The sequence below is a fragment of the Xenopus laevis genome, chromosome 4S (genome assembly GCF_017654675.1).
Source record: "Xenopus laevis strain J_2021 chromosome 4S, Xenopus_laevis_v10.1, whole genome shotgun sequence".
NCBI classification, from domain to species: Eukaryota; Metazoa; Chordata; class Amphibia; order Anura; family Pipidae; genus Xenopus; species Xenopus laevis.
The window spans coordinates 3017389-3074238 of NC_054378.1; the positions used below are offsets into that span (position 1 = coordinate 3017389).

At 40.1% G+C, this 56850-nt stretch overlaps 3 protein-coding genes across 4 annotated transcripts; all 3 read right to left on the minus strand.

The window, feature by feature from the left end:
* Window positions 1-642: 642 nt before the first annotated feature.
* Window positions 643-13895, minus strand: LOC108715173 (membrane-anchored junction protein-like). 2 transcript variants are annotated; one of them, XM_041560790.1, is made up of 9 exons: window positions 13532-13895; window positions 13290-13407; window positions 10932-11019; window positions 9749-9824; window positions 8026-8139; window positions 6415-6467; window positions 4823-4871; window positions 3127-3229; window positions 643-911 (listed from the first exon to the last, which is right to left on the minus strand). In XM_041560790.1, the coding sequence occupies exons 2-9, from the start codon at window positions 13388-13390 to the stop codon at window positions 866-868; spliced, it is 630 nt and encodes a 209-aa protein (XP_041416724.1). In that variant the 5' UTR covers window positions 13391-13407; window positions 13532-13895; the 3' UTR covers window positions 643-865. The 2 variants fall into 2 exon arrangements, with proteins under 2 accessions (XP_041416724.1, XP_041416725.1); XM_041560791.1 differs by having other exon boundaries at window positions 645-911; window positions 10974-11019; window positions 13532-13892.
* A 5301-nt stretch (window positions 13896-19196) lies between these two features.
* On the minus strand, window positions 19197-28690 carry snx15 (sorting nexin 15). Its single transcript, NM_001097006.1, is given in 8 exon segments — window positions 19197-20106; window positions 21355-21576; window positions 21667-21810; window positions 23946-24129; window positions 25286-25401; window positions 27198-27318; window positions 27399-27434; window positions 28544-28690. Coding segments are annotated over 8 exon segments (1035 nt in total). The 5' UTR covers window positions 28649-28690; the 3' UTR covers window positions 19197-19999.
* Window positions 28691-32065: 3375 nt separating this feature from the next.
* Window positions 32066-41280, minus strand: LOC121393155. The gene is made up of 7 exons (XM_041560792.1): window positions 39758-41280; window positions 39554-39582; window positions 39250-39372; window positions 37878-37944; window positions 36241-36348; window positions 34151-34546; window positions 32066-33294 (listed from the first exon to the last, which is right to left on the minus strand). The coding sequence occupies exons 1-7, from the start codon at window positions 40886-40888 to the stop codon at window positions 32320-32322; spliced, it is 2829 nt and encodes a 942-aa protein (XP_041416726.1). The 5' UTR covers window positions 40889-41280; the 3' UTR covers window positions 32066-32319.
* Between the last annotated feature and the right edge of the window lie 15570 nt (window positions 41281-56850).

Genomic DNA, 56850 nt, shown 5'->3' on the forward strand with positions numbered 1-56850 from the left:
CTAGAGTGACTGTCAGGAAGGGAGTGAAGTCATCTTCCCTGTTGTGATGTCACCATCATGCTCTGCTCAGCAGTCATCCAGATCTGAATTGCAGAACAAAGCCAACGTAGGTGAATGCAGGAAAAAAGGGGTGTGTGCCCAGCCCCCAACCCTAGTTCCGGCCTTGAAAATATACAAAACAGTATGTTCAGCACAATCCCTATTGACTGAACCCATGTTAAACAGGGGGCCTTTATTTGGCCATCTGCATGAACAATTTTAGGTAGCCAATATCTATGTTGGTGTTGCATATTCTCACTTCTCTGTCCCTACTGAACAGATTAACAGAATAGTGTTCTCCTCTGTATGTGCCATTATGAGCAATACACAGATGGAATCTGCAGCTCATTTATCATTATGACATGAGGAAGGGAATCATGGATGCCCACCCCCCACCTTTCCAAATGCCTTAGAGCCAATATTTAAATAGTTTATATTTACAGGGAATGAAACTGATGCTTATAAGCAATATCTTCTGCTCACTTAGCCCAGAGAAAGTGTCTAATATCACCAGGACTATATGCGCAATTATCTTCACTCAAATGAAATTGGTCAAGCAGATAAAAGGGATAGAGTAGTGGCACCTTTAGGGTTGGCACAGTCTGGCACCCGTAGGGTGAGTATGCAAATTAAACAAAAAGAGGATGTTTTTTGAGCAATTTCATTAACTTTTAATTTAGAACTGACAATGCATAATGTAACAGAATACAGTAGAGCAATAGACTCCGTGGCATCTGATCCGTCACAAATGAAATTAGTGTATAATGAATCCAAGCGTAATAAATGTACTGCTGCTAAGGCTTATGGCAGGCAGAGGCAGCTGATATTAAATGCGTTTCCATCCACCAAACAGAAACTGGAGAGGATTGAGCCTGGCAGGAAACAGAATAAACACAATTATTTCATACACCTTGGGAAAAAAATGTATTAACAATAGATAGATATATAGGTCGATCGATAGATAGATTGATAGATAGATATAGCGATCGATAGATAGATAGATAGATAGATAGATAGATTGATAGATAGATAGAAATAGAGATAGATAGATAGATAAATAAATAGATAGAAATAGAGATAGATAGATTGATAGGTAGATCGATAGATAGATAAATAGATATAGAGATAGATGATAGATAGATCGATAGATTGATAGATAAATAAATAGATAGATAGATAGATAGATAGATAAATAAATAGATAGATAGATCGATGGATAGATTGATAGATAGATCGATAGATAGATAAATAGATATAGAGAGAGATGATAGATAGGTCGATAGATAGATGATATATAAATAAATAGATATAGATGATAGATAGATCGATAGATCGATAGATCGATAGATAAATAAATAGATAGAAATAGAGATGGATAGATTGATAGATAGATATAGAGATAGATGATAGATAGATAGATAGATAGATTGATAGATAGATCGATAGATAGATCGATAGATAGATTGATAGATCGATAGATAGATTGATAGATAGATCGATAGATAGATGGGTGATAGATAGGTCGATAGATAGATGATAGATAAATAAATAGATATTGAGATAGATGATAGATAGATCCATAGATCGATAGATAAATAAATAGATAGAAATAGAGATGGATAGATTGATAGATAGATATAGAGATAGATGATAGATAGATAGATAGATATAAAGATAGATGATAGATAGATATAGAGATAGATAAATAAATAGATAGATAGATAGATAGATAGATATAGAGATAGATGATAGATAGATAGATCGATAGATAGATAGATAAATATATATAGAGATAGATGATAGATCGATCGATAAATAGATTGATAGATAGATAAATAGAAATAGAGATAGATGATAGATCGATCGATAAATAGATTGATAGATAGATAAATAGAAATAGAGATAGATCGATAGATAGATAGATAATAGATAGATAGATAGATAAATAGATATAGATGATAGATAAATAGAAAGATGATAAATAGATAGATAGAGAGATGGATAGATAGATAAATAGATATAGAGATAGATGATAGATAGATAGATAGATATAGAGATAGATAGATAGATATAGAGATAGATAGATAGATGATAGATAGATAGATAATAGATAGATAGATAGATAGATGATAGATAGATAGATAGATAGATAGATAGATAGATGATAGATGATAGAGATAGATAGATAGATAGATAGATAGATAGATAGATAATAGATAGATAGATAGATAGATAATAGATAGATGATAGATAGATAGATAGATAGATAGATAGATAGATAGATGATAGATGATAGAGATAGATAGATAGATAGATGATAGATAGATAATAGATAGATAATAGATAGATAGATAGATAGATGATAGATAGATAGATAGATAGATAGATAGATAGATAGATGATAGAGATAGATAGATGATAGAGATAGATATAGAGATAGATATAACAAAAAAGCCAAACAGGCAGACTGACATGAATAAGTGGAAACATTATACTAAGCAGCACATTCACTGTTGTCTGGTTTTTCCACTACTTAACTTTATCCTAATAACCTAATGGGCAGATGGCTGGTAGGGTCCAGCTGATACCCCCCCCCCCCGCAAACTAAGCTGTTCATGTTTAAAGTCCAAATGCAAGAAAAATTTGAGTTCTTTACTATAAAATCCAAATTTTTTGTGGAAAAAAACTCAAGATTTATTACCCCCAAGATGGATAAAGTCTGAATCCAAAAATCCTCCATCTCAGAGCTGCTGAGGTTGTATATGAGTCAATGGGAGAGGTCACTATCCTATCTGGAAGTTTCTGTGGTCTGTGCTGGGATAAGCCTGAAAATCCAACTATTTCAGGCTGTTCAGGCAAAAATCTGAAAAATTTGGACTTTTCTGGAAAAACTCAGAAAAATTGAGTGAGTCAGAAAAAAAATCAGAAAAAAACATATGGTTCGGATTTTCACTCGATTTTATCGGGTTTGTTCCTGATCCGATTAAATCGTGCTTTTTTAATAATAAATAAGGTAAAATCGTGGATTCTAGTTTGCTCTGACTTTTTTTATTTAAATGCTCATTTTGATAATGTCGGGTTCCGCACCTTGTAAGGAATCTTGTAATTCCACCTGTCTGAATGTTGGAGCCACATGATGGGCCTGGATCCTGATCTGCTTGGACTTGACACTTTGGTATCTGTGTGACAGCTTCATATGAAATGAAAACAATATTATTTATGTAGAAATGAGCAACTGTAAAATTAAAAACACATAGGGGCAGATTTATCAAAGGTCTAGGTGAATTTTCGAATGAAATTTTTTTTAATTTCGAGCTATTTTCTGTGTACTTCGACTAGTGAATAGTCCAAATTCGATTTGAATTTGAAAAAAATTGAAATATCAAAATTTATCATGTACTGTCGCTTTAAAAATTCAGAATTGCTGTTTTAGCCTATGGGGGACCGCCTAGAACTCATGTGTTAGGTCCAATATATCTTATAGGGGGGCTTCCGTTCCTAGCAGATGAATTAGAGCTCACTCAAATAACTGATTCCAGTACAAACAAAATGTAACAAAATAACTGCCTTTTGCACAAATTCTGCATGTAGAGAGACATGATGTCTGGTGAGTTTAATAGAGTGAGCTCTAATACATCTTCTAGGCAAAAGGAGCCCCCCTATAAGATATATTGGATCTAACTGTCAATGAATATCTGACACCCAACCTCCTAGCAGATGAATTAGAGCTCACTCAAATAACTGATTCCAGTACAAACAAAATAACTGCCTTTTGCACAAATTCTGCATGTAGAGAGACATGATGTCTGGTGATTTTAATAGAGTGAGCTCTAATGCATCTTCTAGGCAAAAGGAGCTTCCCATACGATAAATGGCAAGCTCCACACACTATCATACCTCCCAACATTTTGGAAATAAAAAGAGGGACAAAAAAGTTGCTGTGCACGGTGTGGCAATTTTTGACCATGCCCATTTTTGTGCCCACACCCCATAATTACCATGTTCATTTTACAAAATGTGGCAGGTTATGAAAGTTTGAACATATTTCTGTGTTTTTTTTCAGTTATTACAGTTTTGCTAATGAACTGCCCTTTAAGCTGTAAGTCTGACTTCTCCCAAGGGACCTGTTATCTTATATTGTTACAATTACTTATTTGCTTATCTCAAAATTGTTACAAAAGTATCTTATCAGCAGCTGTGGCTGATCTGGGCTCTCTGCCAGAAGCCAATTAAGTCAGAAACTTTGTTTCTTTTTCTGCCTGTTCAGTGCAGAGAAAATCTGGACTTTCCAGTACAAACAAGGGACTGTCCCTCTAAAAACTGACAGTTGGGAGGTATGCACATCAAAAGTGAAAACACTTTACAAGTAGGGATGGGCGAATTTTTTCGCCTTGTTTCGCCACGGAAATGACGCCCATAGACTTGTATGATGTGCGACAAAAAAAAAAATTTTTGCCACCAGTCAAAAAATGTTTGATGCCCATAGACTTTAATGTGCGTCTGCGACATTTCGCCGGTGGCGAATTTTTGGCGAAACGAAACGGGTCAAAAGTTTCCCCAGCAGCAGAGAAAGTAAAAGCCTTACAGTCAGATTCTATAGCAAAAACCTGCAAGAATTCACTCAATTAGTCAGTGATCATAAAGGTTTAGCAACTACATATGAATCCTTAATGGGAATTCTAGGAATAGGGTTTGTAGATCAACAACAGCTTGAGACACCTGATTTATGTGATGTGCTTTCCTAACTACAGTGTGTAGCCCCAAACATGTCTGAAACTCTAACCTGAAATAGCGCTGGTCTCCTCATGCTTCATCGCTCCATCATCTTCTTTCTTGGGTGCAATGAAAAGTGACACCAATAATAACATCAAAGCCAAAAATAATGAGACCTTATTAAGAGTTTTGTACTTTGTTTCCTAGACACATGGAGCTTCATGCTTTTCCCAAAAAACCTGTTCAGAGCAGTCATTTTAAAGGGAAAAATGTTTTTTTTCCCAAAACACATCAGTTAATAGTGCTGCTCCGGCAGAATTCTGCACTGAAATCCATTTCTCAAAACAGCAAACAGATTTTGTAATATTTAATTTTTAAATCTGACATATCGGTTCCCATCTGCCCCCATTCATGTGACTTGTGCTCTGATAAACTTCAGTCACTCTTTACTGCTGTACTGCAAGTTGGAGTGAAATCAACCCCTCCAGCAGAACAATGGGAAGGTAACCAGATAGCAGCTCCCTAACACAAGATAACAGCTGCCTGGTAGATCTAAGAACAGCACTCAATAGTAAAATCCAGGTCCCACTGAGACACATTCAGTTACATTGAGTAGGAGAAACAACAGCCTGCCAGAAAGCAGTTCCATCCTAAAGTGCTGGCTCTTTCTGAAATCACATGACCAGGCAAAATGACCTGAGATGCACCTACACACCAATATTACAACTAAATACACTTGCTGCTTCAGGAATAAAAATTTTATATGATACTAATCTCTAATATACAAATTTCCCTCCGGCTAGAATCTAAATACCCGGTGGGATGGCACTCGGAGCGCTTGGTTTTCCGCAGTCGCCCGAAGTTGCCTCACGAGGACCCCTTTAATCTCATTTTAATATGTCAGTGGGAATGATTCACGCATTTTTCGGCTGAAGCAAGTCTGCGATTCTGGAATTATTGCCTTATTGCTTATAAACCCAGTGGAGAAGCAAAGAAGTAAGTCTAAAACTAGTGGCAGACAATGTGGAGCTTGGCCTGCGAAGAAACAAGGGATGCACCGAATCCAGGATTCGGTTAGGGATTTGGGCTTTTTCAGCAGGATTCGGCCAAATCCTTCTTGCCGGCCGAACCAAATTTGAATTTGCATATGCAAATTAGAGGTGGGGACGAAAAACAAGAAAGTAAAAAATATTTTCCCCTTCCCACCCCTAATCTGCATATGCAAATTAGGATTCCGTTTTGGTTCAGCTGGGCAGAAGGATACGGCCGGATCCTGCTGAAAAAGGCCGAATCCCAAACCGAAGCCTGGATTCTGTGCATTCCTAGTTTCATCCCTAGAATCTTTTGCAAAGGATTCGGCCGAATCCAAAAAAGTGGATTCAGTGAATCCCTAGAAGAAATAAAGTTCAAGAATGTGCTCCTCTGCTGCTTCATGTCCCTGCACCAGAATACATTGCCTTGGCTTGAAACATGAGATTTTGCATTTTGCACCGAAATCTGCCATGTCTGCCTGTACCCGGGAGGAGGCAATGTATTGAGGTGCACATAGAGCGACGCACAGAGCAGCAGGAGTAGTGGATACTCGGCCTGTGCATCGTCTGGCACTATCCAAAGATCCCACTATTTGAAAAAAAAAAAAAGGTAGTGTTACTAAAATCAAACCTCAGTGAGATCACTGCTCTGTTCTTCAATATCCCTGGGGTTACTCTGCTTCTCTGTATGGGGAAAAAAGAACAAGACTTAAAATGTCACTTTTATATATTGATCAACCAAAGAGAGGTCTCTGTGTGCTGGCGGGAGACTTGTTTTCTACAGACAATACAGTGCCATCTTCTAATTTATGGTAGCCACTTAATAATTTCATACTCCATGTACCCGGTCTTATGTACATGTCAGCACTTGCCATGCATGTGACAGTCAGGCCTGGACTGGCAATTTGTAGATTCAAATGCCAAATGGGCTACTGTAAAATGCCAAAGACAATCACCACTTTGGGCCTGTGTCCTTGAAATACCAGAGCCTATATTGAATAACAAATGCTACACAATTTCCAATTAAAGGGAAACTATACCCCCACAATGAATACTTAAGCAACAGATAGTTTATATCCTATCAAGTGGCATATTCAAGAATCTTACCAAACTGGTACAGTATATGTGTGCTCTTGGTTGGTTTGTGTGCACGGTGAATCATATGATCCCAGGGGGCGGCCCTTGGTACTTAAAATGGCAATTTTCTAATTACGATTACTCAATGACATACAGTATACTACTATGAAAATGGTTTATTTAGATGAAGCAGTGTTTTATGCAATATATTTTTACAGAGACCTATATTGTTCAGGGGTATAGGTTTTCCTTTGAAACATAACTTAAGCTTTTTGAAAAGTATATTGATTGCAATATGCATCAATTAAAAAATATGCCGACTTTTCATGATTTTGAATGGTTTCTGACAAGTGCTAAAGCCCAGCCCCCTGCTCTCCTGCTGATCTGTCTGACTACTTTGATGAGCTGTCTGACTACTGTTACTTTGTATCAACAGCCATCTGTCCTCAGCCTGCATCCTCCAAACCCCATAATTCCCTGCACATGTGATTTCAATAAGGAAAGGAACATCCCAGTGCAATGCATTGTGGGTTATGTAGTTCCTGCATGTTGTCTGTAAGTACAATGTGTGACATCAGTGTTTAGTCCCTCCTTCCCTGCCAGGATTCAAATGATGCAGAAAGAGAAGGACTGTTACACAGCTGGATTTCAGCATAGAAAATGACATTTATTCAGACTTTTTGAAGAAACAGGTAACTGTGATGGGGATATTAGGGGTTTCTGTTTTATGTGGCCTCTTTATCACATTTTGGTTTGGAAGCCAGAGTTCCCCTTTAAACAAGATTTTCACCATCATTTTAAAGCCTGTCAAACAGCTAGGATGTGAACATGCATGGCCATGGGAAGGGAAATTGGTGGAATACTAGAGATCACCAGACAGTGTCAGACTGGGATGCCAGGGGCCCACCAGTGAACCTCAGACCAAGGGCCCACTATCCAAACTATTTTTTGTCCTCTCTCAACTTTATTCTCCCAGTTTATTTTCTTTACATACATTACTCATATCTGTTTAGCTTTGTTGTTATTAAATGGTCTTGAAATAAGCCAAGTGATTAGAAGCAAAAGGGCCCACTGAATCCGAGGCTTGTAGGGAGTTTTCCTGGTGGTAAGACACTGCCCCTCGGTATATGGTGCTGTACATTTTCATGCTGAAATACTCACTCACCAGGCAAATACGATTTTGGCTCTATGTATAAAGTAAAGACAAATGGAAATGGGTTGAAGGTTTTATCTCCACATGTAAACCTCAGACGAGCAGCACTATCCCATTTAGTCTTATCTGGGCAGTTGCTTTAAGGCTGAAAAACATTTCAATCCCTTTGTAAATATCTGGCACAGATCAAGCCAGCGGTTTTTGTACCAACAGCAGCATCTAGACTCTTGACCGTAGTGAATTATTTATAACCAGTATTGGCCGCAATTACTTTTGTCTGCTCCTGTGACACAATTGGGATTTACATAGTGGGCACCCCTAGGCCCACTGACATTTGCCCCCATCCCCTCTAGGGTTGCCACATTTTTTTGAAAAAAAATACCAGCATTCCTATATTGTTACGCAGTTCCCCTATTAATAACATTGTGATCAAGATTAATATTTACCAACCAGGCCGGTAAAATACCGGGCAGGTGGCAACCCTAGTCCCCTCCCTTGTATTCGCACAAATTTTAATCATCGGGACGGAAGCAATGGGGATTGGTGCATAGGAAATTTTAAAAACGATTTTATCTCCTGCGCATCCCCAGTGTTTCTGAACCAATGTGGGTGTGGTTGGGCAGAACGCCGCCTTAAAAATTCCTGCCGCCTTAGGGCAGTCCTACATGACGCGCTTGGACCCGACACGTCGCAATGCGGCTAAATGCATGCGTCGTGTCGGATGTTTTACATTAAACGGAAGTGAAGGAGAAATTGCATGTTACAACTACATTGATCCAACTGTCGGATGAAAACGCAGATCAGTGTAGTTGTAACATGCGATTTCTCCTTCACTTCCGTTTTATGTAAAACATCTGACACGACGCATGCATTTAATCCCATTGCGACGTGTCGGGTCCAAGCATGTAGTCCTGCCCTTAGGCCTGGGCCTTTCCACAAATTCAGGCCTGCATACGCTCAGATTCGGGGATATTAGTGGCCCGGCGACAAATCTCCTCTTCTTTGGGGCGACTAATCTCCCTGAACTGCCTCGGAAAAGGAAGCTCTCCGAGTGCAACTGCTGGCGATTTACATTCTAGCCGGCGGGAGGCAGTACGGGGAGATTAGTCACCCGGGCGACTACTCTCCCCAGATCTGAGCATGTGCCCTTATCCCTAAACCGGAGCACAGAGGAACAAAAAGCTATAAAATCCCACACCGCAGCTCTGTTTTGAAATGCAGAGACCTTCAGCAGCCCAGGTAGGCATGAAGGTTAATCATTTGCATCCTAACGGTGGCCATACATGCAGAGACCCACTCATTTGGTGAGGTCGCCACAAGAGCAGATCTCTATCCGATATTCCCACCTTGAGGTTGGTGATATCGGGTTGACCGTTGCGGTCCTCAATCCAACGGGGTTTTTAAACCTGCACGATTGACATCTGGACAATTTTCACCCAGATACTGATCAGGGAAGCCCATCTGAGGGCCCCATACACAGCCCAATAAGCTGCTGGCTTAGTCTGTCGACAGTTTATATCAGCCCGTGTATGGCCACCTTAACTTGTACCTCATTCAGATCAGCGATGGACACTGTCTGCACCAATCCAGTACAAGATGCAGATGGCAGTTGGACATGGGCAGAAGTGATCTCATCATCATGGGGTCAAAGCTAATGAACCCCTTTGCCCTTATTTATAGGGCTAGTCCTCGTGCCCTCCCAGTCCCTATTAAATGTTGTTAAATGAAAGGATACATGGAAATATAATAAAATGTTCTGTGCAAAAAGGATGCAAATTCTCATGATTTGCAAGGACAGCTCTGATTGAATCCTAGAAATAAAGAGAGAAAGGGTTGCATTATTATCACATGGTTATTTAAATAATTATATAATCATATCAACGTTTGTTTACTTAAGTTTACAGCAGTCTTTTAAAGGATCAGTAAAAAGTGAACATATTTTACTTTCTTTCGTATCTATTCATGTAGCACCTACCATGGTCCGACTGGGCCAGTGGGATAAAACCTGGTGGGTCCCCAGCCCATATCCGCTCCCACATGGGCCGCTTCTTTCCTGGTCTTCCCCTGCCCGACTACAGCACGCATTGGTGGGCAAGAAAGGTACTTACAGGGGGGTAATGACGCTGGCACCTACAAATAAACTATTGGCAACAAACTTCTGTTTTATAGAAAAGTTTTCAATCTGTAGCCCTGTAGAGAGTCATGAATATCATTTGAACCCTCTTTAGCTTCTTGCATAAGAACAAAACCCATTGTATTCTACAGAGCTCATCAGCTATGTTACCTCTTTTTATACTTGAATGACTGCCTTCATGCCAACACAGCAGCTTGTTTATATAAACTACATAAAAATACCCGTGTAGAGCAACAGGACATTATCATTCAGTTGTTGCTGTCACTGCTTCTTTAAATCATTTTTTTACCAAACTAAAATGAATAAATAGAGCAATTTATTTTGGAGGGGATGTCCTCGTATAGTTTCTAAATGCTGTCTCCCTCTTTGACATCAACAGATGCAAACCCAAAATCAAAAGATTCACTGAATAAAAGAAGTTTAATTCTAAGGACTTTCTAAGATACATTCATTTAAAAAATGCCAATGGTTTTAGAGTTATTTGTAAATATAATTGCTGTTGAATGTAGCTGCCATTTTATTTCACTACTGGTTCTTACCTTAGAAACGACGTCGCCTCGTTTTCTTCTTTACAGGTCAGTTAATTATCTGCCTTTGCTTACGTCGACACTGATATTGCTTTCAGCAATTGCATTTACAAACAAGTAAAAACCCTGAAAGGTGCTTAAAAATTATTTACTTAATATTAATTAGATGTCATTCATTTATATCACCAAACATTTATTTTTTAATTTACAAATCCCTTATGATTTGTTTGTTTTGTTATCTTTTATTGCACACTTACACACACGTACGCAGCCGCGTATACAAATCCTTTTGTACCCACCACTATTTCTTCTGAAATATATTCTTTGTTTTGTGTATCTTCCATGCTAGAATAAAAATAAGACAATACAACAATTAGGATGCGCTCCAACCCTCCCTCCTTTTATGAACAGATTTAAAACGTGCTTATTAACCGCAGCACTCGCCCTATAACTGAGTGGGGCTGGTGTGAACGCCCTGGAGCTGTCGCTTAAAGGACCAGTAGCATCAAAATGTTTTTTAAAAAAATTCCGTTAGTATACATTGAAAAAAAAAACCACCAAGACAAATAACATTTTAAAATCACAAAGTCTTTATTAACAAATAACTTAATGAAACTCCGCTTGTGCTCCTCTTTAGAAAAGTCGATTGCGATCCATCGTGCGGTGCTTGCCGCCTTTTCTGAAGAGGAGCGGAAGCAGAGTTATTTCTTAATAAAGGCTTTGCGATTTCAACGTTTAATTTGTCTTGGTGTTTTTTTTCAATGTATCCTAAAGGAGATGGAAAGGCATCCTGCACTTGGGGGTGCCAAATGTTAGGCACCCCCAATTGTATTGACTTACGTGAAACCCCAGGCTGGTGCTCCTATCAGCAGAAAACTGCACCGGCCCGGGGTTATACCAGTGAGCACCACGGAGCGATCCTTTTTCCGGCTTCTTCTTTCTTTGTGCGGCTGCGCATTAGAACGAAATGTTTAACTAAAAAGTCGCTATTTCATTCAACTGCGCATGCGTTGCCCCAGGAAATTTGAAGAAAGAAGAAGTCGGAAGAGGATGACTCTGTGGTGCTCACTGGTATAACCCCGGGCCGGTGCAGTTTTCTGCTGATAGGAGCACCAGCCTGGGGTTTCAGGTAAGTCAATACAATCACTTGGGGGTGCCTAACATTTGGCACCCCAAGTGCAAGATGCCTTTCCTTCTCCTAAATTTGTACGCTCAGAAGCATTCAATGTTAACAGGTCACTCACCGCTTCAAGTCCCTGGTCTGGATGCACCTTAGGGAGACTTCACGATTAGTACACTTCCAATGTTGCGCGCACTTCACGGATCAGCAGTGAAAAAAACAGCTTTATTTACCTGACAATTCTCCTAACGCGTTTCGTGTGGTACTATACATACTCATCTATGAGTACGTGTGAGACCACATAAAAAATGTTACGAGAATTGTCGGTGACTTTTAAAAAAACAGCTTTATTAACCCGACAATTCTCCTAATGCGTTTCTTGCGGTCTCACACATTCTCATCTGTGAGACCACACGAAACGTGTTAGGAGAATTGCCGGGTAAATAAAGCTGTTTTTATTAAAGTCACCACTGTCTGCTGATCCGTAGAGTGTGTGTGTAAGACGTGCCAGGAGATCCTCTGGTGTTCTTGCCTCCCGGCGCGTCTTTTCCCAGCTGAGGGGGCACAGACACACCCGGCGCTGACGTCACGTGCATCTAAGTGATGTGAGCGTCGCTTTGCTGGCGTTGACGCTGAGCGTTTTGACGCAGAGTATCATCTTTTGCCGCAAAGTTTGAATTTTTGGCACCAAATTCCCTTTAAAAAGCCAATTCTCCATTTTGGCAGTGCTGAAGCTGACTTCTGTTTACAGACCCTGCTGAAGCTTTGTATTCTATTGGAAAATTCTGTTTTTCGATTCCTGCCTGTTTTTTGACTTTGATTCCTGCCGCCTGCCTTGACCCTTTTTGGCTTATCATTGCCGGTACCTCATTACGGACTTGTTACTACCTAAACTAGGGATTTGGTTCGGGATTCGGCCTTTTTCAGCAGGATTCGGATTCGGTCGAATCCTTCTGCCCAGCCGAACCGAATCCTAATTTCCATACACAAATTAGGGGCAGGGGGGGAAATTGCGTGACTTTTTGTCACAAAAAAGGGAAGGAAAAATTGTTTTCCCATTCCCACCCCTAATTAGCATATGCAAATTAGGGTTCGGATTCGGCCGAATCTTTCGAGAAGGATTCGGCCGAATCCAATATAGTGGATATGGTGCATCCCTAACCTAAACGCACCAATTCCTGCTTGGGTCCGCAGCAAAAAGCCCGGGGCCCCAAAAGGGCATTGGTGAACTCTTGAATCATTTGTGCGTTGGAGTTTACCCACTGCTTTCAAAGGTTCCAGTTGGACGAGTGCGTTACAGCGCGCAACATTGGAAGCGTACTAAACGTAGAATAAACATACAATTGATATGAAAATAATATGATGTTCAAACTGTATATACTTGTTTATTTTTTGTATTTCTACAGTCTCTATAGTGTAAATCATTCTGCCACTGTATCTCTCATCTAAACACGTCCTTTTGGCCGTATTTAATAGTTTTATCTGGAAAACTCACGGAAAGTGGGCGCCGTAGTGGAATTTGAACTTAAACACGTCCTTTTTGGTATGAAAAAAGCGAGTTTCGGGGAGAGAGAAAGAAAAGCGTTTTATAGGCATGTCTGTGGAAAACAAATCTGGAAAGGTAAAAAAAAAAGAATCAGTAAGTAAAAGTCCCATATTTCTGAGGAAGAATACATTTGGGTAATGAGGCAAATATTGCTCATTTTATCTTTATTACGTCATTTCTCAAAATATTACCTCACAACCTTCTACTACAGGTTCCCTCCAGAAGTATTGGGCCACAGACCATAGATACACGAGAAATTGCTCTAAATCAGTGGGTTTGTGTACAGTTTATACAGTTGTAAACTCTATGGTTCCTGCTAACAGCACTGCTTGCTTCTGCCACACTTACACAATTATATTTATATGTACAGTAATTTACTCAGCCTATGTACATATCTGTCTACTCATGACTCTTCATTTACTTCAAAATAGGATATACGTGAAATAAGCAAGTCCAGACAAACCCTCCTATCTCCCCCTACAAAATGGCAATGGTTTCTCCCACTGTTTACCACAGAAGAGTCATTGGCAGCTCCGCCCACTGAGCTACAGCCGTCTCCATTAATGTTTCTTTTCTTAAAGTAACCGTTCAGTGTAAAAATAAAAACTGGGTAAATAAATAGGCTGTGCAAAATAAAAAATGTATCTAATATACAGTGGTGTGAAAAACTATTTGCCCCCTTCCTGATTTCTTATTCTTTTGCATGTTTGTCACAAGGTATTTTCCCAAAAGTCTTGGCAATCATTGAGATGTTTTTTAGCAAAATTGAGACGAGCCTTAATGTTCTTTTTGCTTAAAAGTGGTTTGCGCCTTGGAAATCTGCCATGCAGGCCGTTTTTGCCCAGTCTCTTTCTTATGGTGGAGTCGTGAACACTGACCTTAATTGAGGCAAGTGAGGCCTGCAGTTCTTTAGATGTTGTCCTGGGGTCTTTTGTGGCCTCTCGGATGAGTTGTCTCTGCGCTCTTGGGGTCATTTTGGTCGGCCGGCCACTCCTGGGAAGGTTCACCACTGTTCCATGTTTTTGCCATTTGTGGATAATGGCTCTCACTGTGGTTCGCTGGAGTCCCAAAGCTTTAGAAATGGCTTTATAACCTTTGAAATTGAACTCAGGTGTGATAAACCACAGTTAAGTTATTTTTTAACAAGGGGGGCAATCACTTTTTCACACAGGCCCATGTAGATTTGGAGTTTTTTTTTCTCCCTTAATAACGTAAACCTTCATTTAAAAACTGCATTTTGTGTTCAATTATGTTATCTGTGACTAATAGTTAACGGTTTTTGATGAGCAGAAACATTTAAGTGTGACAAACATGCAAAAGAATAAGAAATCAGGAAGGGGGCAAATAGTTTTTCACACCACTGTAGTTAGTTAGGCAAAAATGTAATGTATAAAGGCTGGAGTGACTGGATGTGTAACATAATAGCCAGAACACTACTTCCTGCTTTTCAGCTCTCTTGCTTTCCACTGATTGGTTACCAGGCAGTAACCAATCAGTGACTTGAGGGAGACCACATGGGTCATATCTGTTGCTTTTGAATCTGAGCTGAATGCTGAGGATCAATTACAAACTCACTGAACAGTTATGTCCCATGTGGCCCCCCTTATAGTCACTGACTAACTCAGAGTTAGAGAGCTGAAAAGCAGGAAGTAGTGTTCTGGCTATTATGTTACACATCCACTCACTCCAGCCTTTATACATTACATTTTTACCTAACTAACTATATTAGAAACATTTTATATTTTGCACAGCCTGTCTATTTACCCAGTTTTGATTTTGTCCCTTTAATGAATGAGCCAATATTAGCAATCTGAGTGAATATATTATCTAAAGAAAAAGTAAAGCCTCCCAGGCAATTTTTTAGTTTTAGCAGAAATTAAGACACTTGGCCTAAGATAATAAAACATATTTCTGATACAAATCCCTATATTATGCAAAATAGCATTTCTTGTATTTTTATTTCTAAATGACACTGTTTACACTGCAAATAATTCACTGTACAATATAAAATGTCATTCCTGAAGCAGCAAGTGTATTTAGTTGTAATATTGGTGTGTAGGTGCATCTCAGCTCATTTTGCCTGGTCATGTGATTTCAGAAAGAGCCAGCACTTTAGGATGGAACTGCTTTCTGGCAGCCTGTTGTTTCTCCTACTCAATGTAACTGAATGTGTCTCAGTGGGACCTGGATTTTACTATTGAGTGCTGTTCTTAGATCTACCAGGCAGCTGTTATCTTGTGTTAGGGAACTGCTACATCTGGTTACCTTCCTATCAGTGATGTACTGGTCAGGTAAAACCCGCACCTTACCCTAACCCGATCTCCCTCCACCCGCGCCCGCCTGAGCCCGACTTTTGGTTTACCTTTATAGACACGCGCCATCCCGCCCTGCCGATGACGTCACAAATGGGGCGATCGAGCGCGCGTCTATAAATCAGAAAGCCGGCAGTGCAAGGTGAAGAGCAGGAAGAAGAGCTCAACCCGGACCTGCCCGCCCGCCACCTGCAAAAGGGGATGCAAGGTCAGGCCGAACCCGCCCGACCCGCAGGTATCGGGCCGGCCCGCACATCACTACTTCCCATTGTTCTGTTGTTAGGCTGCTGGGGGGGAAAGGGAGGGGGTGATATCAGTCCAACTTGCAGTACAGCAGTAAAGAGTGACTGACGTTTATCAGAGCACAAGTCACATGACTGCAGTCAGCTGGGAAACTGACAATATATCTAGCCTCATGTCAGATTTCAAAATTAAATATAAAAAAATCTGTTTGCTCTTTTGAGAAATGGATTTCAGTGCAGAATTCTGCTGGAGCAGCACTATTAACTGATGTGTTTTGGAAAAAAAAAAGAAAATTTTCCCATTACAGTATCCCTTTAAAAATGTGTGTGATCCTTTGCAATGTTTCTGCAGGCACTAGAATTGGATAAAATAAAGACACATCACTGGTGTATCCAAGGCTGCAGTGACTGGAGAAAATCTCCTGACTGGTATTGATCGGTTGTTGGACGATATTTCCAGTCGCATCTTTACAGCTGACTGAGGAACTTCCAAGAATAGGAAAGAAAAGGACATTGAGGAGCTTCTTATTTATTTAACAATGGCTTGACTAATGCAGAGTTTCGATTGGCTAGGACTGATCTGGGGAATAATAGAGAGGTGAGCTCTCCCGTGGCCGATACAGAAATGGGAGGTTTGTAAAGATACACAAGTGAAACCTTTCAGTTGTTGAAGAGTCAGGAGATGCTGATCCACCACAGAGACCATCAATGATCCCCATTTATTTATGTAATGGCAGCAAGTGCTCTGCTATAAATACACCAGTAATGCTGCTCTGAGTCCTCTGGTTGTGCTTAGTAAGTGAGCCCTGGTGCGTTAAATGGGTTGTTCACTAGTGATGGGTGAATTTATTCGCCAGGCGTGAATTCGTGGCGAAAATTCGCCGGCGTCAAAAAAATTTCTGTCAAAAATGGACCCCGGCGTCAAAAACGAGACGCCAGCGCCGTTTCGCGAATTTTTCGCCGTTTCGCGGGAAATTCACAAATTTTTCGGCAAATTCGCCCATCACTATTGTTCACCTTTGAATCAATTTTAGTATGACGTAGAGACGGATATTCTGAGACAATTTGCAATCGGGTTTCATTTTTTATTATTTGTGGGTTTTGAGTTATTTTGCTTTTTCTTCAGCAGCTCTTCAGTTTGCAAATTCAGCCATATAGTTGCCAGGGTCCACATCACCCTAGCAACCATGAATTGATTTAAGTAAGAGACTGAAATATGAATAGGAGAGGCCTGAATAGAAAGATGAGAAAGTAGCAATAACAATACATTTGTAGCCTTACAGAGCGTTTATTTTTAGATGGGGTCAGTGACCCCTATTTGAAAACCGGAAAGAGTCAGAAGAAGGCAGATAATTTAAAGTAGGGATGCACCGAATCCAGGATTCGGCCTTTTGCAGCAGGATTCGGATTCGACCGAATCCTAATCTGAATATTTAAATTAGGGGCGGGTAGGGAAATCGCGTAACTTTTCGTCACCAAAGAAGAATTTGTTCCACTTTCTCCTTTTCTGAACCCTTATTTGTATATGCAAATTCGGTTCTGTATTCGGCCGAATCTTTCATCAAGGATTCGGCCGAGGTGGATTCGGCCGAATCCCAAATGGTGGATTCGGCCGAATCCCAAATTTAAAGATTATAGGAAATAAATAATGAAGTTGCTTAGAATTGGCCATTCTATCATTTCTTGGACTCAAGTGCCCTGTTATAAACAGGTTTCTAATTAAACAGGTTTCTAATTATAACACAATACAAAAAATTATTTTTTTTATTTTTACAATTAACAAAGCTAAAAGAGCAGGTGAACAGAGGTTAATTGTTAACACTTAGGTTATTCTTGGTCCTTTGTTAAAGGACATGTCAACCCAAAAAAAAATTTTTTGCCTAATAAACCCCCCATGATCGTATACATTCATTAGACATTTTCTAAGTTATTTGTTTACCGTATGTATTGCTATTGAATGCAGTGTCTGTCTGTCCTTTCTCCTCTATATCAGACTGACAGACACGGATGAGAAAGGCTTTTGCAAAAAATTTTTAAAAGTAACAACCAGGAGTTAAAGGGGTGGTTCACCTTTAAGTAAACTTTTAGTATGTTGTAGGATAGTCTTTTCTAAGCAACTTTTTTTATTGGTCTTCATTATTTATTTTCTATAATTTTTTATGTCTTTTTCTTTTTAGCTTGCAAATGGGGGTCACTGACCCCATCTAATAAACAAATACTCTGTAAGGCTACAAATGTATTATTATTGTTACTTTTTATTACAAATCAGGCCTCTCCTATTCATATTCCAGTCTCTTATTCAAATCAATGCATGGTTGCTAGGGCAATTTCCACCCTGAAATTACAAACTGGAGAGCTGCTGAATAAAAAGCTAAATAACTCAAAAACCATAAAAAATAAAAACCAACTGCAAATTGTCTCAGAATATCCCTCTCTACATCCTACTAAAAGTTTACTCAAAGGTGAACAACCCCTTTAAGCAAATGCTGCTTTCAATAGCAATTACATTTACAAATAACTTTTATAGCACTAACAATTTTTAATAAATACTAGGGATGCACCGAAGCCAGGATTCAGTTCGGGATTCGGCCTTTTTCAGCAGGATTCAGATTCGGCCGAATCCTTCTGCACGGCTGAACCAAATCCTAATTTCAGCAGGATTCAGATTCGGCCGAATCCTTCTGCACGGCCTAACCGAATCTTAATTTGCATATGCAAATTAGGTGGCAGGGAGGGAGATCACGCGACTGTCACAAAACAAGGAAGTCAAAAATGTTTTCCTCTTCCCACCCCTGATTTGCATATGCAGATTCAGCTGAATCTTTCGCAAAGGATTCGGGGTTTCGGCCGAAACCAAAATTGTGGATTCAATACATATTGGAAAGTTGCTTATACGGGTATCTGTTATACAGAATACTGGGGTTTCTGGATAATGGATCTTTCCATAATTTGGATCTTCATACCTTAAATCTACTAGAAAATCATATAAACATTAAATAAACCCAATAGGCTGGTTTTGCCTCCAATAAGGATTAATTATATCTTAGTTGGGATCAAGTACAAGTTACTGTTTTATTATTACAGGGAAACAGGAAATTATTTTTTAAAAATTTGAATAAAATGGAGTCTATGGGAACCAGCCTTTCCGTAATTCGGAGCTTTCTGGATAACAGATCCCATACCTGTAATTGTGTTTTTGCTTATTAGGCAAAAAAACTATTTTTTTGGTCGACGGGTCTTTTAATGAAAGATTTGATAAGACACAGTTCAGCAACTGGTGCTTAAGGAGATACAGAATCAAATTTTTTTCTCTTCGTTATTTTAATTTACGCTGCACAGAGAGAACTATACAAATACAGTGGAATTCGACCTTAGTGTACTCAAATCTCTCAAGTCCTTTATGCACAATTTTTACGGTATTTTATACGGTGGTAATTGAGGCTGACACTCTACATGAGGGGCTATAAAGAAGAAAAGATTATTCAGAGCATAAGTCACATGACTTGGGGCAGCTGGGAAACTGACAATATGTCTAGCCCATGTCAGATTTCAAAATTAAATATAAAAAAAAAAAATCTGTTTGTTCTTTTGAGAAATAGATTTCAGTGCAGAATTCTGCTGGAGCAGCACTATTTACTGATGTGTTTTGAACAAAACATTTTCTCCCATGACAGTATCCCTTTAAATTAAGGCAGCAAGAAAGCAGCAGCACCAATATCACCTAAAATGCCACTGCTATTATTTTAGGAAGATCTCGGTGTTCTGGAGGAAAACGACATGGATTTAGTGAAATGGCTGCTATTGCAGAATGGATTTGCGGTTTCCCCCTGTCCAAGGAGGCAGTCTAATTACCAGTCTAATTACCATTCTAATTAGCATAGGGCAGTGCCTAAGGAAGTTACACAGTGTCATTATAAACTATATAGACTAATTCTCCTACATCCATTTCTCAGATTATTCCAGTTGGGACACTTAGAGAAAGTGCAGAAGTTTTCATGTGCAGGATAAACACAGAAGTTCCAGTTCTCCTGCTTGTTTTACAGCCTTTGTACCACAGAGCTGACCATTAAATATACACATAAAGTCCCTCTGTGTCCAACAAAGATCACTCTGTGCTGCCGCTCATGTGCTCCTTCAAGATGTTCTCTGCGCGAGACAGATATTCTGCTGTTCTGCGGGTTACAGTGTTTCGTCTGTCTGCACACGGATCATCTGCCGGGGAGAAAGAGAGAAAGATGGGGGAGAAAGGGAGAGACAGAGAGAGATGGGGGAGAAAGGGAGAGACAGAGAGAGATGGGGGGGGAAGAGAGAGAGAGAGACAGAGAGAGATGGGGGGGGTAAGAGAGAGAGAGATGGGGGGGAAGAGAGAGAGATGGGGGGGGGGGAAAGAGAGAGAGAGAGAGATGGGGGGGGGGAAAGAGAGAGAGAGATGGGGGGGAGAGAGAGAGAGAGAGAGAGAGAGAGAGAGAGAGAGAGAGAGAGAGAGAGAGAGAGAGAGAGAGAGAGAGAGAGAGAGAGAGAGAGAGAGAGAGAGAGAGAGAGAGAGAGAGAGAGAGAGAGAGAGAGATATGGGGGGGGAAAGAGAGAGAGGGATGGGAGAGAAAGAGAAAGAAAGATAGATGGGGAAGAAAGAGGGGAGAGAGAGACAGAGAGAAAGATGGGGGAGAAAGAGGGAAAGACAGAGAGAGATGGGGGAGAAAGACAGAGAGAGATTGGAAAAAGAGAGATGGGGGAGAAAGAGAGAGGGATGGGGTGAAAGAGAGGGATGGAGGAAAAAGAGAGATGGGGAGAAAGAAAGATGGATAATAAGAGGGATGGGGGAGAAACAAAGAGTGAGAGGGATGGGAGAGAAAGAGGGATTGAGGAAAAAGACAGAGGGATGGGGGAGAAAGAGATGGGGGAGAAAGAAAGAGAGATGGGGGAGAGAGACAGAGAGAAAGATGGGGGAGAAAGAGAGAGGGATGGGGTGAAAGAGAGGGATGGAGGAAAAAGAGGGATGGGAGAGAAAGAGAGATAGAGTTTAGTTCTCCTTTAATATAAAATTTCCACCGGACCACAAACATTATACAATACATACTTTTGCTCAGGGCCACAATCAGGGGGGCACAGGGGTTACTGTTATACCAGGCCTTATATTGTGACATTTCTATTCTATGTGTACTGTATATTGTGAGTGGCTCCCTAAGCTCAGTAAGTGACAGCAGCACAGAGCATGTGAATCAGTGAATCAGCAGAAAAGAAGATGGGGAGCTACTGGGGCATCTTTGGAGACACAGATCTTTACTGCTAAAGGGCTGTGGTTGCCTTGGGCTGGTACAGAAGCACAAAACATCATGTACAACATTTCTAGCTACTTCTTTAGTTAGGCTTTAGTTCTCCTTTAACCTAGACTGCAGAACTACACTATACTATCTGAGTAGTAAAGTTACACATTTGTGCATTCAAATATTACCCACTAACCTTTAACACCCTTTAGTAAAGTGTCCACAGCGCTACGGTACAGCCTAAAGGCTTCTGGGTAGTCTCCAGCGGACTCCTCCTCCATCGCTCTTGTTACATCCTCCGTGGCTTGCGCTATATAAGCTCCTTCCTCTCCCTCATTAGTACAACGGGCAGAAGTCTCAGTGATTTGCTCCTCTCCCAGGGACAACAGATTCACATGCGACTCCACAGGAGGGTGATCTGGAATGATGACAAATGTGTTCCTGTTACTTCAGGTTTCTATAGTAACAAGTATTTATTAATAATATTTATTATATTGCACGAACGTACCTTCCCCTTCAGTAAAACAGGGGTCAAACAGAGCAAGATCAATGTGAGTCAGCGAGTCCTGCCGCGTACAAGTGATCTGGTCCCGGGTCACATTCTCATCCTCATGATCACTCAGGTCAAACAGCAAATCAAACTGCGATGGCTCTGCATGTTAAATATATACGACTGTCACTTTAAAGGAGAACTAAAGCCTAACTAAAGAAGTAGGTAGAAATGTTGTACATGATGTTTTGTGCTTCTGTACCAGCCCAAGGCAACTACAGCCCTTTAGCAGTAAAGATCTGTGTCTCCAAAGATGCCCCAGTAGCTCCCCATCTTCTTTTCTGCTGATTCACTGATTCACATGCTCTGTGCTGCTGTCACTTACTGAGCTTAGGGAGCCACTCACAATATACAGTACACATAGAATAGAAATGTCACAATATAAGGCTGATTAGTCATTAATACACATAATTACTACATGGCAGCACAGAAACCAGTGCAATTAGCATCAGAATTGAATAATCAGCAAACCTGTAGCATCAGCTTATATTACAGCCAGGGAAGCTCATTTTCTGCTGCTGGATAATTAGTGACGAGCCCTAAGCTTAGCTTCTCAACAGCCAATCAGAGCCCACTGAGCATGTGAGTGTCACAGACACTTTCCAAGATGGTGACCCCCTGTGACAAGTTTGAAGTCCTGGATCATTGCTGCTATTGACAAGCTCAAACTTTAGCCCCGTGCAATAAGTTCACTATAGAAAATAGGACATTTTTAGCCACATTCATTTTTAGGCTTTAGTTCTCCTTTAATATGAAATTTCCACCTGACCACAAACATTATACAATACATACTTTTGCTCAGGGCCACAATCAGGGGGGCACAGGGGTTACGGTTATACCAGGCCCAGGGGCTAAAGGGGAGCCCGGCTGTCTTTTATTCCTTTTTATAAAGATGGCAGTCGCTATTAGTAAATCCCTCTTGTAATCTCTAAAATAGATTTCTTCTAACTAGTCATAACACATGGATAACTGCTAGAGAGAAACAGCGTGTCCCGCTCACCCCCCTATTCCACGATGACCCGGGTGTATAATCCCGCTTCTGGGTTCACCGGCGCTTCAAAAAGGCACGAAAGTAGTAAAGGGGAACACAATCACCGAATTAGACGATGCGCATCGCCCCGAACCCGTAGCTGAAGGTGAGATAGACTTGAAGTCAAAAATTGGCAAGCGCTCCGTGGCCCACTCGTGGTTACAACGATAATTTCAGCAAGTCAAAACCAGCAAACATCCTGACGCATTTCGTATACTACGTAAAAAAAAACCGCGTCAGGATGTTTGCCGGTTTTAACTTGCTGAAATTATCGTTGTAACCACGAGTGGGCCACGGAGCGCTTGCCGATTTTTGTCTTCAAGTCTATCTCACCTTCTGCTACGGGTTCGGGGCGATGCGCCTCGTCTAATTCGGTTGAAATAAAGATGATAGTTTTAAGCACAAGGGGGCCACAGAGCGCTTGCTGATTTTTGCCCCCTTGACAGTGCCACAGTCATGCGCCCAGACTACCAATGATTTTTTTTTTAAAAAAACTTTTATGTGGGACCCTGGCCACTAATGTTTTGTTTTTAACTTTTAATCGGGACCTGACTACCAATAGCTTTTTATAACTTGTGTGTGTGTGTGGGGGAAGGGTTACCGGTTTTAGCACTGATGTCTAGGTGGCCTTTTTACTGTGGTGTGGGGTGGGCGGGGACCCAGAAAATGTTGTGTTATGGGGCCCCGTGATTTCGGATGGCGGCCCTGCTTTCACTGGACCTACATAGTGAGATTTTAAGGAAACTGTACCAGGGCTCTCTCATGTTTATGGTCTACACTGGAAGATTCAGACTCAATTCTGGATTTGGGGAAAACTACAAAAGGGCCAGACCTACGGTGGTGAGATGGTAGAGCCTCTCTGCTCTATCTATACTCTAGATCAGTGATCTCCAACCAGTAGTAACATGTTGCTCTCCAACCCCTTGGATGTTGCTCCCAGTGGCCTCAAAGCAGGGGCTTATTTCTAAATTCCCGGCTTGGAGGCCTCAATGTAGGATGACAATCCATATAGGGGCTACTAAATGGCCAATCACAGCCCTTATTTGGCACCCCAAGAACATTTTTCATGCTTGTTTTGCTCCCCAACTCCTTTTACTTCTGAATGTTGCTCATGGGTTGTAAAGGTTGGGGATCCCTGCTCTATAGGCTGCGATCTCTGCATATTGTCACCCAGCTATCACACCACCATTCTACATTATGAACTTACCATCAATAACGGGGTCCTCTGTAGGTTTTGTGACTTCAGGAGGCTCAGCTGCTGCAGAACAATCTGTGGCCTCGTCTAGGTCTTCAGGGGAGAAAGATCTCACTGGTTCAGGAGTGAGAGGTGGCGGCAACACAAGGGCAACTAATGAATCGGGGCCTTCAGCTCGCTGGAGAACTTCTCCTTCCTGAAAGAAATGCATACTAACACTAAACTAAAGCTAGGAGTAAAGGTAAATAATAATTATGTTTATTACACTTAAAGGGGAACTCCACACAAACATAACTTCAGCTTTTTGAAAAGTAAACACAATTTCAAGCAACTTTGCAATATGCATCAATTAAAAAATATACAGACTTTTCATGATTTTTAATGGTTTCTGACAGTTCCCTAAGCCCAGCCCCCTGCTCTCCTGCTGATCTGTCTGACTACTTTGCTGAGCTGTCTGACTACTGTTACTTTGTATCAACATCTGTCCTCAGCCTGCATCCTCCAAACCCCACAATTCCCTGCACATGTGATTTCAATAAGGAACATCCCAGTGCAATGCATTGTGGGTTATGTAGTTCCTGCATGTTGTCTGTAAGTACAATGTGTGACATCAGTGTTTAGTCCCTCCTTCCCTGCCAGGATTTCAAATGATGCAGAAAGAGAAGAACTGTTACATAGCTGGATTTCAGCATAGAAAATGCCATTTATTCAGACTTTCTGAAGAAACCGGTAACTGTGATGGGGATATTAGGGGTTTCTGTGTTATCAAATTTTGGTTTGGAAGCCGGAGTTCCCCTTTTAAAGCATACCTCTCAACTGTCCCGTTTTAGAGGGACAGTCCCTCTTTTGACAGCTCAACTCGCAGTCCCTCATTTGTACTGGAAAGTCCCGTTTTTCTCTGCACTGAACAGCCAGAAAAATAAACAAAGTTTCTAACTTAATTGGCTTTTGGCAGAGAGCCCAGAACAACCACAACAGAAGATAAGATACATTTGTAACAATTCAAATGTATCTAGATAAGCACATAAGTAACTGTATCAATATAAGATAACAGGTCCCTTGGGAAAAGTTAGACTCACAGTTTAAAGGGCAATTCACCTTCATTATCAAAACTGTAATAACTGAAATATGTTAAAACTTTTATAACCTGCCAAATTTTGTAAAATGAACATGGTGATTAGGAGGTGAGGCCACAAAAAAATGGGCGTGGCCAAAAAAATTCACCACGCTACTCGCGGCAACGTTTTTGTCCCTCTTTTTATTTCCAAAATGTTGGGAGATGTGTTAAAGGTCTATTGCAACATTTTCTGAAGCCCATCATGAGCATCCCAGATTTTTCACTAGCGACTTACCCTAAAGAATTCCTTTAGCTGTGGACTATTGTACAAAGCCGGGATGTTTACAGTGAACTGAAGCATTTCTTCTGTCGCTTGTCTTCGTTCTTCTATCACAGCTGCTTCAAAACGGCCTAAATCAATGAGAAATGGTTTGACTTTGAGAAAGCTACGTGTTACTTGCTGCGGTCATAGTGGGGTTCATTTCCAAATACGTATGTTACTAATGTATCTCAATACTTTCTTTTTGCCAAAAACATGTCGGAGCTTCAATAACCCGTGTCCAAAAAGATTATTCCCATAAATGACTGGTCCAAATGTGCCTACCGTAATGTCCGTGCCTATACATCTGTAAAGGGGTGGTTCACCTTTAAGTGATGTTATAGAATGGCTAATTCTAAGCAACTTTTCAATTGGTCTGCATTATTTTTTTTTTATAGTTTTTGAATTATTTGCCTTTTTCTTCTGACTCTTTCCAGCTTTCAAATGGGGGTCACTGACCCCATCTAAAAACAAACGCTCTGTAAGGCTACACATGTATCGTTATTGCTACTTTTTATTCCAAGCCTCTCCTATTCATATTCCAGTCTCTTATTCAAATCAATGCACGGTTGCTAGGGGAATGCGGACCCTGGCAACCAGATGGCTGAAACTGCAAACTGGAGAATAAAAAGCTAAATAACTGAAAAACCACAAATAATAAAAAAATAAACTCAATTGCAAATTGGCTCAGTATATCCCTCTCTAAACTATACTAACAGTTATTTTAAAGGTAAACAGCCACTTTAAAGACAGAGGTTCTCATTTAAAAAGAATAAAGCAGGGTTCAAAAATGGACATAAAAAAACATGTTTTTTGTATTTTGCATTTTTGCCCCCTAGGTTGCACTCTAAGGTGCATGTCTTTTTCACGAATACAGCAGCGCTTAAATAGAAATGATCTACAGGTATAAAATTCAGCAAATAAAATGGATAATGTGTAACAATAATGCATGAGACCTCCAATTACTGATTTGAAAAAGTTTTTTGGGACTTGGTATGGTAAACTCCAGAGGAAATGATCTCCTGGGATGAGGTACAGGGGGTGCACATGATTATACAGAGGTAGGATTGCTTTTCAGTCTGGGTGACCCACACTATGGGGCAAATTCACTAACCTTCGAAAATTCGCCAGCGACGGCTTCGCTCACAGTGCAGGTGTAGATTCGCCAGGACAACGCTAATTCACTAAAATCCGAAGTTGCGTCCAGGGCGCTGAACGCTGGCGAAGTTGGGCTGGCGTTACTGCGCCAAGTTAAGCGAAGTTGCGCTAGTGATGCCTAATTTGAATCGTATATGTTGCAAATACATTACACAAGTCCAGGGAATCTTAATAAAATAAAATAAAGTTGTTATATTGCCCTACACATGAGCCCAGTGTATAGTTTATGTGCCATATGTTAGGAGATGTAGGGGGGAACCGGTTACCAAAAAAAAATTTACGCTCTTTTGCAGCCAATCACCCGGAAAAAATTAAACCGCCAGCGTTTTTCAGTACTTAGAAAATTTTTCAACTAAATTTTGAGCAACTCCGATCTACTCTATAGCACTTCGCCTGGTCTGAGGTGGCGAAGGCAAGTCTGGCGCAAGAGCTAACGTTCAGTAAAATCCGCATCTTAAGTCAATTTGCGTAGTTACGTCCATTCGACAGAGCGCAAAATTTGGCAGGCGTTAGGGAGCGAAGTACCGCTAGAGTCTATTTCCTTCGCTAGCGAAGTTACGACCGTTAGTAAATCGGCGAAGTTCTGAAATGACGTCACGCTGGCGAATTTTCGTCCTTCGCCCTTTAGTAAATTTGCCCCATTGAGAAATCTGTGAACCAATAGATCACATGACATTCCCTTCCCATGAGAATAAGAGTGGTCCCTTTGGAAAACCACGGATTCACCTACCAAACACCTGAGCACGCGGGAATGGTGGGAATTCCTGGCAGCGTTGAAAGAGATTCCGATGAGTGTACGAGAGCTCCCCGTGAAGCTTCTTTAAGTCGCTGTATCGTTTCCACACAACAATCTGAAATTTGAGACCAAAAATCGTGTGTATACAATGAAGAAGTCCAATATGAACTTATATAGTTGAGTTGCCGTACCTACCTCTTTAACATCTTGCGGGTTCTTCTTGGATATAAACTGAAATGAAAAAAAAAATATATATATAAATACGAATAGAAGTCCCATCACTCAGGTCTTAAAGAACAATGGGAGACTAACGTTTCGTAAATACAAATAATTTCACTGGTACAGGTATAGGATCCCTTCTCCGGAAACCCGATATCCAGAAAGCTCCGAATTACGTGATGGCCGTCTCCCATTGACTCCATTTTATCCAAATAATCCAAATTTTTTAAAAACGATTTGCTTTTTCTGTGTAATAATAAAACAGTCGCTTGTACTTGATCCCAACTAAGATATAATTAATCCTTATTGGAGGCAAAACCAGCCTATTGGCTTTATTTCAGGTTTATGTGATTTTCTAGTAGACTTAAAGGGATCCTGTCATTAGAAAACATGTTTTTTTCAAAACACATCAGTTAATAGTGCTGCTCCAGCAGAATTCTGCACTGGAATCTATTTCTCATAAGAGCAAACAGATTTCTTTATATTCAGTTTTGAAACCGACATGGGGCTAGACTTATTGTCAATTTCCCAGCTGCCCCCAGTCACGTGACTTGTGCTCTGATAAATTTCAATCACTCTTTACTGCTGTGCTGCAAGCTGGAGTTAAGCTTTAGTTCTCCTTTAAAATATTGGCAAAAACCGGAGAGAAATCCAGCATATAAGTGATGCAATAACCCTGACCCGGCATCATAACTCCACCACATCATCTCTGATGTCATCATGACCACCTGAACATCATTGCTCCACCCCCAATGCCTTCTGCCCCGCCCCCTTTGTTCAGGTTCAGTCACAGGCAAAGGTGGAAGCCCTAGGGGAGGCTGAAGGGGCGGGACTTGCTTTCTAGAGGGGGAGGAGCAATACCATTTTTAATACAAATTCCCCAAACTTGTAGAAAACTGTGGGTCCCAGTGGCCAGGCCCCTCCTACAAGGAGCAGCAGTTGTACCTCACTCACAGGTAAAGTCACTCGTATAGAGAGTCAGTACAGGAGTATAAGCGAGTTCTACTATAGGCCAGTCAGGCACTTCCCGTGGATTCTATTGGCGGAAAACTACAAGTCCCACAATGCCTCCTGTCAGCAGCCGTCAGGCCACAACACTCTCTACTGTTTCCCGCATTTACCTGTGCTGTTATTTTATATTCAGTGTATCCTTTGGGGTTTGTCCGGGTGTCGGTCACGTTATACCTCCGCTCATACTGCGTTTGCTCCCGGGTACCACGGGACATCTTTCAGCTGAGTCTATTCTATTGCGGTCCCTTTAAACCGAGCGGGCTCCACCCAATCGCAACGCGCATGTGCAGTGCCTCACGTCATATTTTACTCCGCCTCAGATCCAAAGAGCGCTCCTTGTACACCGCCCCTTTCCCTCGCACCTGCAGACTTCCTCCCAGTGGCGTCTGTCACCTATAACCCCGCCTCCTTCTTACGTTTTAGCCAATCACATACAAGTAGGGCGGGCACCTAAACAGCCTGTAGTCAATACTTTGCTTTTTTTATATTTTTGGCCCTGGTTGCAAACGTAGTGTTGTGTCAATAGTATCACGTGTGCAGGTATAAGGGATTATGGGTAGTTAATATTGCAAAAGGAAGCTGATCTGTGTTTCCTCCCCTTGTATAGACATACAGTCACCTTAGTCCCTGCTGGAACACTCTCTGCAATCATAATTCTACCTCATAACATAATAAAATGGAGCCTGCCATTATTTGCTTATTAATACACCACCAGCTGTTAATAGTACAGGTATGAGATCTGTTATCTGGAGACTTGTTATCCAGAAAGCTCTGAATAAGGGCTCTTACTGACGAGCGGTTGAAGCTGCGCTCATCCGCGTTCCTTTTTTTTGCGTTCAGCCGCAGGGGAGCGCAGGAATAGAAGCATTTAGCTTTTTTCAATGGGGCTGTACTCACACAGGCTCGTGTAGTCGCCAAACGCAGGTTGAGACGCAACATGCTGCATTTTTCCTGCGTTCAGCGCCTACATGCGCCTGTTAGGGTTGCCACCCGGCCGGTAAAATACCTGCCAAGGCCCGGGCCGGTATTATAAATTTACCGGCAATGTAGCTGCCGGTAAATTTGTAATACGATCAAAAGGAGCCCTCGGCCTGCCCCCAATCCCCTGCAACTTACCTTTTCTTTTGCCTCTTCTAGTGTCTGTGGCGTGGCCCCGCCCCTTTTGACGTCACGTCCCGCCCCTTTGAGGCCCCGCCCCCAGCAACCGGTAAATTTTTTTATAAAAGGTGGCAACCCTAGCGCCTGTGTGAGTACAGCCACATTGAAAAAAGCTAAATTCGTCTATTCCTGCGCTCCCCTGCGGCTGAACGCAGAAAACCGGAACGCAGCTTCAACCGCTCGTCAGTAGGAGGCCTTACAGAAAGGCCACCTCCCATAGACTCCATTTTATCCATATAATCCGAATTTTTAAAAACTATTTCCTTTTTCTGTGTAATAATAAAACAGTAACTTGTACTTGATCCCAACTAAGATATAATTAATCCTTATTGGAAGCAAAACCAGACTATTGGGTTTATTTCATGTTTATATGATTTTCTAGTAGACTTGAGGTATGAAGCTCCAAATTACGGAAAGATCCATTATCCGGAAAACCTCAGGTCCCGAGCATTCTGGATAACAGGTCCCATACCTGTACTTGAGCCAAACTAAGATATAATTAATCCTTATTGGAGGCAAAACCAGCCTATTGGGTTTATTTCATGTTTATATGATTTTCTAGTAGACTTGAGGTATGGAAATCCATTATCCGGAAAACCCCAGGTCCCGAGCATTCTGTATAACAGGTCCCATACCTGTACTTTACACTGAATCCACAAACAAGCATTAAAGAATAAAACGGTAAGGTTACAAGCCCCCATCTCCACATTTGGATTTAACTTTTATTCGTTTAGGATATGTTTTTTTTGAGGGACTATGGGGTAAATATACTAAGCGGCTGAATATTTGCCAGCGACGGCTTCGCAGCGATCGCAACACTTCGCCAGGCAAAAATTCGCTCAGACAACGCTAATTTACTGAAATGCGAAGTTGCGTCCAGGGCACCGTATGCTGGCGAATTTTCATTAGCGTTACTTCAGCAATCAAAGAGAAGACGCATTAGCGTTCAATTCTGCCTAGCGCAGCTTCGTTAGAGGTCTTCGCTCAGGCTAATTTGCATATGGCGGGAAGTTAAAGTTGAATGGACGTATATGTTGCAGCAAATACATTACATTACACAAGTCCAGGGAACCTTAATAAATAAAATAGAGGTGTTATATTGCCCTATACATGAGCCCACTGTATAGTTTATGTGCCATATGTTAGAAAATATATGGGGGAACCCAGTTACCCAAATAAAAATTTAAGGACTTTGCAGCCTATCATTCTGAAAAAAGGAAAAGACGCCAGCGTTTTTTTTGGGAACTTTTTCCAACTAAAAATATGAATATTGAGGAAAATTTATGCGAAGGCAGGTCTAGCGAAAGAGGTAACGTTCAGTAAAATCCGCATCTTAGTGAATTTGCAGAGTAACGTCCATTAGCCAGAGTGAAAATTCGCCTGGCGATAGAGTGCGAATGACCGCTAGCGTCTGTCTCTTTCGCTAGGAAATTACGCCTACGCCCGTTAGTAAATCAGCGAAGTGCCTGAAAGCAGTAACGATGGCGAAACACGGGTAATGATGGACTGATCTCTATGGAATGATAATCTCACCAAATACAGACTAGATGTAAGGGCACGTTTGGACACGTTTGGCACTTTATGGACCACTAGCACTTTATTAATGAATTATTTACTAACTTATTTGCAAGTGACTCAATAATCACACTTAAATATAGATTTTTCGTCAAATGAACTTTATTTATTAATTGAGTGACAATGAATTACTCACATAATAAGAAGTGAGTTTCTTTATTCACAATTATTTCAGTTATATACAACGAACTTCACATTGGTGCGACCCTATTAACTCTTCTAGCAGTTCTGTTCTTTAGGGTACTTAATTTTCCATTTATAGAGTTGTCAGCGCATCCATAATATAATCCTTGGACTTCTATTTAGTGGCGGTGAATTGTTAGAAGGTGCAGAAAACACATAATTTATGGAGTACAAATATCCTCACCAGTGTCGGAGACATTTGGTGCAGGAGTTATGTTGGTGAACAACACATTTATTAAGGAACGGATGGTAAATTCAAATTTTCTTACTTTTTGTGTGTCAAAACTCACTAATTCGAATTTAAAAGCACCAACTCTAATGTAAATTCAAACGTGAGATTTATCACATCTCAACCAAGAAAACAATTCTAATTCGAATATTCACCACTGCCGAATACATTTACAAGTCAATGGCAGAGGTCCGTTGACCCATTTGAAGATGTTAATAGCTTTCCTGACTTTCAGTTTTTGTTGGAGGAACAGGGGCGCTCCACCAATGAGGCGAGTTGAGACACTCGCCTCAGGCGGCAGCGCCCCCCTGGTTGCCAGGGGCGGCAAAAATGCCGCTCCTGGTAACTAAGAGCCGAATTTCCGGTTTTCAAACCGGAAATTCGGCTCTTCTAGTGCAGAGAGCGCTATTGCGCTCTCTGCACTAAGCGTCGCGGACCGCCCCTGCCCTCTCCGGCGCTATAAAGGTTAGTGCCGTGGGGAGGGGTGGGGGCGGCGAAAGAAGGCCGCCTCAGGCGGCATTATAGCCAGAATCGTCCCTGTGGAGGAAAATTCAATTTGAGTTTCATTCGTATTTGATTCAGGTTGTTCCCATTTGATCGAATTTTAAGCATTCAAATTTTTATCATAAATAACCTCCCATTCGAGTTTGTTTTGTTTTTTCCCCAGAAAAGTCCACTGAAGTTCATAAATACCTCTGTACTGCTAGTGATAAGACAGAATCAGTTACCATGATAATCCTTTTATAGCATGGTTGAATCCAACGAAGTGCTATCACCCAAACCCTGGTCTCCGAACTTAGTGGCAATAAACTTGGTCTTTATGGTGAGCTGATCTTTGCCATTGTGTTCATCACTGTTGAGTGTATGGAAATGAACTGTCTTCTCTTTCCTGGGCTTCCTTTCTGTACTTTCTTCTGACCATGAATTCTGGTGTGAGCCTTGGCAATCCCAGCCTTTGATGATAGGTTCAGATCCTGTAGGGCTTCGGAGAACATATGCAGTCATAGCATTATTATTGTGATAGTCACAGATATTTCCAGGAGTGGAAACAGATACTAATGGGTGATAGGACTCTGATTTAGGCTGGGCTGCTCCCTCTTGTACCCCTACTGGGCTAAAACTTGTTTCCTCCACTGTTTTGGGGGAAGGGAATCTGTTTGAAACATTTCTTGGAAGAGAGGACCTTTTAGCAGGAAGTGGTGGCATTCTGGGGTCAATCATATGACTTCTATGGTATTTATCCTCTCTGGTGTGATGCAAAGGGCTTGGGGAAGAAGAAGAAGGAGGACTTTTAGAGGTTCTAGCTGAAAGCTTTGAGGCATCTTTGCTTTGGAACACACTGGATACATTTTTGGGATTTGATCTGGAAACAAGTTCTGTGTTGTTTTGGTCAGCTTTTAGAGTTGTATCAACAGTCTGAGTGGTATCAGTGATGGACAACCCAGCCATATTTTTGTTCCAGTGTGTAGAATACTTATCAGAAGGAGATGTAAGCCCTAGAAATGTGTCAAGTATCTTTTGGGCAGATTGGTAGTCAAATGAAGGCTCTTGAGACAGCATCTGACCCCAGCCAAGCGTGGCATCATCCCCTGAACTTTCAGAACTGCTAACTCTGGTACAGTGGCTATGAAGGCGATGAGCAGGCAGAAGATTTGAAAGAGAAAGATTAGCTCTTATGCCCCCAGCCGTTCTTTTGTCTACTCCGGTCTCACCATCCTGTAGGAAATATAAAAAATATTTTTTTATTATAGATTGAAATTCTTCTAGTTACCTTTGAAGCTATGTAGGACAAAAATGATAGCTTAACAAGGAATACAGCTTGAAACTCTGTATTTTAAACTTACCGTACTAGCTCAATTCAGCAGTAGGGTTGCCACCTGTCCGGATTTCACCTCGACAGCCCGGTTTTTGGAAGGGCTTTCCGGATGAAAAGTGCCTGTCCGTATTTCCAAATTAGGATATCTGGACAGGCCATTGACGTTAATGACATGGCGATAAGCCAATTGCTGATTGCCACGTCATCAGTCCTGCCCCTGCAGTCATCTGCCCCGCCCCCTTACATCACTGGTCTGCCCCAACATCATTTGCCCACCCCCCGACATCATCCACCCGCCCCCTGAAGTCATCCGCCTGCCCCTTTTCCCCGATCTGAGAAGGTGGCAACCCTATTCAGCAGTCACAAAAGTAGGGCCTATGCTTTATAGGAGTTCCTAATCTTCTAAACATGCTACAACTTTTGTAAGTTTTTGTTTTGGTGTCAGTGACAATGAACATGCTCTGTTTGCTCTGTATAAACTTAGGGTTATAGGAACATTTCCTTGTATAATGACTTTTTCCCTGACTGCTGTAACATGTTGTGTCGTGGTGCACCATGTGATATTTATTTTTATATTCAGCTCATGTTACTTTTTTCATCCAAATTGATTGAGCGATGTTAAAATAATCAAAATTAATGGAAAAGCCTGAACATTTACTCATTTAGTGATCTCATTAAATTCTTCTATGCTCAAATTCTCATAATATGTCAAACAAATATAAAATTATCAAAGCTATTTTAGTATCTGGATCTTACGTAAGAGTTGGCTTTGTCTTTTCTGTCATCCGAAAAACTCTCCCCGAGATTAGGAAAGCGAGGAGAAAGCAGTTTATAACGAGGCAGAGTCTCCTCTATGCTGCAGTCACTCTCAGTGGAGCTATAGAGGGAGCGAAGGACAGGGAATGACTTGTCTGCTCCTGGGCTCCAAGGGGAGAAAGCGGTCAGACATGGTTGAGTTGGGACCTTCACTATCTCCTTTTCCGCTTTGCTTTGTAAATCTCTGCCAGATTTATCCTGAGGAGCCTCTGAAAAGATTCTAGTGGAGATTAGGTTCTGGGGTGTTTGCACTTGGCTGGTGCCATCAGGAGAATGGTGGGAGGCATTAATTGTTTCCAGCATATTTGGAGGCAAATTGGCAAGTAAAGAAGAGACCTGGAATGGAACAACATATAATGGAAAATAAACCTTTAGATTCTAATTGTGTATAGGTAGTAAAATAATGATAGGTGTTGAATTACTTTTTTGCTGTTACATGATAATAACAAAAACAAAGTGAAAACAAAGATATAGAACCTTTTAATTAGGAACCCACAATAAATATTAGTTGATGCAGAGAAGACAAACCAATGGGCAATACATTTCTTTCCCAGGCGGGAAGTCAAAGATCAGTGGCATAAGCATAGAGGAAGCAGACCCTGCGGTTGTGGGGAGCCCGTGGAACAGGGGGCCTGGACCACAAGATCTTGTTCCTCTAAAGTTATGTAGAACCCCCTTCCACCAACCAATTTCTTGCCTTCGATCAGGGAAGGAGGAGGCTAGCAGCTCCGGCATGGGGTGGAGAGGGGCGGGGTGTGGGTGAACACAGGGTGGGGAGTAGGTGGAGATGGAGCAGGGAGTGGGCAGGAAAGTGGTTGGGGCTTCTAGTTCTTCTTGCCCCTCCAAAGCCCTAGTTACTCCACCTGCAAAGAAACTAAGACAAACGAGTGCCCTGTATTTAATGCTGAGCAACTGGGGCTTCATTGCATCGGTCAGCACCACATTCTGTGCATTATGCTGAATTTTTATTGGTGCTAGGGGCACAAATGCCGAGTGTGTGGGCATTAAGGTAAACAAGTTTGCAAATGTGCCCGACCCATAGAAAATTCCCAGAACATAACAAAGCATTCTTCGACTGCAGTAAAGAAAATGGAATTCAATTGATAACAATAAAATGTCATTATTTGACAACAGTACCCCTGTAACAAGGCAGCAGGTTGTAGAGAACTTGGCAGCACCAAACTGTTTTTTCAGCCAAAAGAGTTTCATGACATGCATTTAAATATACACCAGCAATAAAAGTCTGTTCTCTTCACATTTCATATTTATGACCATCTGTTAATTGATTTCTAAGCCAATTATTACTCGAGAATGCATCCATATTATCAGCCCATCCCATCAGTTATGACTCAATCAAAAATACTTAAAGGAGAACTAAACCCTAAAAATGAATATGGCTAACAATGCCATATTTTATATACTGAACTTATTGCACGAGGCTAAAGTTTGAGCTTGTCAATAGCAGCAATGATCCAGGACTTCAAACTTGTCACAGGGGGTCACCATCTTGGAAAGTGTCTATGACACTCACATGCTCAGTGGGCTCTGATTGGCTATTGAGAAGCTAACAATGACAGCAGCACATGTGCAGTAAATCAGCAGAAAAGAAGATGGGGAGCTACTGGGGCATCTTTTGGAGATCTTTGGGGCTGTGGTTGTCTTGGGCTGGTACAGAAGCCCAAAACATAATGTACAATGTTTCTAGCCTACTACTTTAGTTAAGCTTTAGTTCTCCTTTAATGCATTAATTTAAGTTTGATTGAAGCACCAGTGTGGGCCCAAGTAGTGTTGGATTGGCCCCGTAACTCACGTCACTGGTTAGTCAGATTGTCCCTTTCATTTATCAGTTGTGTTCCAATCACACCACAGTCTGCTAAATTGTGTATTATGGGAAGCACACATACAGTTGTGTTGAAAAATTACAACATTTTTGCCAATAATGAACCCTGAATGTAAATAAAAGGGTAGTGGAATAAGAAGGCCGTAATTTAATATAACTACATATAACATTTTTGTATGGAGCATCTTACATTCAATTTCTCCAGAGCGCGGATGGTACTTTGGGCCCGGACCAAATGATCAAGGAGTTCTGTGATCTTCTGGTTAACCGAATCCTTTTCTGTATCCAGTTTTTTTGGCTATGGAAATAGTAAATGGAGACAGAAGAAGAAGTTCTTTAAAATGAACTCTAGATGTTAGCAATCACCCATTGACAGCTATTGGCACTACACAAAAGTAGACCACCTTCTTCTAAGATAAGACTACACAAAGGGTTAGATCAAAATGCATGGAGGAGGGCTGTGCATGAAGGAATGTTATCAACTTAGTGATAATGGATAAGAGCTGAGAATGGAGGCAGAATAGGTTGGCGCAAACTGATCACAAAGGTCTTCGTCTCAGCTCTCATGGAAGGGGGTAATTCATGGAGGAAGGTTATGCATGGGGGAATGCTGAGCACTGAGGGAGAATGGAAAGGTAGGAGAGCAGGGTGCTACTAAGTGTTTGAGAAGGTCTAAGCTCTGGTGGAAGATGACTATTCATGGAGGAAGGTTATGCATGGGGGAATGCCGAACACTGAGAGAGAATGGAAAGGTAGGAGAGCAGGGTGCTACTAAGTGTTTGAGAAGGTCTAAGCTCTGGTGGAAGAGGGTAATTCATGGAGGAAGCTTATGCATGGGGGAATGCCGAGCACTGAGGGAGAATGGAAAGGTAGGAGAGCAGGGTGCTACTAAGTGTTTGAGAAGGTCTAAGCTCTGGTGGAAGAGGGTAATTCATGGAGGAAGGTTATGCATGGGGGAATGCTGAGTACTGAGGGAGAATGGAAAGGTAGGAGAGCAGGGTGCTACTAAGTGTTTGAGAAGGTCTAAGCTCTGGTGGAAGAGGACTATTCATGGAGAGGTGGTGCTAAGAACAGATACAGAACTGGAGAAAAAAGACAATAAGTTGTGTAAAGGGCACAAAAAAACTGTCATCATGATGGAACACTGATAATCTCACACTCAAATAGATGAATTTGGGGTGAGAATATACTACTGTATATACAATTGCTTTGTTTCATGCCATACAAAACATGCCCTATAAAGCTTATGTTTCATTTGTTTTGGGTGAGTCTCACCATTTACTGGCAGCTCTGCGCATTCATTTGCAGTACATGTTTTCCAGTCCTGCTTCTACATAATCTTCTAGATCCTTCTAGAAGTACCAATTTAACTTTTATGAATCATCTAAGAGACTCCCCAGCCTTCTATAGTCATGGTCTTAAGGCTTTTGTATAAATTACAGCGTATATCACCACTATTAACTGTTAGCTTCATTTATTAATACCCTAACTTTAAATGCAAAGCACTAAGGGGTGCAAAATTGCACCCTTGGTGCTTATTCAGGAACTAATTGCATCTGGGCCATATGCAGATGATAAGCACATGGCTCTTTGCACCCTGTGGCCACTGATGCTCACATTAGGGGTCACTTTTTATTCCCTGGGGAGCAAGTGCGTGAATTTGTCCTTTAATGCTCACAAGCACTTGCTCCCCATGGAATTCTGCTTTTTATACTGAATATGCTGAATAAACAAATAAACCCGAGATAAGAGGCGCAGACCACCCTTATTTTTATTGCCTGTTGCTTTTATCATTTTGCCCTTAAGAATAGTTACTATGAAACTCACAGAGCAGCTCACATTGCTTTTCTCTTGGTGTTCATTCATCTGTGCGTTGGAAAACTCATCCATCATCCTGAAGTGTAAGGAGGAAAGAGAAATCATAACAATATAAATAACATAATAATAGAAATGATAATAGTCCCCAGGGAATGCTCCTCTCTGCACCGATAATCATCCAAGATGGAGGGAACCTATGTGCCGGCACCTCTTGGGTCAAGTGCTGCCTACAGACAGCACATAGTCGACAGGTTATTCTGTAGGTCTCTGTATTCTAGAACTGAGCAGAGAGGACTGAGGCAAGTTACACATCACAGGAGTGCAAAGTGCAAACAATTGCCCAATAGTAGTGGGTATTTTTTTGCAGTTTGCATTATAAATGACCCCCAGGTCCCCCACGATCTTTTGATTGACCTCTCGGGGTACCATCTCTTGCCGACTGTTTATATTTCTGAATCACCTCCTATCTATGAGGACGCGTCATCACAGTGATCGGCCACGTTTGTTCCGCCCAACATGGATGCGATCTGTATGCAATGATGGAGTCCTAGACGCTACTGCACAATGCAAACGCTTGAGAAAAGGAAGAAATATTTCCCGAAACGTCCCGTGAGTGCTTTATACTGTGGCTGGACTTTATACAGATAAGTGACATACTATATTGCAAAAGGAATTATACTTTATTACATTTTAAACAAGCTAATAATGCTAATCATAGGCTATTTTAACAGAGCCATGCCTCAACTATTTAAACAAATGTGCACCACCAAAACAATACATCAATTAACAAATCAAAATGCTTTTGTTTAGTATCAGTGGGTGTGGATCAAGATTACACCCTTGACTTTTTTTTTTAGGCGCCATATTGGTACACCTCAACTGGCTTTGATCGGTGCACATTTGTTTAAATAGTTGAGGCATGGGTCTGTTAAGATAGCCTATGATTAAGTGTTTGTAACACGAAACGCTGTGGACACAATAAACTTTGTTTACACTTTGAACTAACTGCCTGGTGGAAGTTTGCCTTCGTTGAGTGCCTGCTACTAAGAATTTTCGGGCCACTTCCTTTATGTGGTGAGTGATCAGTCTGTACCTGGAGACCCTAACCTCAGATTAATTCAAGATAAAGCCTATTAAAGTCTACTTAATTAGGGTATATTTTACAAATGAAGCTCTGCCATTTTCTTTTATCTTGCCAAAAACATAACAATAGGGACATACTGTATTGGTACTGCCCAAGGCACTAAACAAAAGGCAGGTGATATTTCATATTGGTTTTTGTTCACATTCTGTGCTAATACCTAGGTATGATCTCTGAAGATTGGGGTAGACAACTCTGGAGATGTTATACAATATATTTGCTGTTCTACAGGCGTCTCACCTTTTGGATGTATCTCTGAGGTTTTCCATATTTTTTTCAGAGGCCTGGGATGTTACTGAGTCTCGCCACCAATCTGGAGGAGGTATTAGGGGTACTGGTGTGGTAGGATCTGAAGTAAATTCACTATTGGAACATAACAGAGATAGATAAGTGAAATAAAAGTCTCCCATAATGGAAAAATGGGTACTTAAAACAAAATCACAGGCAAACAGATATACAATTACAGACCAAAACATGGAGAGGGAAATGGGCAGAAAAAGGTGAACAGTATCTCAAGACACATTAATAAACTCAATAAACTGACCTGCTTGGGGTTGTATCATCAAATACTTCCTAAGGAGAAAATAGATCCTGGTTAATTATTGAAAATGTAATGTGACTAGAAGCCTGGCCGGTCGCAGCGCTGAATAGACGTGCACACGTGAATAGGTATGCTCACCTGTACAGTCCCACACAGCCGGCAGAGTGAGGAAAGAGGGGACCCTAGGCATGTGCCTACATTACTTACTTTTCCTTTCTTGTGACCTTCTTTTTTTTCTCTCCCTGTCTGTTCAAAGAGACTTCCACCTCTGGATTTCTCCTTTGCCTGAATGCCACCATGTTGTCTGTGAATTTCAGGGTTCTGTAGTGCATGCCTTACAATCGTCACACCAGATTTTGGTTCAGCCATTTCCTTATTCCATACCACGGAGGAAGCAGAATCAGGACTTGTACTCAGATCTCGACTTCTTCTTAAGCCTGGCCTGTCTGCAACTGGTATTGACGCACCGGAAGCTTCTGCTTTTTCTTGACCCTTCCTCCTGACACCCTGTTGCTGTACTGCTGTTGTATGATGGCCTTTGTTCCCTCTAGAACCTGAGCTATCAGTACTTGAGTTTTTCAGGAGTGTCTGAGCACTAGCCTTCTGCCCTTTCACTCCCAAAGAGTTCAGGTTTGAGGGACTCAGCACCTGGAGGGTTATCTCATCCAGGAATTTTGAAAATGTTTGCTTTTCTTCCTTGATGTTCCTTTTATACGTCTTTTGTTCTTTCCTTGTATCTTTTTCTGACAGCACTTCCATGGACCGTGCTCTACGGCCTCCATTTTTCAGATTTCCCTTATCTGTCCCTTTACCATCAAGGAATCCTGCATCCATTCCATGTCCAGGAGGGACTTTCAAATTGTTTGATCCAGCATTACAAACTCCTGTTGAAAGTCTTTCTGTGCTATCTCTTTCAGATCTTCTCCGAACCAGTTTCCCACTGTGTTTCCCAGTAGAAACCCTTCTTTCATCATCATTTCTCCTCCCCTTTCCCACAGTAAGGTCATTACAGGAGCGGGAATGGGGGTCATGAGAGTGGTATCTTGATAGCCCTTCCTGACTTCTAAAGTTGGATTCTGAAGACCAAGATGAGGAAGAAGATGATGGTGAGGAGGAGGAGAGAGATTCTGCATAGTAAGGTTCTTGGACTTCATTCCAGCTTGATCCCACATTTAGTTGCTCTTTTGCTGGTCTGTGTAGAGCAGAGCGGGGCAATGGGGTGAAGAACTTTTCCATGACTTCCAGCTTCCCAGTTGCCACTTCACGAACACCTTGTTCTTCCCAAGAAGCTCTTGCTTCTGAAAGGCCTATTTTTCTTGTCTGTCTTTGCATATTCATCTCGGAAATATACTTTTCCCTTGTGTTCTTGCAACTGTGCCTCCAACAGAAATGATGTTCATGGCCAAAAGTTGATTAAAAAGAAGTAGGACCAACACTGACGTAGGTAATGTAGCTCTTTGACATTAGGGCACATGGTTGGAAAATGTAACTCATCACAAATTGAAGAATATTGATTGACCTCAGGGCTCAGCTGACCTAAGTAAGAAATCCATTCCGCTATCACAGTTGACAAGAGACGCTGCATTCAATGATAAAGCATTGTGGCATTTAGTCAATGGTCCACAATTATGTAACGTTTCTGAGGGGCGCTTTTATTAATGGAAGAAAAGCAAAATGGGGAGATTTTGGGGCCTGTGTAGGATAAAGCTCCCATCCAAAAAACAAAAACGAAACTGCGTCAGTGTATATTGTTTTAATGTTGTCAAAGAAAATAGTCCACCCCAACAGATAAGTCTGCATAAAATATGTAAAAAAATAAATAAATAAATAAAAACAAATAGAAAATCTGCAAAATATATGATATGATAAAAGGATATTATACATAATTATGTTGACTTTTGGGTTCAGGTTCCGTTTTCAGCATTTGCTTTGGTTTCCTTAGCTCATACCTCCTTAATTCATACAGTCACACGCTGATCTTTATAGTGATTTAAATATATTGCTATATAACATTATTAATAAGATCGTATATTGATGAATTTTCAAGCAACACAGTATACCAGTCAATTAATGTAGACGCTGCGTCGTCAATATCATTAAAATGCTTTCTCTTATAAATATATAGGGGCAGATTTACTATGGGTCGAATATCGAGGGTTAAGTTAATTAACCCTCGATATTCGACTGGGAACTAAAATCGTTCGACTTCGAATATCGAAGTCGAACGATTTTGCGCAAATCCTGCGATCGATCGATCGAAGGATTTTTCGTTCGATCGAAACGATTAAATCCTTCTAATCGAACGAATCGAAGGATTTTAATCCAACGATCGAAGGAAAATCCTTCGATCAAAAAATCACAGGCAAGCCTATGGGGACCTTCCCCATAGGCTAACATTGACTTAGGTGGTCGAATTTTTTTTTAAAGAGGCAGTACTTCGATTATCGAATGGTCGAATAGTCGAACGATTTTTACTCCGAATCGTTCGAATCGTTCGAATTCGATCGAATTCGATCGAATTTAACCAATTCGATGGTCGAAGTACCCAAAAAATACTTCGAATTTCGAATTTTTTTTCATTCGAATTCTTCACTCGAATTTTGTAAATCTGCCCCATAATGTATAAATATAATGGTTTTATAAGTGAACAAGAAACAAGTACTGTGTGGCCTGTAAGATATGTAGCTACACGTTGTGCTTTTTTGTTAATTTTTAAGAGATTGTAATGCTGTGAAGTTAAATATGACAGTTTTAGATCCCTGATTATTGATGAATTTTACTTCCCAACTGTCCTGGTTTTTGCAGTACAGTGCCAGTTCTCACTCCCATCATGATATCTTGTCACAAATCCTGCAGCTCTGGTGGGTGCCCTTCTGGGCTGTGGCATCACTCTCTATATTATATTGACCGGGCCTGAGGCACCTTGGGAACAGTATATATATGTATATATAACAAACAAGGGAAAGTTGTGTTCACCACAAATTTTTAAAATCATTAGGCGGGGGTGCAATGAGGCTGTGACCACAAATACATATAGTGGCAAATTCACTAAGATTCGTAGTTGCGCCAGGCGTAACTTCGCCGCACTTCGCCAGGCGTAGTTTCGCCAGCGCTCCGCAAATTCACTAAAATCAGAAGTTGCGCTCAGGGGAAGCGTAAGGTTGCGAAGTTGCGCTAGCGTTGATTCGCTAAGCGAAGCGAAGTTACGCTAGCGATGGTTAATTTGCATACGGCGCCAAATTCAAATTTCAATGGAGGAATACGTATCAGCACTACAAATGCCTGGGAAACCTTCAAAACATCAAATAAAATGTTTATTTTGCCCTACACATGTGCCCACTGTATAGTTAAGTTGCCATGAGTCAGGAAATGTAGGGGGGAAGGAGGGGAGCCCCAAAAATTGTTTCGATCTTTTTCAGCCTATCACCCATAATGTAGAAAACACGCCAGCGTTTTTTGGGACTTAGAAAATAATTTTTTGAAGCAATCCCTATCTACTCTATTGCGCTTCGCCTGAGGTGGCGAAGGAAGTCTAGCGTAAAAGGTAGCGTTCAGCACACTGCGCGCGTTAGTGAATTTGCGTAGTTACGTCCGTAGCGAAAACTCGCCAGGCGTAAGGGTACGAAGTAACACTAGCGTTCGTGAGTGAATTTGCGAAGTAACGAAAATGCCCAACGCTAGCGAATTGAGGCTAGCGTTAGGCGCTTCGGCGCTTAGTGAATTTGCCCCATAGTCAGTTGATCGTATTGGTGGCCAATAAAAGGGCAACCTAGTTTGGGAGTTTTACTTTGAAAGCAGCAAGTAAGTTGCAGGTAAAAGTCCCTGTGTAAAATGTATCCCTGTTTTGTTTAAAGGGTAAGGCATTTTTCAGTAGCAGAGTTGTCTGTGTGTTTTTTGTGGTCACAGCCTCATTGCATTGTAAAATGTATAATGAAGCAATAGAATTTTTAATGAATCAGATGAAAGTTGAGTGAAGGACTGGCCAGATATGGGATGACTTTGACATAGTTGACCAGCTTAAATAAATTGCAATATATGGACAAACAATCCCTGTTTTGTTTAAAGGGTAAGGCATTTGTTAGTAGCAGTAGCACAAAATGTCTCAATGTCTTAAATATATTGATAATGGGTTGAGTGCAGAGGAATCTTGTATTATATATATATATATATATATATATATGTCTGTGCCAGTGCATCCACAGTGTCATAAAATACTTGGGTCCTGCACTGGGTTGGGTACCCATGGAATACCCACAAAGTATTCCTGTTTTGGACAAAAAGTCCCAGATTCTTTGTCTGTGCGGGTAGTCAAGAGGTAACCGTCTGGGTAACCAGAAAAGGTGCGGACTTGATCCCTTCCAGCCTCCTCTATGGTTCCAAAAGCTTTCTTCCATTTTTGTGCAGGTTCCATGCCGGTGTGACGTCACTTCTGGCTTTGCGAGTCCCCCAGGTCAGAGGGTAAGTTGGCCTATTGCAGGTCGGGTAGTGGATCAGTGAGGGAAAATCGAGGGTCTGGGTTGTGGGTTATGAGTCATGGGTCACATACGGGTCTAAGAAATTAGATACGCTTAGGTCTCTAGCTTGAGGGTTAAAGGGATACTGTCATGGGAAATTTTTTTTTTTTCATAATGAATCAGTTAATAGTGCTGCTCCAGCAGAATTCTGCACTGAAATCCATTTCTCAAAAGAGCAAACAGATTTTTTTATATTCAATTTTGAAATCTGACATGGGGCTAGACATATTGTCAATTTCCCAGCTGCCCCTGGTGATGTGACTTGTGCCTGCACTTCAGGAGAGAAATGCTTTCTGGCAGGCTGCTGTTTTTCCTTCTCAATGTAACTGAATGTGTCTCAGTGGGACATGGGTTTTTACTATTGAGTGTTGTTCTTAGATCTACCAGGCAGCTGTTATCTTGTGTTAGGGAGCTGCTATCTGGTTACCTTCCCATTGTTCTGTTGTTTGGCTGCTGGGGGGGAAAGGGAGGGGGGTGATGTCACTCCAACTTGCAGTACAGCAGTAAAGAGTGATTGAAGTTTATCAGAGCACAAGTCACATGACTGGGGGCAGCTGGGAAATTGATAATATGTCTAGCCCCATGTCAAATTTCAAAATTGAATATAAAAAAATCTGTTTGCTCTTTTGAGAAATGGATTTCAGTGCAGAATTCTGCTGGAGCAGCACTATTAACTGATTCATATTGAAAAAAAAGAAATTTCCCATGACAGTATCCCTTTAAAATGTATCATGAAATGCTTGGAAGCCACAAGGTTTCTGATATTATCATTCGAACCATGTAAAAAGTGGCGTGGTTTTGTGACTCAGGAGTGGTGTTTTTGGCATGTGGCTGCAAAATATCTTTAAAACTTAGATCCATATTCTAAATGTTGGGAAGTAAACTGAAGTGGTGCACATCTGCATCCATATGAGTAAATGTAAAACAGCAATGGTGCTCTTGCCCTGCAAGTCGTTGCCGTTCCACAAAAGGTTGAATTGTTTGACATGAAACTTGCAGCAACTTTTAACACTTTGATGTGCAAAGTCCAAGACCAGCCACTCTCGGAAGTTTCATTTAGGCACAAAGCCAACATGACACCCAGTCAGCCTTCTTCAGATATTCGTGGCAACTGCTTCTCACAGACCGGCACTTGTTAATATACAGTAATGAGAAACACCAGTGGTTGGTACATAACGTAGTTGTATCTGTTTTGTCAAATCGGATGCAGTTGCAGTAGGCGCAGCATAAAGTGGGCTCATTCACTTACCTGGATGCAAGGAGCAAAGTGCAATTTCAAGCATTTTTTCTCCACAATTTAGCATTTTCCCCAGACTTCCAGCGTCATTGTGGATGCAATTATGCTGCGGCTACTGCAACTGCATCCGATTTGACAAAACTAGGTGAAAGTGTGCCTGATGTCATTTCTGGTGTTCGCTGAGGAATCTGTGCGTGTGTGTTGCGCCCTATTGCCACAGCGCATGAAGGGAACTCTGAAGGTACTGCCCGTCAGGGGGCGGCATTTGCTCCAGGATTTTCTTGCACTGATAATACAGGAGGCAAAGTGCAACTATACGGACCGCATTTTGACACAAGCATCTTTAATGAAAGTTTATTGATGTGCAACACATAGAAGGGTAATGCGTAAGTTGCAGACATAAATGAGCCCTATAATTAGGAATGCATCGGTCAGTGCAGTTTGGCACACAGGCTCATAACATAAATCAAATATAAAACACCCATATGACAAATCCCTAGGAAATGGCAACTACCTAAGCCCATGCGCAGTTTCCTCAGATGACTCCTAACCAGAATAAAGTATGATTTTTCCTTTTAACCTATTTCTATGACTTTTACCAAGGTCAACATTGATAACATTTTACAAAGAGTTTTTTTTTTTGTATTGATTGACTATAAATATACTTGTACAAAGAAATCAATGCCTTTTTAGATCCCTTTTCTGATATGAACAGATCACATGCGATAAAGGAGTCTTTAATACCCTAGCAACCATGCATTGATTTGAATAAGAGACCGGAATGTGAATAGGAGAGGCCTGAATAGAAAGAGGAGGAATAAAAAGTAACAATAACAATACATTTGTAGCCTTAGAGAGCATTTGATTTCAGATGGGGTCAGCGACCCCTATTTGAAAGCTGGAAAGAGTCAGAAGAAGGCAAATAATTGAACTATAAAAAAGGAAAGAAACGAAGGCCAATTGAAAAGTTGGCCATTCTGTAACATACTAAAAGTTTACTTAAAGGTGAACCACCCCTTTAAATATAAGACTGCCTGTTTTTGATGGAGGTATAATCATTATGGATAGGCTGGGACATGCAAAACATCCCTTTATCTCAACTTCTGCCCACCCCTAAGGTGCGTGTCATATAGCCACTCAGGTTTGTATGACAAGCATTAAACCAACAGTTCAGTGTACAGGTATGGGACCTGTTATCCAGAATGGGGTTTTCTGCATAATTGATCTTTCCATAATTTAGATCTTACTAGAAAATCATGTAAACATTAAATAAACCCAATAGGCTGGTTTTGCTTCCAATAAGGATTAATTATATCTTAGTTGAGATCCAGTACAAGCGACTGTTTTATTATTACACAGAAAAAGGAAATCATTTTGTAAAATTTAGATTATTTGGATAAAATGGAGTCTATGGGAGACTCTGTAATTCTGAGCTTTCTGGATAACCAGTTTCCGGATAATGGATGCTATACCTGTATATGCATACAGCTAAAAAAATCCCTACACACACACTCCCAAATTTGGGTATCAAACTTTTTATGTATCACCATTTTTCGTTTTGGAACATGCTCCAAAAGATCAAATTCAATAAAATTATAAATATAAACAGCTAAAGATGTGTAAAAATGATATGTTTATAGTTGATAGCGGGGAAGTGGGTTTACAATTAATACACAGTCGCCCACTCCTGTGCTTCATCCCATATATTGGAAAACAAGTGGACATCACAAAACATATTCACAAAAATCAGTTATGGGGGTCTCCATGTTTTTGAGCAAATGATACTTCTTTACATGAATCAAATGCTGAGCTCTTCACACTTCTTACTCTGTGAACAATAGACTAAAGGTAAACTAAAAGCCTGAAAACTTTAAAGAAACTTCAGACACGTCCATAAAACTGCTGAAAATAATCAACCTTGCCCTTGGCCAAACCAAAACCCTATTTTTGGATTATTTTGGAATGGCTTTTATACAGTTGTAATAATGTTCTTTACCAAAAATAAAACACATGAGACACTATATATTTTAAAATAAAACTAATACTTTATTATAACTATAGAGCAGGGATCGCCAACCTTTAGAGCAACATTCAGTAGTAGAAGGAGTTGGGGAGCAACACAAGCATGGAAAATGTTCTTGGGGTACCAAATAAGGGCTGTGATTGGCCATTTAGTAGCCCCATGTGGATTGTCATCCTACATTGAGACTCTGTTTGGTTTTTATGCAACCAGAACTTGCCTCCAAGCCTGAAATTCAATAATAAGCACTTGATTGAGGCCACTGGGAGCAACATCCAAGGGGTTGGAGAGCAACATGTTACTCATGAGCTACTGGTTGGGGATCACTGCTATAGAGGGACTATTTGCCCTCTTTTATGCTCTTCCCACAAGCTTCACATTTTCCATTCTTTTCATTGCTTCTGTGACCTTTTTTCTGTTTTTTCCATAGTTTAAGAAAAATAATCTCTTTTTCTTCTTCTTCTTCTTTTTAGCTCCAGTTTCAGTTTCACAGTCTTCTTCCTTCTCTGCTTTTTGAACTTTGGCAGGAACTTTGGGGAGCAACACAAGCATGGAAAATGTTCTTGGGGTACCAAATAAGGGCTGTGATTGGCCATTTAGTAGCCCCATGGGGATTGTCAACCTATATTGAGATTCTGTTTGGTTTTTATGCAGCCAGAACTTGCCTCCAAGCCTGGAATTCAATAATAATCACATGATTTGAGGCCACTGGGAGCAACATCCAAGGGGTTGGAGAGCAACATGTTACTCATGAGCTACTGGTTGGGGATCACTACTATAGAGGGACTATTTGCCCTCTTTTATGCTCTGCCCACAAGCTTCACATTTTCCATTCTTTTCATTGCATCTGTCCTTTTTTCTTTTTTTTCCATAGTTTAAGAAAAATAATCTCTTTTTCTTCTTCCTCTTCTTCTTTTTAGCTCCAGTTTCAGTTTCACAGTCCTCTTCTTCCTTCTCTGCTTTTTGAACTTTGTCACTAGTAGGTTGTTCTTCCTCCTTCTCACATTCTCCATGATGGGACTGTTTATCCTCCTTGACTAGTTCATCTTCAGGTTTTTCTTCTCCTTCCATAGGGACCTGTTGTGACTCCTTCTCTTTGATTGTATCCTCTGTATTTAAATCTTGCTTTTCTGGTTCTTTCACTGGAACAGTGTTAGCCAATTCTGCCTCATTGTTGACATTGGGCTTTTCTTTCCCAGAATCCACTTCTATTTGCGTTGCACCTTCAGCTTTGTTTTGATCAGCTGTAACATACAAAGTCATTAAAACCTTCCTTGTAGAGTTGCTAATAAATATCACTATTGCACCTTTTAACAACAATATACATTTCAGTGCTTTTCTCTTCCCTTCATGTTAATGCAAATTCAAGCAAAAACTAATATTGGGCAGTTTAGTGTGTACATATTTACATTTAAGGGAATGTGTTGCCATACTACTCTCTATAGTAGAGGCATTCTCTGTAACACCGTCAGTTAATATTAGGACCTTGGCCTATTGGCTAAACGTTCATTTCAACCAGGGTTGCCAGGTTGGTGGTTTTCCGGCCAAATTGGGCTATTAATTTAAAGCCCAGGCAGGTTTTGAATGTACAAACTATTCAAGGCAGAGATTTGGGCTACTTTTTGGGCCTTTGGCTAGTTTGTACTTTGGAAACCAGCCAAAGTTTTTTAAGCCTGTGCCTCCCAATGCATTTTGGTTAATGTAGTTTTTGCCAGCTGCCAAGTTTAATGTAAGACTACAATACCCAGCATGCAATGGGACTGACTCTGGGAGTTACCAGATTTTGGGCTCTGTATCCCAGTCACTCTTAAGCATTCTTGCATTTTTCGGTAACTTTCCCTAATTTCAGACAAATTTGCGGCAAAAATCTACTAGCCACCAAACTATCTAGAGGTTGACCTGTTTTACCAATATTTATTGAAATTATATATGTATTAGGGCCTTATAGGGCCCCTATTTCTCCTGGGCCCAGGGCCCCTATTCCTCCTGGGACCAGGGCCCCCCAGCTGCATAGTCCTACCCACTGCACAACACACAACCCCCCACTGCAAAACACAACCACCCCTGCCCTTTGTGCGTGCGCACCTTTTTCCGGCGCGTCCGGGAATGATACGTAAGCAGAGTAAGTGCAGGGAGCGGGTCTGGGCCGGTGGGACCCAAAAGAGCTGGGGCCCACTGGGTTTTTTCCCGGGGTCCCTCTTGCCCAGTCCGACCCTGGTTACCCCCCTGGTGATGGGCGAATTTGTCCCATTTTGCTTCATGGAAAAATTAGCAAATCGTATTTTCACATATTATCATTAAATTTTTTAGACTTTTTTTTCACTGCACATATTGTGCTATGTTTGGGCTACTTTCGAAGTGCCTCTTGGCTAGTTTTGGGCTGGTTTTGTAGCCGACTTTGGCTGGTTTGAAAATTAGACCTGGCAACCCCTGATTTGAATCCTCCCAATCAGAAGCTAATGAGAAATGATATAAAACCAATATATCTTTTCTAACCTTATCAATAGAATAATGGTTTGATTTTATTACCTGGCACGATGTACACAATTTCTTCAATCCCATTGGATGTCTCTGTGGAAAAAAGTATAGTGTTACCATTTGCACTTCTTATAATGAAAATGATACACTCTAAAGAAAATTGAAAGAGGAAAAATAGCAGTGGGTAGGGAAATATATCATACAACAGAGAATTCATAGGAAGAATGAGAGAAATAATTACCAGTGATAAAGGTGATTGACCATTTATTCCCATGGAAAGGTCCTGCAAGGAAAAAAAAAGTAGAGTTTTAGAAATGGTCCATATATATATAATTAATTTTAATTGATAAATATTGTGAATCAAATCTGCGTAAAATACAATATCTCACCTTTTGAGCCACTCGTCTCCCCTTTTTCAATATCTTTCATGACTGCGTCCTTCAGCTTTCTTAGCTCAGTGCTGTTAATTAAAAAACAAAGAGGAAAATTAAACTGATATGTTAAACCTCAAAGCATTGGCATAGATTCCCCATTTGGTCCCAGTACTTACAAAATCTTGTAAAGGAGGAAGAGGATGATACATGCAGCCACCACTCCAAGAATTGTTTGCTCCATTAGGTACGCTGAGTGAGGCTTGGCTGCAGAAGGAAAAAAACATTAGTCAGTAGTGCCACAATATTAATACTTAGGGGCAGATTTATCAAGGGTCGACTTGGAAAATCGAATTTAAACTTGAATTTCGAGCTAATTTTAGGCGCAGATTAATCAAGGGCCGAATTTCGAAGTAATGGGAACTCCCATAACTTCGAAATACGAATAAAAAAAAGACCAGCTGAAATTTATCAAAAAAAAAAAAAATCAAAGTTGTTTTTTTTCCCGGGTGAATAGGCCGGTTTTGTTCCAATTAGAATCATATGAAGTAACAGCGCATATGATCGAATTGGATTCAAAGTTTTTCCAAAAAAGAAATTTGATTTTTCAAAGTCCATCAATTGACTCCGAATAGGTTCCAGGAGGTTCCCCATAGGCTAAAACAGCAATTCGGCAAGTTTTAGATGGCCGAAGTACATGATAAATTTCAACTATTTTTCAAATTCGAATCTGGACGATTCCCTAGTACACAAAAATTAGCTCAAAATTCGAATGTTTTCAATTCTAATTTTCACTTCAACCCTTGATAAATCTGCCCCTTAAAGGAGAAGGAAAGGTTAAAACTAAGTAAGCCTTATCAGAAAGGTCCATCTAAATATACCAGTAAACCCCCAAAGTAATGTTGCTCTGAGTCCCCTGTCAAAAGAAACACTGCATTTCTTTCCTTCTATTGTGTACACATGGGCTTCTGTATCAGACTTCCTGCCTTCAGTTTAAACCTCCTTGCCCTGGGCAAGAGCATGCTCAGTTTGTTCCTCTTCCCCCACCCCTCCCTTCTCTACTGTAATCTGAGCCCAGAGTAGGTAGAGACTCAGGCAGGAAGTGATGTCACACCATGTTAATACTGCAGCTCCTATCCTAAACAAACAGAGAGTTTTTAGAACTTTTTACTCAGGTATGGTAAAACATTCTACAGAATAAAGATAGCATTCTAGCTTGCACTATTGCAGCTAATCTATTGGCAATAAAATGCCTCTGTACCTTTCCTTCTCCTTTAATGCACTTTGACTAGGGAATAGTCCAAATTCGAATTTTAAAAATATTTGAAATTTATCATGTACTTCGAATTTGAAAAATATTAGAAAATTCGAATATTGAAATTTATCATGTACTGTCTCTTGCGACTTAGACTATTTGCCATTTAAAACCTGCCGAATTGCTGTTTTAGCCTATGGGGGACCTGTTTGGAGTCATTTGGTGGACTTTTGAAAATCGTATTCATGATCGATTCGAATGATCGAACACAGTCTATTCCCGCAAAGTAAAAAAATTCTATTTTTTTAATAAATTTCGGTTGGTCTTGTTTTTTTTTAAATTCAAATTACGAGTTGATGGGAGTTTAACAAAAACTCCCATTACTTTGAAATTTGACCCTTGATAAATCTGCCCCTTAAAGTAACAGACACTAACTCCACACTATTAATCCTAGAACTATGTTGGGGTAGAAAGTAGACTTACCAGCTGTATTCATTTTAACAGAGTCTGCAGTTAAATCTGGTTGAGATTCTGAATCTGGAAAGAAAGAAAAAAAGATCAAATGGTGTGAAGCCAAATGATACCAACAGCTGACACTTCCTTCCTTTCCTTTAATTATTATTTAAATATAGGTGACATCAGATCTAAACATTATTAGTCTTCCCAGGACCTAAACGTTACGTTTACAATTTTTACCATTATGATTATTATGTATGGGAAATCCATTAGTATTAAAAAGATAAGTAAAAAGTAAAGAAATGATATAGAAAAGTTTCAAAGTCATGTTTTCTGTCTGGTTGTCTTGTGATAAGTGAACTGAAGTTGTTTTGTTACTGTGAGTTAGCGAAACACTTGCCCATTATGACATCATTATGACATCATCAACATTGTAAACAGTGTATAAAAGTGGGAGGAGCAAAACTAACTTTTACTGCTAGACCGCTCTAACCAATATTAGCTTTCAATCATTCGTTTTCTACGGGATGAAACTAATTTTAAAATCCCTACTATCTAGATGATTTATGGGAAATCCATTACAGGTATGCGATCCGTTATCTGAAAACCCGTTACCCAGAAAGTTCTGAATTATAGGAATGTCATCTCCCATAGACTGCATTATCATCAAGCAATAGGTATGGGCTCTGTTATCTAGAATGCTTGGGACCTGGGGTTTTCCATAATTCCCATAGTTCCCATAATAAATAGCTCTTCATACATTGAAGGCTTTAATTTCGAAATTAACCAAAATCAATGGCCGAATAGGTCCATTTTCATTATAATAGGTCCGTATTCAGGCTGAATTCGAATCATATGAATCAAAGCAATAGTGCGTTCGATCGAATTCGAATCAAAGTTTTTCTGAAAAAAGAACTTTGATTTTTCAAAATCCACCAATTGACTTCAGATAGGTTCTAGGAGGTCCCCCATAGGCTAAAACAGCAATTTGCAGGTTTTAGATGGCAAATGGTCGAAGTTGAATTTTTAAAGAGACAGTATATGATACATTTTGATTTTTTTTCAAATTTGAATCAAATTTGGACTATTCCCCTAGTTGAAGTACACAAAAATTAGCTCGAAATTCTAATTTTTTTAATTAGAATTTTCACTTTGACCCTTGATAAATTTGCCCCTTAGTGTACTTCTACTATGGAATATTCAAAATTCTATTCAAATTTGAAAAAAAATGCAAAAATTCGAATATCGAAATTTATCATGTATTGTCTCTTTAAAAATTCAACTTCGACCATTCGCCATCTAAAACCTGCCGAATTGCTATTTTTGCCTTTCCTAGGGGACATCCTTGGAGTAATTTGTTGGATCTAAGTTTTTTTTTAAAAATACTTCAACTTGAATACGATCCGAATTAGATTCTAATGATCGAATACAGCCTATTCACTAGAAGTTAAAAAAACATGTGATTTTTAAATAAATTTCAGTTGGTCTTTTTTTTTTTTTTTTGAATTTCGAGTTGAATTTCGAGTTGATGGGAGTTTAACAAAAACTCAGATCACTTTGAAATTCGACCCTTGATAAATCTGCCCCTTAAAGTAACAGACACTAACTCCACACTATTAATCCTAGAACTATGTTGGGGTAGAAAGTAGACTTACCAGCTGTATTCATTTCTGCAGTTAAATCTGGTTGAGATTCTAAATCTGAAAAGAAAAAAATAAGATGAAATGATGTGAAGCCAAATGATACCAACAGCTGACACTTCCTTCCTTTCCTTTAATTATTATTTAAATATAGTTGACTTCAGATCTAAACATTATTAGTCTTCCCAGGACCTAAACGTTACGTTTACAATTTTTACCATTATGATTATTATGTATTGGAAATCCATTAGTATTAAAAAGATAAGCAAAAAGTAAAGAAATTATATAGAAAAGTTTCAAAGTCATGTTTTCTGTCTGGTTGTCTTGTGATCAGTGAACTGAAGTTGTTTTGTTACTGTGAGTTAGCGAAACACTTGCCCATTATGACATCATTATGACATCACCAACAATGTAAACAGAGTATAAAAGTGGGAGGAGCTAAACCAACTTTTTTTTGCTAGACTGCTCTAAACATTATTAGCTTTCTACAAACTTCAAACTACATTTAAGATTTTTACCTTTATAATTACGTATCGGAAATCCATTAGTATCAATCAAATAAATAAAAAGTAAAGAAATAATGTAGAAAAGATTCCAAGACATGTTGTCGGTCTGGTTGTCTTGTGATAAATGAACTGAGGTTGTGTTGTTGGTTACAAGTGAATCACTTGACCATTATGACATCATCAACTATGTAAACAAAGTGGGAGGAGCAAAACTAGAGCCACTATGACATCATCAACAATGTAAACGGAGTATAAAAGTGGGAGGAGCTAAACTAACTTTTTTTTGCTAGACTGCTCTAAACATTATTAGCTTTCTACAAACTTCAAACTACATTTAAGATTTTTACCTTTATAATTACGTATCGGAAATCCATTAGTATCGATTAAATAAATAAAAAGTAAAGAAATAATATAGAAAAGATTCCAAGACATGTTGTCGGTCTGGTTGTCTTGTGATAAATGAACTGAGGTTGTGTTGTTGGTTACAAGTGAATCACTTGACCATTATGACATCATCAACTATGTAAACAAAGTGGGAGGAGCAAAACTAGAGCCACTATGACATCACCAACTATGTAAACAGAGTATAAAAGTGGGAGGAGCTAAACTAACTTTTTTTGCTAGACTACTCTAAACATTATTAGCTTTCTACAAACTTCAAACTACATTTAAGATTTTTACCTTTATAATTACGTATCGGAAATCCATTAGTATCGATCAAATAAATAAAAAGTAAAGAAATAATATAGAAAAGATTCCAAGACATGTTGTCGGTCTGGTTGTCTTGTAATAAATGAACTGAGGTTGTGTTGTTGGATACAAGTGAATCACTTGACCATTATGACATCATCAACTATGTAAACCTAGAGCCACTATGACATCATCAACAATGTAAATGGAGTATAAAAGTGGGAGGAGCTAAACTAACTTTTTTTTTTGCTAGACTGCTCTAAACATTATTAGCTTTCTACAAACTTCAAACTACATTTAAGATTTTTACCTTTATAATTACGTATCGGAAATCCATTAGTATCGATCAAATAAATAAAAAGTAAAGAAATAATATAGAAAAGATTCCAAGACATGTTGTCGGTCTGGTTGTCTTGTGATAAATGAACTGAGGTTGTGTCGTTGGTTATGAGTGAATCACTTGACCATTATGACATCATCAACTATGTAAACAAAGCGGGAGGAGCAAAACTAGAGCCACTATGACATCATCAACAATGTACACGGAGTATAAAAGTGGGAGGAGCTAAACTAACTTTTTTTGCTAGACTGCTCTAAACATTATTAGCTTTCTACAAACTTCAAACTACATTTAAGATTTTTACCTTTATAATTACGTATCGGAAATCCATTCGCATTGATAAAATAAATAAAAAGTAAAGAAATAATATAGAAAAGATTCCAAGACATGTTGTCGGTCTGGTTGTCTTGTGATAAATGAACTGAGGTTGTGTTGTTGGTTACAAGTGAATCACTTGACCATTATGACATCATCAACTATGTAAACAAAGTGGGAGGAGCAAAACTAGAGCCACTATGACATCATCAACTATGTAAACGGAGTATAAAAGTGGGAGGAGCTAAACTAACTTTTTTTTGCTAGACTACCCTAAACATTATTAGCTTTCTACAAACTTCAAACTACATTTGAGATTTTTACCTTTATAATTACGTATTGGAAATCCATTAGTATCGATCAAATAAATAAAAAGTAAAGAAATAATATAGAAAAGATTCCAAGACATGTTGTCCGTCTGGTTGTCTTGTGATAAATGAATTGAGGTTGTGTTGTTGGTTACAAGTGAATCACTTGACCATTATGACATCATCAACTATGTAAACAAAGTGGGAGGAGCAAAACTAGAGCCACTATGACATCATCAACAATGTACACGGAGTATAAAAGTGGGAGGAGCTAAACTAACTATTTTTTGCTAGACTGTTCTAAACATTATTAGCTTTCTACAAACTTCAAACTACATTTAAGATTTTTACCTTTATAATTACGTATCGGAAATCCATTTGCATTGATAAAATAATTAAAAAGTAAAGAAATAATATAGAAAAGATTCCAAGACATGTTGTCGGTCTGGTTGTCTTGTGATAAATGAACTGAGGTTGTGTTGTTGGTTACAAGTGAATCACTTGACCATTATGACATCATCAACTATGTAAACAAAGTGGGAGGAGCAAAACTAGAGCCACTATGACATCACCAACTATGTAAACAGAGTATAAAAGTGGGAGGAGCTAAACTAACTTTTTTTGCTAGACTACTCTAAACATTATTAGCTTTCTACAAACTTCAAACTACATTTAAGATTTTTACCTTTATAATTACGTATCGGAAATCCATTAGTATCGATCAAATAAATAAAAAGTAAAGAAATAATATAGAAAAGATTCCAAGACATGTTGTCGGTCTGGTTGTCTTGTAATAAATGAACTGAGGTTGTGTTGTTGGATACAAGTGAATCACTTGACCATTATGACATCATCAACTATGTAAACCTAGAGCCACTATGACATCATCAACAATGTAAATGGAGTATAAAAGTGGGAGGAGCTAAACTAACTTTTTTTTTTTGCTAGACTGCTCTAAACATTATTAGCTTTCTACAAACTTCAAACTACATTTAAGATTTTTACCTTTATAATTACGTATCGGAAATCCATTAGTATCGATCAAATAAATAAAAAGTAAAGAAATAATATAGAAAAGATTCCAAGACATGTTGTCGGTCTGGTTGTCTTGTGATAAATGAACTGAGGTTGTGTTGTTGGTTACAAGTGAATCACTTGACCATTATGACA

Bases quoted from the DNA above. Each gene is read 5' to 3' on its own strand.
- LOC121393155 (XM_041560792.1), bottom strand. From the start codon at position 40,888: ATGAATATGCAAAGACAGACAAGAAAAATAGGCCTTTCAGAAGCAAGA. The intron at 36,349-37,877 runs GTGAGTTTCATA...CTATTTCCATAG, and splicing joins AAAGCAATGTGAGCTGCTCT to CCAAAAAAACTGGATACAGA. The intron at 33,295-34,150 runs GTAAGATCCAGA...TATTTCCTACAG, and splicing joins AAGACAAAGCCAACTCTTAC to GATGGTGAGACCGGAGTAGA.
- LOC108715173 (XM_041560790.1), bottom strand. From the start codon at position 13,390: ATGCCTATAAAACGCTTTTCTTTCTCTCTCCCCGAAACTCGCTTTTTT. The intron at 9,825-10,931 runs GTAAGTGTGCAA...CTTTATTTCTAG, and splicing joins ACGCGGCTGCGTACGTGTGT to GATTCAATCAGAGCTGTCCT. The intron at 3,230-4,822 runs GTTAGAGTTTCA...TTTCATATGAAG, and splicing joins GGAGACCAGCGCTATTTCAG to CTGTCACACAGATACCAAAG.